Source organism: Solanum verrucosum, unplaced genomic scaffold (assembly GCF_900185275.1).
Source record: "Solanum verrucosum unplaced genomic scaffold, falcon-dt-bn FXZP01000103.1, whole genome shotgun sequence".
In the NCBI taxonomy this organism is placed as follows: Eukaryota; Viridiplantae; Streptophyta; class Magnoliopsida; order Solanales; family Solanaceae; genus Solanum; species Solanum verrucosum.
Genome location: NW_026020048.1, coordinates 7,181,655 through 7,252,987, shown reverse-complemented (window position 1 = coordinate 7,252,987; position 71,333 = coordinate 7,181,655). Strand labels below are relative to the sequence as shown.

General features: G+C 32.4%; 7 protein-coding genes across 11 annotated transcripts in view; 4 read left to right on the top strand and 3 right to left on the bottom strand.

The window, feature by feature from the left end:
* The first annotated feature begins 12,728 nt into the window (after positions 1-12,728).
* Positions 12,729-19,105, top strand: LOC125822340 (serine/threonine-protein kinase STY13-like). Its single transcript, XM_049501733.1, has 6 exons — positions 12,729-12,964; positions 16,174-16,306; positions 17,736-17,931; positions 18,329-18,450; positions 18,526-18,681; positions 18,797-19,105. The coding sequence occupies exons 1-6, from the start codon at positions 12,762-12,764 to the stop codon at positions 19,103-19,105; spliced, it is 1,119 nt and encodes a 372-aa protein (XP_049357690.1). The 5' UTR covers positions 12,729-12,761.
* Positions 19,106-20,375: 1,270 nt separating this feature from the next.
* On the top strand, positions 20,376-29,970 carry LOC125822596 (G-box-binding factor 1-like). 2 transcript variants are annotated; one of them, XM_049502010.1, is made up of 12 exons: positions 20,376-20,563; positions 23,957-24,080; positions 24,214-24,261; positions 24,348-24,434; positions 24,548-24,637; positions 24,766-24,926; positions 25,008-25,062; positions 25,197-25,245; positions 25,328-25,533; positions 26,322-26,399; positions 28,877-29,002; positions 29,624-29,970. In XM_049502010.1, exons 2-12 carry the CDS (start codon positions 24,024-24,026, stop codon positions 29,720-29,722), a joined length of 1,056 nt encoding a protein of 351 aa, XP_049357967.1. In that variant the 5' UTR covers positions 20,376-20,563; positions 23,957-24,023; the 3' UTR covers positions 29,723-29,970. The 2 variants fall into 2 exon arrangements, with proteins under 2 accessions (XP_049357967.1, XP_049357966.1); XM_049502009.1 differs by lacking the exon at positions 20,376-20,563 and adding an exon at positions 22,019-22,091 and having other exon boundaries at positions 29,624-29,816.
* A 729-nt stretch (positions 29,971-30,699) lies between these two features.
* On the bottom strand, positions 30,700-32,902 carry LOC125822203 (scarecrow-like protein 15). The gene has a single exon (XM_049501586.1). It carries the CDS (start codon positions 32,651-32,653, stop codon positions 31,019-31,021), a length of 1,635 nt encoding a protein of 544 aa, XP_049357543.1. The 5' UTR covers positions 32,654-32,902; the 3' UTR covers positions 30,700-31,018.
* A 9,130-nt stretch (positions 32,903-42,032) lies between these two features.
* Positions 42,033-44,947, top strand: LOC125822045 (vicilin-like seed storage protein At2g18540). Its single transcript, XM_049501421.1, has 4 exons — positions 42,033-42,333; positions 42,507-42,682; positions 42,785-42,865; positions 43,340-44,947. Exons 1-4 carry the CDS (start codon positions 42,033-42,035, stop codon positions 44,945-44,947), a joined length of 2,166 nt encoding a protein of 721 aa, XP_049357378.1.
* Positions 44,948-55,445: 10,498 nt separating this feature from the next.
* On the bottom strand, positions 55,446-58,579 carry LOC125822477 (zinc finger protein GAI-ASSOCIATED FACTOR 1-like). Of its 2 annotated transcripts, XM_049501878.1 has the most exons (5): positions 58,063-58,510; positions 57,851-57,943; positions 57,358-57,754; positions 57,005-57,273; positions 55,446-56,535 (listed from the first exon to the last, which is right to left on the bottom strand). In XM_049501878.1, exons 2-5 carry the CDS (start codon positions 57,855-57,857, stop codon positions 55,757-55,759), a joined length of 1,452 nt encoding a protein of 483 aa, XP_049357835.1. In that variant the 5' UTR covers positions 57,858-57,943; positions 58,063-58,510; the 3' UTR covers positions 55,446-55,756. The 2 variants fall into 2 exon arrangements, with proteins under 2 accessions (XP_049357835.1, XP_049357834.1); XM_049501877.1 differs by having other exon boundaries at positions 57,851-58,579.
* Positions 58,580-60,279: 1,700 nt separating this feature from the next.
* On the top strand, positions 60,280-61,005 carry LOC125822044 (uncharacterized). The gene is made up of 2 exons (XM_049501420.1): positions 60,280-60,823; positions 60,914-61,005. The coding sequence occupies exons 1-2, from the start codon at positions 60,280-60,282 to the stop codon at positions 61,003-61,005; spliced, it is 636 nt and encodes a 211-aa protein (XP_049357377.1).
* A 6,655-nt stretch (positions 61,006-67,660) lies between these two features.
* The window catches only part of LOC125821984 (splicing factor U2af large subunit A), a 6,380-nt gene continuing 2,707 nt past the window's right edge, over positions 67,661-71,333 (bottom strand). For all 3 annotated transcript variants that reach the window (XM_049501349.1, XM_049501351.1, XM_049501350.1), the window contains 9 exons: positions 71,086-71,159; positions 70,964-71,008; positions 70,815-70,874; positions 69,989-70,049; positions 69,791-69,903; positions 68,967-69,413; positions 68,725-68,860; positions 68,333-68,400; positions 67,661-68,033 (listed from right to left, as the gene is read on the bottom strand). In XM_049501349.1, coding sequence (XP_049357306.1) covers positions 67,896-68,033; positions 68,333-68,400; positions 68,725-68,860; positions 68,967-69,413; positions 69,791-69,903; positions 69,989-70,049; positions 70,815-70,874; positions 70,964-71,008; positions 71,086-71,159 — 1,142 coding nt within the window. In that variant the 3' untranslated portion in view covers positions 67,661-67,895. The remainder of the gene's footprint in view (positions 68,034-68,332; positions 68,401-68,724; positions 68,861-68,966; positions 69,414-69,790; positions 69,904-69,988; positions 70,050-70,814; positions 70,875-70,963; positions 71,009-71,085; positions 71,160-71,333) is intronic.

Genomic DNA, 71,333 nt, shown 5'->3' with positions numbered 1-71,333 from the left:
CAAGTGAATTGTTTGAGGTTGTTTCTCTCTATATTTTGTACTCTCATATTTATAGTGGATTGCTCATCTCCTTTGTGGACGTAGGTTGATTGACCGAACCACGTTAAATCTGTCTCTTTTGGTATATTTCTCGTTTGTCTTCTTACTCATGGTCTTTTGAGGTTTGTTTTGCTAGTTTCCGCATTACACCTGCTTATTTCGGTCCTAACAGGGTTAACTACATAAATGTTCAGGATAGAGGGCACAAATCAATACGTGTCATTTGAAACTCTAATTCATCGTATGTAAATTAATGCTACACCGTTGCATAGTCTTGTCATCAATTTCAAACACTAGAAGGGAAAATCAAGAAAAGTCATATACTCGTGTGGGATTAGTTTAAACTTCAATACACGTGTATATAATTTTACATTATGAAATTATCTAAAAACAAATAAGAGCAATTAGTATAAGTACTATCTATAACAAGAGAAACAAATTTTGAAAAAATTAAACACATGACCAAATAATCAGCGCAACCCTTACATATGTTGAATAAAACGTATCAAAATGAACTCAATTAATAACCGAATATGTTAACGTATATATGTCACTATAAGTAAAATCCATATTGGATTGGCTAGAGGAGAGAAGCGTAAATTTGGAAAGACAAATTAAAGATCAAATTAGAATAATGCATGTGGGATCACTGTTTAAGCCAATAGTCTAAGGGGGTAATGTGGCAGTCAATGGTACATAAATTAATCATTTTGTCTAATATTAGAACTATAGTATATATATTTATAGACAAGGTGTTGACAGAAGGCTAGTTAATAGGAGAAGAATGGTTGTGTTTGGCTTTCCTGATTGGGTTAATTAGAAAAAGAATAAGGTTACTATTGGTATGAAGTTAAAAAAAATCAAATATTGTAACGTAAGGTTGTAGTTTTTGGGGTTTTGGGATTGTACCACCTCGAAAAAATTAGAAAATTAGTATGGGTAGGTTTTTCTAGATTTTGGAGTAATTAACTAGGTCAGTATTGTCATCCAATTAGATGGTAATTAATCTTTTTATAACAATGGCTAATTACTAGCCAAGCCGCCCCAAAAGTTTTACTAACTCACTTTTAAGCTTAGCTAATTATATTAGATGCGTGGCTCGAGATGATTAAGAACAGTGAATATTAATCAACGTTCTGATTGGGTCATTCCAATGATAACAGCTCATGAAACACCCAACATCTTAGCTAAGCCATTACATCATGCTCTAATTCTTTTATAATAAAGTATTTAAATTAAAATGAGTAAAATAATTAGAACTAGGATTATTGTGAAATTGGGTCCAGCTTGTTCCTATAATCACTAATTAGAGACGGACAACATAATCTCATTTAGTTATATATGAATTAGCGACGGATTATAAGAAAAGTAAATTAGCTAGGAGCTATTTAGTGACGAATTAGTCAGGAATCACCAACAAATTATCGTAATTAATTTCGTATTTTCTCATAGTGATCAATGAGCATCATTTGGTTTACTTGATAGAAGAATTTAGTAGTTCGAGTCTAAAGTGAAATTCCCCTTCTACGGTGATAATTTTGTATCTAGACATTGAATTGATCAATAATTCGACACGTATGAGTTGACAAATGAAGTAAAGTGTTTTAGAAAGCAAGCACTTCCACAACTGCACTCTAAAAAAAAAGGTGTGAATCATAAAGTTGTAGCAATATCAGCCATGATGTACGTTGATTTTCATATATATAATACAGGGGAGTGTACGTAGGTGGATAACACAAATATGGAGTCCTGCCACAAACATTTACGAAAGCTAGTATTTTTTAGTGCGTAGCTAGTCTCTTTTGTTCGTGAACAACTTATATTTACGTGTATCTCAATTATTTTATCAAGTAATATTTTCAATTGGCACACATATGAAACCAATTTTTGAATCAAAAGTAAGTAATTAATACTAATTAATATTGTATGTTCACTGATCGATTCTTTGAAATTTAAACTTAAAATATCGTGACGGTTAATGAGGAGAAGCACGGGCCTTATTTTATCTATTAGTACGCATGTAAAATGAGAATGAAAGTCTTTGCATGTTCTCATTATAAGTTAGAGATAAGATGGCCAAACCCTTTTGGTACGTATTAATCAGTTATTTGGATTTTGGACGGCCATAAAAGTAAAAAGAGGATCATTGCAACTTAGGACTAGAGACAACATGATGAATGGATTGGATTGGTCTCCTAACAAAGTGGTTATAATACGTGGAACCATTAACCACCACCTGACTAATAATTACTTATTTTTTCTCACAAAAATTCGTAAATATATGACATTTAACTCTAACTCAATTTTTTATCAAAAAGAATTGTCCAAGTAATATAAATCAATGTGAGACTTCTATCTATTCTAAGACACAAAAATTATACACTTTGTCATTTTCGATATGAACTATAGTATACTTAAAATTATAATAGCATAACATAAATTTAAATTATAAATGAGGGTGGGGTTAGCCAGGAAGGCAAATGCAGGAAAGTAGAAAGAAGAAGACAGCTCCACAGAACAAGGAATGTCACATGGGAGCAACCTACGACTATTAACACGCGTCACTCCCCTAATGCATTATACGGGACCACAATGACCTTTATCCATCCACGTGTTGCTTTTCTAGTAGTACATTTCCCATTACCTAATCTGCCATTAACCAGCCTATCACCACGCACTAATTAATACGTTTAATTAGCTTCATACCACTATTATTATACTCTTAAACCATGAGTTGTTATTTTACGGTATTACCCCTTCGATCATACAAATCCCCCAACACGATAAGTAGTGTACTAGAAAGAAGATCCGTTATTACAAGCATTATTTGGTTTCTCTTTTATGTAAAAAATGATAATGTGACAAATAAACTAAGATGTATGGAAAACTGTGTGTTTCCTATAATAGAAATGATATACTTTGGGTCCTTCTAGTACAACTATATAGACATGTGAACGAATATATGTTAAATATGAAATTATGATTCCCTATTTGCTTGTGTACCCTCATATATATATATTGGTCCGGATTCACTTCATCATTATGCATTTATAGGTCTCACAATTGGCAATTGTACTAAGGGGGAGCCTGCACTTTCCCATTTTATTAAACGAATATGTTATCGCCAACTACACGTGGCTAAACCTCCATGGTCCTCACTCTTATTCTAATTCCAATTTGGTCGGACCAGTAAAAGTGAATGGAGGAAGTATGCACTAGGTTTCCATTTAAATATTGATATTAGACTGAATGCAAAGTTTTAAGATGAAAAAAGATTTTTGAAAGACTAAAAACCGTAAATATTTTTAGCTAAGTAGTCAAAGATATATGTAGCTCTAAATACTTGCATTTAAAGATAAAATAGAAAGTTAAAAGTATTGTTTGTTTTCATGTGATTGATTATAGGGAAAAAATATCACATAGTTAATTGCGATATGTGTATAATATTTTAATAATTGGACCATAAGATATGTCTAATTCTTAAGCAAGAAGCTGGATAAGACTAATTATGGTTAATATAGTTTATCACTAATCCTGTTCCTACAAGCTACAAGTTTAACAAGGATTACACTAAATTAAACCTACAATTAGTAACAGGATAAGGATGAAGAAAGTTTTTTTTGGGGGGAGGGGGGAGGTAAGGGGTTTATGCATAGGAGATTCCTATTGACCTAGTAATTTAAGTTGATTGTGTCCTTGTTTTAAGGGTGATTTAATTTAAATAAAATAATTAAAAGAATTCAAAAGACTGATCTTGATGCGCATGGCGTGGGAAGGATTACTTTTTGACAAGTCTAATTGAGTCTTCTTTCTAATTTAATATTAATGTTAATAATATGGATTCATATTGCATAATTAAGTAATTGGTGCCATGTTTATCCCGACAAATCGAGCTCATGTTTCCCATCTTCCGACTTAGTATTATATACTAGTACTATATGCTAAACTCCTACTAACGATTGAAGTTAAACACATTATCTTTGGCTAATCAGAATTGTTCCTTGATTATATATGGTCTTCATTAACATTTGTTTATTGTTCTCATTAGTACATTGATCTCAAAATTAGCTTTATTATCTGTCACGGACTCTCAGGCATCATCTTAATTGGCCAATTTATATTTTAATTCCGGTCCCTTTTGTTTTGAAATAGAAATTTTATGCTTTATTTAGTGTGGTCCTAATTTAAGTAGACACACCTGAATTAAATTTTATCACCTTTTTATTTAGGGATAAGGGTATGAAAAATATTCCAACTTTGGTCGAATTTGTTGTTGCGATACTAAATTTTCATGAGGACCTATTACCTCCCTAGACTATTTAATACCGTATTTTAAACATATATATTTGCCCACGTGGACATAAAAAATAATGTAAAATTATAAATAGTAATGTGTCCACGTGGGCACATATATACCTTTAAAATACATTATTAAATAGTTTAGGGGTAAAAAATACGGTATTAAATAGTCTAGGGAGGTAATAGGTCCTCATGAAAGTTTAGTATCGCAACAGCAAATCCGACCAAAGTTGGGGTATTTTTCAAACCCTTATCCTTTTTTTTTAGTTACATCTACCTGTTAGGGTTTTGCCCTGATTTTCTTACCTTATTTGAAGTTTATTTTTTTCCTTAAAGAAAAGTCAAAGTATTATCATAAATGCTTGAATTTTTTCTGAAAGTAAAATATAATTTTCTTATATTTGGTTTATTATTTCCTTAGAGGAAATGTTTGGAGATCTATAAATTGATGATTCCTATTCTCATAGCATAACACAATAGTATCCACAATGTAGACAGTTAAAGAGTTTAGTTTATGGGGAGATTTATTCTCTCAACAGTTATAATATTTTTCTTTTAAATTAGTTTTCATATTAATAATATTATGTTTTAGTATCGCTTTATTTGTCATCTAATTTATCACCATCTTAATTGCAATTATAAGCTTCCGCATGATGCCCTAATCACCCTTCATAACCCAACACTTCCTTTAATTAGTCCGCACATTTGCTCATTCAACCATTAATTACTTTTTTTCACAAAAAAATGAACTATTTTTCCTTTGTAATACTTATATATATATATAAGAGTATTAGTTAATTTCCTTACACATGCCTACTAATTCTCTTCCACGGATCATTTGTAATCACCTATATATTTGTTGGTGTTCCTTTCTGTCGAAGTTGCATAATTTAAAGGGAAGAATTAACCTAAATTGTCGGTTATATATAATATATGTATATATATATTGATATAATTTATAATAATATGTGTTTAGTCGTTGCCCGTATATTATCTATATTTATCAACTAGAAAAAATAAATAGTAAACATATCTGATTATTTGTGTGAAGATCCCTAGTACTCTCTCTGTTTCATTTTACTTTTATCTTTATATCAAAAATAAAGATTTCATTTTACTTGTATATTTTGATTACATTATAGAAAATCAAGTAAATTTTATTACTATGTTTTTTCATACTATTCTTAGTCTTAAATAGTTATAGTCTATAATAGTCAAATATAAAATATTAAAGCATTATTAATAAAATTAATTTATAAAATATATTTTTGTTTGAATATTTTTAAGGGAGGTGTTATGTCAACAATGACGATCAAATAATTTAAAAGCTAGGAAACATTATTTATACACGTAGAGTATGTAGCTAGTCCAATTTTTATATCACACCTATTTCTGAAAAGCTGCATTCATGGTGAGCCCCAGGGATCTCTGTGTCTTTAGATTGGTGTAATCTATATAACCACTCATTTGTTAATATTATAGTGAAATATAGGATTCTCAATTTTGTTTTTGTGTTGTAATCTGCGACCCCCACCCCCCTTCCATGTTTCCCTCCACCCTTACACTTCAAAAAAAGTTTTATCGCTTCGTTCATGTTTACTTTTTCATATTTAATATGATATATTTTAAAAGTCATATAGATATTAGTTATTCATTCGTTAGGAAGTAGATATAAAGTGATAAATTAGTTTTTGATTTTTTTGATTTGGATTAGTAGAAAAGAACATCTATTTTTAGTACAGTTATAACAAATAAAAGTGATAAAAGTATTTTATAATCTCAATTTATATGATATATATTTTAATTACGCATGAAATTTAAGAAAGAAAGTACATTTTCAGACTTTTAAAATATGCAGTCTAAAAAAAGATTAGACATTTGTTTAACTAAATTATTGAATTTTGAAGTGAAAATTTTTATAAATATATAATTGAGATGTTTTTTAAAAAAAAAATTGATTAAAAAGAAAAACGTGTGGATTGAGACGGTAATTTCTTGGGTCTTTCTCCTCTAAGCTTGAGCCCCTTCTGCTTCACTCTTTAAATTCTTCGCACATGGATAATATTCTAATCTTGTAATTTATGTACGCCCATAGAATTTGACAATCCATAATTTGCGCCCTAATTTAAGCCTTAATATATATGTAGGTTATGACTTTTTAGTGCCTAAGCTCCATTACCTTCTTTTAATGGCCACATATTATTGTTAACGTGTTCTAAAATAAGTGGTGTTTTTTTTATTTTATAGTCACATATTATTGATTATGTAAAATTCACTTATTGAAAATCAAAATAAACATCACTAATTTGATATTAATATAAAATATCACTTATTTTGAAACAGACGGAATGCATATTTTACTTATGTAATAAAGTAGCAGTAAAAGATTTATATTGAGTCAAATGCTTAAAGGGAAGTCCACAAAGAAGGGCAGCTTTTGTCTTTGCTACTGGAAGGAAAGTTAAATATTTTCATTATAATGATAATGTAGAAATATGAAATGAAAAGCCCCACAAGCCACCAAATTAAGCTACCTAAACATAAAGTAAGATAATTCGCCGGCCATATTTAAAAGCAAAAAAAATAAAGATGTACAGCTAATTGGATTTTGTCTACGTTTGATATTAGAGAATCTATATGCTTAAACAATTAACTCTGATCAATTAAAATAATAGATAATCAGACTTAATTAGAACAACCTAGATGGTTAAGAAATGGGGTTACGTGTCCTTTCAAATCTTGCAGTCTTCTTTTGGACAAATTTGTTAGCTAGCTTTGAGCACATGCTCACCCACTTACTAATTTTGTTGTTTTTCAGTATATATCTAATCAGACTTCTTAAACAATAAATAAAATATATATTGTCATTTGTCACTATCTTTATTATTATTATTATTATTTTTGTAACACGTATCTATGTGTAACATAATATAATTAATTAGTTAGAGATTAATTGAGATTAAAAAGGAATTATGGTTTAAGATCCGAAGACAATGGTGCGTGGTAACTAGTGCATCTTCTTATAATGGTTTAATGGTCCTACCTATATATGAACCTTTTGCACAGTCACTTTGTAATCTTATTTTTTAATTTTCAAAATAAATAAATAGGGTCAATGGGTTTTATCCCATTGACTATTTACATTTTAAAATTTGAAAGTCATCAATGTTTCATGGTTAAGCTTTTTAAGTAGATCAAAATTCAAGTAATAGCTTTTAGAAGATGTTGTCGCATGTAGTTTAAAACATGTGACAAATGCTACTATTATTTGTCAATTCTAGTATAGTATAAGAATACGTATATTATAAGTAGTCTCAAAACAAAGTTTTAGGTGTTGCAGGCTAGCTATTACACAAGTGAGGTTTATCCGGTGCACACAAAGTACTCACTCGAAGGACACAAATTGTGGCAGAAGTTATTGTGGTTGTGGGTCATTCTAGGATTCCAAAAAGAACAAAAATTAGGTGTTGCTCTAACTCAAAATCTATACCTATGAAAATTAAATTAGAGTAATTATGCAGAACAACAATATTTAGCCTATACTAGGTTCCAGAGCTACAGTTTAAGAAAATTATAATTTGCGGCTACTGCTTCCCTAATTCTTGTTATTCGCCTGATTTGTATAAATTCAGAATTTTGTATATGCTTAACCTAGCTATTTGTATACTGTTTTTGAAAAAATCATAATGAATTACCCTATTTGTATATTGGCAAGCGAAACATACAAACGGAGTTCTAAAACATTCATAAATGTTTAAATACATAATTTGTATATACTTACCCTATTTGTATATTCACAAGCGAAATATTCAAACCGTAGCCTCCATAGCAAACGAAACTATACTTATGGAGCGCCATTGAAACTGTAACTATAGAAAAAAAAAAAAAAAAAAAGTGAAGGTAGTGCACTAGAAAGGTTGGTGAAACAGGGTTTTGGGCTTGGTAGATTGGTGGTCCACTAGAAAGGTCACTGGGTTTCCTTGCATGCAGTTGGGCCCAATTAATGATAGATTGTCTATGGGCTCAAAAGTAATGAAAAGGCCCATTATCATCACATCAATTGTCCAGACTCCTTGTTACTTCTACTGGGCCTTTGAAGGTCCATGGGCTGAAACAAGTGTTGTTTTTGCATTTCAGACAGGAGGGAGTATTGTTAATGTAAACAAGAAATCTTCTTCTTAATATTCACGGTGAAAATCCAGGTAGCTAATTAACTTAAACATTAAATTTTTTATTTTACTTGTCACTATTAACATATTAAAAAAATAATATATTATTCTTTCTCATGTTTTACCCTTAGCACTAATTATTTATTTCTCAAATTATTTTCCAAGACTTCCCTAATCTAAACATCAATTTATATGATTATGATTAAATCCCCATATCAATCATTGTTTCTTAACATGCAAAGTTCAAAATAAATACTCTCTCTGTCACTATTTATTTGTTAAACATTTCCTAATTTGATTTTCCCTCTAACTTGTCATTTTTCACAAATTAAGGAAGGACAATTTAATTTTTTTTATTATATCCTCAATTTATTAATATTGAGTTAATATTTTTTTTAAATATACTGAATAAATATATTTGAGTTCCTATCAATTAATAGGAGCAAAATAATAAATTTACCATATCAATTAATACTTTTTAAATAGGTATGCTAACTCAAAATTTGACAAAAAAAAAATGACGGACTGAATTAACAAAAAAGTCAAAGAAAAGGACATGAAGTCTATAACTGAAATTTGAAACGGACAGTTCGATTCCTTGAACTTTTGAGGGAACTGAACTTTACATTGAATTTGACAAAAAAAAAAAACACTCATTACCACGCTATAAATTTATGAAACACTCACAACAAAAAGGATAGAGTAAACTCAAAAAAGAAAAGAAAAAAGGAGTTGTAATGTGAATTCACAATGATCAATAAATAAATGGGATAAAGGATCTAAAAATATCCCAATTTTGGTCGAATTTGTTGTTTCGATACTAAACTTTCATGAGGACCTATTACCTCCCTAGACTATTTAATATCATATTTTAAACATATATATTTGCTCACGTGGACATAAAAAATAATACAAAATTATAAATAGTAATGTGTCCATGTGGGCACATATATACCTTTAAAATATATTATTAAATAGTTCGGGGGTAAAAAATACACTATTAAATAGTCTAGGAAGGTAATAAGTCCTTATGTAAGTTTAGTATCGCAACAACAAATTCAATCAAAGTTGGGTATTTTTCAGACTCTTATCCCTAAATAAATTTATGATGATTTTTTACACGTAAGTGTATCATAATTATTGTGAGAGCTTCTTATTTACCTCTAAATTCTTCTTGTTTTTTCATCTTCCCTTTTCCCACTTTTAGGAAAAGAAATTCTTGTGCTAGAAGACAATTAAAAGAAGTTTCATCACGATAAAATCCCACGATTTTATTTTTTTTATAATAAGAATGATATAGGGATGAGTCATGTTAAGCATGGACAAATAAAAATAAATAAAGAGAATAAAAATTACGAGTAATATAGTAAATTTTTTTATTTTTTTTAAGAGGTGTATCGAGATATGTACAAATAAACATGGAAGAAAGGAATAATGTATATGAATGCATACTTGTGAGCTAAAACTTCAATCATTTTTTTTTTTAGGGTGATTGTTTTATTGATTTTTTCACTTTCAAAATATCTAATATAAAGAAAAAGTAAGAAAAAACTATTTATTGGAATTCAAATCAAAGTCTTCATTCGTTTTTGTAAAATATATGAGAACAAACTACACATATTTAGAAAAGATTTAAGTTATATATATACATTAACTAATAGAGGAAAGCAAACGTATATTATTAGTGCTATGTTTAATTAGTTTAGTTCTATTTTGAGGTCTAACTATAAAAATTATCTATTATTTAGTTATATTTTGAGGTTTAACTATAAAAAATATCTATTATTGCGAGTTGATTTAATGTAATGGTGATATGGTGTGAAAATAGAATCTATAGAGTGTTAAGTTTAGGGAAGTCAAAAGTTTTTTGGTTTCTTTTAAAAATATTTATTTTAAAGTTAATGTTCGATCAAATTCTAACTGAAAAATAAGAATATATGATGGTACTAGAAATTATTGTTTGAAAATCTAAAATAAAGTTTTTCTATGCTAACACTTTTTGAAAGTCTGATCAAATTCATATTATTACTTTAATATTGAGAAGGTATTTTTTAAAACATTGATTAATCAAATATAAATTGATACTTTCGGAAAAAAAATACTTTCCTCCAAATTAGTGTTTTTTTAAAATAAAAGTTTGATCAAACAAGCTAGCAAATTTAAATGAAAAACAATATATTCATATATGCACGTGACCTACATGCACGTCAGAAGCACCGTTACTATCTCCTACACGTAACGTACTCTCTCAAACCCCTTTTACTTGTCATTGTTGTACAATAATTAAGGTACTCAGTCAATTTTTTATTGAAAAAAAAAGTATATACAATAGTAGCGGAAACTAAAGTCTGATTAAATATATATTATTACTTTAATATTGAGGAAGAATTTTTAAAAAATTGTCTAGTCAAATATAAATCGATACTTTAAAAAATACTTTATCAAAAAAAACTTTTTTCCAAATTAGTGTTTTTTTTTAAAAAATAAAATAAAATAGGTCAAACAATTTATTAAATTCAAATAAAAAACAACACTTTCACATCCGCACGTGACGTACGTGCACGCCAGAAGTACTGTTATTACCTCCAACATGTTACGTATTCTCTCAGTTTAATTTTACTTGTCATTGTTATATTTAAGTAAAAGAGGGTAAAGGCACTCATGTCTTATTCGACGTGTGTGAATTTTGAAATTAAAATCGTATTAAAGGGCACTTTTGTCATTTAAATATTTAAAATAAAAATTATTATAAATCATACAATTAACAATCATATATATATATATATATTAAAAAAAAAGAGAACCTTAAGTCCGTCTACATGGCGCCACCACAAACCAAAATTCCCTGTTAATTTATTTATTTTTAAAACTGGTCTTCCTTTTTCATGAAAAGTTGTGACTTTTAAGAAAAGTTCTGACTTTAATGAAGAGTTGCGACTTTTATGAAAAGTTGTGACTTTTATGAGAAGTTGTGACTTTTATGAAATGTTGTGACCTTTCCGAAGGGTTGCAACTTTTCCAAATAGTTACAACCTTTCTGATAAGGCAGAATAAACATTTGTTCACACTACCCTTTATTGTCTATAAATAGAGGGATTTCCTGTCATTTTAAAATAACAAAAACTCTGAACCTCTTCTTCTTCACAATTAAATAGTTGTGTACTTTGCTCTTGTTGAGTGACTCACTGACACCATTGCTTATGTTACAGATCCTGGTATGTATTTTTATAATCATTAATTTATGCTTATGTTATTAAGGATAAATGATAAGATATAATAATTTTCATTTTCCTTTATTTTATTAATGTTTGTTACTACGCAATCTTGTATGTAAGATAATATAATGTTTTAGTTTTAATGTCTGACAGGTTATAAGTATTATTTTATAAATTCCGTGTGACATTAAATTCTCGTGCTAAGCGCGAGTAATTTTACTAATTTAAAATATTTTAAAACTTCGTATAAAAAATTTATGGTCGAATAAATTTTGATTGATTCTCCAAATTTCATTTATGCGAAATTAATTGAAACAAAGAGAGTAAAAACATTTCTAACAATTTAAAAAGGTATTTTGAATAATTTATATATTTGTAAATTACGTTAAAAGTACTATAAATTACAATAATTAACAACTTAAATTACTTTAAAAAATAAAATAAAATTACGTCAATGAAAAATTTGATCAACTCTCCAAATTCTATCTATGTTACTGATCACATAAATCGAGATAAAAAAAATAACATATATTGAACTCGTGTTGCACGAGCTCTTGTATCACTGCAATAAAAATAAACACACAATTTTAGTTGTTCAGATAATTTTATCATTTTATATTTATTTTATCATTATTATAATATCTAATTTATTTCTTAATATTAATAATTATGATATAGTAAAAATATTATTTTATTTATTAATTAATTTTAAAGAGAATGTCAAGTCAAATATAAACGGGTAAACATGGAAGGGAGGAGTAAAGATTAGAACCACTTTTAAGATTTTTTTCTTTTGGGGTAAATTTTTTACTTTTTTTGTCCTGCGTTAGTACAAGAAAATAAATGCAAGGATTAATAAATTACTAAATTCAAGAGATTTTTCCCTCTTATTCCTATCACTGCAACTCTTTTCAAATGACATCCCACCCCTTTATACTCCCCACCCCCTACACCCCCCCACCCCCACAGGGTTTACATATATACTCCTCTTCTTCCTCTTTTCTCTCTGCTATTGTAATGCAACAGTTGCTTAATAGCTATGGTGGACACTAAGGATTTTATCAATCTTGAACGTTCTCTCTCTAACCCATTTGGCAATTTTTCTGATGGTTCTGCAATTGATGATGATTTTTCTGCTCAAAATTCTGTCAGCATTGATAAGAAGCTGCTAATCGATCTACAACACCTTTCTATTGGTCATGTGATCAGTGAAGGTCCCTATTCAGTTGTTTATGAAGGATTGTGAGTACCCTTTTCGTTTTCTTGAATTTTTCCCCATTTTCTTGAACCCCATTTATGTTTCTTGAATTAATTGCATTTGTGTTCAAGAATTGAATTTTGGAGTTTTCTTGATTTCTTGGGGGGTTTCGGTCTGTCAATTTGTTCGCTGAAGTGAAAACCCTTTTCTTTTCCGTATCTTGGTTTATGTTTCTTGAATTAATTGCTACATTGTTTGTTATCCTTCTTACAAAGAACAAAATTCATATCGACCCGTGTAGTTCTGGGATATTGTGTGGCGCTGTGCTTAGCTTTGTTGCCTAATTTATTCACTTCCCTCATTCCTCTTCCCTAGTAAAAGGGTGATGAAAGAATTTTACTTTTGGTTTGTGTTTCTGTTTTCTATGCTTGTATTTGTATTAATGGTATTTCAATTGTCAGCATTGTCCCTTTCATCTTCCCTAGCATCTCAAAATTGGACTATGTATAATCAGAAAGAATTGTCTAGTACTTGTGGGAGTGATTAAGTTCAGCAGTTCCTTGTATAAAATTGTAGACTATATTGTTGATACAGTTGTTTCAAGCACCAACAGAATGAGCAATGCTTAATTCAAAGAGAGGAAAGAGAGGAGGATTTATTATTCAATTTCATCTGAATTCATATTTTATGTGATGGGCAAACTCAAATTGAAAGCCTAAATGTCTGAATTCTGAGGAATCAGAAAGTATGCTATCTTGATTAATTTTTACTGCTTTCAAAGTTCCAATTGTGCACAGATTAGGCTGTCGGCGATCAAAAGCAGAAAAAAATGTCTTAGCTAAGCTCACACATTCCTTGGATCTTTCTATTGTCCCGAGGTTTACGCCTTCTCTTTTCGGTTATAAAATTTATAGTGAGCTAATGGTTCACGTCTTCACGAGTCTATGCTAATGCTTTCACACTCAATTAGAGACTAGGAAGGAGAAAATGTCTACTTACTTAGTTTGTCTATAATATCTGCTGACTACCAATAGTTTGTCTAATTCGTTTGGCATTGAGTTCAGTGGTAAATCTTATCCTTTTCTCCTTATTTGTCCTAATCTGACATTGGGAGGCTAGGAAGTGAACTCTACTGAGATATAGTTTCACTGTTTTACCTTATTGACTAAAGGACTAACCTTTGTCTAGGTGAGGATTGAGTGAACAGGTTCCTGTGCTCTTATTGAGCTTAGATATTTAGTGAACTTTCAACCTAAATCTGATATAATCATCTAGGGAAATATATTGTTGCTTTGAATTGTAATCTTATCAATTTTGGAGAGGGTTGAAGAATTACAAAACTAAAACAACCAAATGCATTCTCTTGGCAATGAAGTAGAGACTCGTGATTGTTTTGTTGATTTTTTCTCTTTCAAATTTATATAACTAAAAAAGGAAAGAAAGAAGCTATTTATTGGAATTCTAATCAAAGTCCTCATCTGAACTTACATTTCATTTGATAGGCAAAGGCAAAGTGAAAACTCAGAGGTCTGAATTCTGTAGAAAGAGAAAGCATGTTATCTAGATTAAACTTTCTTACTTCCAAAGTTCCAATTGTGCACAGATCAGGTTGTCGGTGGTCAAAAGCAGAAAAATATGTTTTCTAAGCTCACAAATTCCTTGGATCTTTCTGCAGACCCGTGTATTACGTCTTCTCTTTTTCGGTTATAAAAGTTATAGTGAGCTAATGGTTCACGTCTTCACGAGTCTCTGCTAAAGCTTTCAGTCTTACTCAACTAGAGACTAGGAAGGAGAAAAATGTCTACTTAATTAGTGTTTCAGCTTATGTTTAGATTTTTCTGACCTGCTGGCATTTCTAATAAATTTTCGTGACAATAATATCTGCTGATTACCAAAGATAGTTTGACTAATTCATTTGGCATTGAGTTCAATAGTAAATCTTATCGTTTTTTCCTTATTTGTCCTAAGTCTGTAATTGGGAAGTGAACTCTATTGAGATATAGTTTCACTATGTTACTTTATTGACTAAAAGGACTAATTTTTGTTAAGGTGAGAGGATTGAGTAAACAGGTTCATGTGCTCTTATCTTTTAATCCAAGTGCATTCTCCCGGCAATGAAGTAAGAACATATTAGGCTGCATAATAAGGTAGAAGTTGTAAGTTGATAAAAATGTTCTGCTTCCCAAATCATACATCTCTTGCTAGCGAAGTAGATAGATTTCTTTCTCTACCTTACATGTTATTCAGGAGCAAAATAGTGGAAATGAAATGATCTTTTTTAGAACTTAAATCCTCTCTTAACTCATCTCTCTATCCTTGTGATAGGTAGCCACACTAACTAATATACTTAGGAGTAAGATTATTAATGTAAAGAAAATAAATGTATCAGAGGAAACTATCCATAATGCATATATTTCATTTGTAATAAGATTTCTTAAAACCAACTTCCTTCCTCATTCAAAACTAGTAACTTTAGTCCAATGTTTAAAGAATTTGTATGATCTTTCGGATTTTTTTTAAACAAAAATTGACAGAGAAAAATGGTTCCATATCCAAACTTACAACACATCAAAATGATGAAGAGATATAAGGGTCTATTTGGACCGAGAGATTTGTCCCAATATGTTTCACATCTACTGTACAATACTGTTTGCAGATTGCAACCATTTCGATTTACTGATGGTAATTTATTTTAAAATACAAACTCCATTATGGTTTACATGATATGTTGTCTGAATTCATTTGAAATGAAACTAGAGAATTTGTAATTTTGGAATTCATAAATTCAGTTCCACTTCAATTCTGAATGTCTTCATTGAAGTGTCCCTTAGTGCATTTCAACCATTACTCGTAATTTCACCTCGCGTAACCATTGAAAACTTAGTTTCCTGCTCCCTTTATTGGTAACTGATACGGACATGAAGATAGCCAAATTTATGTTTGAGTAGATGTTTTCAGAATAAAACCTCATAATGTTTTCAGATAATAACTGCTTAGTTCATATCAGAAGAATTTGGTTCTTAGATTATCTACTTTAGTTATATATGGTATATATATATATACCCAAAACATCTATCTAGGATCTTCTAAATTTGGATTTTCCTCTCATTCTGGTACAACTAAAGGTTGATAGTGCATATTACATGGCTTTAAGGTTACTATATTTTGCACTCTTAAATGTAATCAGGCATTTCAATTCGTTTTATTTAAGGGTCCTGCTATTCTAAATCACTCTTTGTAATACTTGTTCCAGATATAAATCCATGCCTGTTGCAATAAAAATAATACAGCCAGACATGTCGGCAAATGTGAGTCCTGAGCGAAAAGTGAAATTCCAGAGGGAGGTTACTTTACTATCTAAAGTGAAGCATGAAAATATTGTGAAGGTATGGTGTTCAATAAAAAATAGTGATACTAGTTAATTTGTGTTCACTTTGTCTACCTTGCTTTTGCTGGCATCACTTTACAACACAGTAATAGAGTCAGACTCAAAATCAGAAAACAGTGATTGCTTTACTGGGTTTGATGTCCACTGAGAAAGGGAATAAAAGCCACGGCCTATGCATCATTTTTGTTATTAAAATTAGATATTTGGTGCTACCCCTGTAAAAAGAATATATATAAATCCAGATATAAAGTGAAAAGAATTCCTGTTTACTTCATACCATTTCCATGTGGAAACGATTTATTTATAAAGCTAGTGTGCTCCTGTCCTTTCTTCGTATTTTGTTAAGCTTTCTTGTATAAATATCCACGGTTGCATTCCCTTTAAAATCTATTTTAGTTATTTGGATTTACTTTTATATGGTGTAGATAATATCCATAACTATATACCGGTTTCTTTCTGAACTATTTTGTCGATTCTTGGTACAAAGTTGCGTCCTCTGAAACTTGATTCTTGTTTGAAATGGTTTCATCCCATGTTGTATTGCTGATGAGAGAGTTGGTCAAACTAGAAAACTGCATGCTGGCTCAATATGTATTGAATGGTCCATTATCTGATAATTGCTCAAACTTGAGGACAAAGCTGACCTCAACTAGTTAGAAATTGTGGTGCAAGTGTTGTTGTACTCAAACAGAGGGCCAATGAACTAGCAGGACAACGGATAAGTTTCGAAAAGGTTGCCGTTTATGCCACTGTGTCCTAAGTACTAGTATCATATCAACTTTTAATCTATTCTTTTTCAATTTGTTCCGGACATCATGCCTTTGTTTTCCGCTTCTCTGTCCCAAGTATATACTCAGACAAACTGTGTGGTTAATTGTTTATGTCTTGGGAAGAATAAATGCAGGAATTAGGAATGATCCAACTTTTAAGCTCCTTAGCTGTTAGATTGTTGAGTTTTTATATATATATATATATATGTTTACACCTATATTTAATGCAATAGTGTTAGTTTCGTACAACAGTAAAATACAGGCACTGTTAAGTGTGTCTGTAAAAGGATTCAAGCGTCAGGCATTAGTCTTCAGGCACTTCTTCAAATTTTGTCCTGTTTCTCTCATTTCACATTAGAAGGGAAGCTTGGGACAACAGTAGAGTTGTCTCCGTGTAACCTATAGGACACAGATTCGAGTCGTGGAATCAACCATCGATGCTTGCATCAGGGTAAGCTGCCTACGTCATACTCCCATGGCTGCAGCCGTTCCTCGGACCCCATCTGAACTGTCAACGCGGGATACTAAGTGCATTGGACTGCCCTGTTTCTTCCCTCATTACACATTATTGTGCAGAAATTGCCTTAAAACAATCCTTCTGTATGGTGATTGATTATTTCATTAGTTGCTAATATGTCCTCAAAATTGTTGAAATAGTTTATTGGTGCTTCCATGGAACCAACATTGATGTTAGTTACAGAGCTAATGAGAGGTGGCACGCTTCAGAAGTTCTTATGGAGCACCCGACCACAATGTCCAGATTTGAAACTCTCTCTAAGTTTTGCATTGGGAATTTCTCGAGCAATGGAGTATTTGCATGCAATTGGCATTATTCACCGCGACTTGAAGCCAAGTAATGCTCTGCCTATCTCGTAATTTGCTATTGCACTTCCAATTGTTAAGTTTTAGGTGGCTAATCACACTCTGATCAGGATTACTGCTGGCTTGAGTTGCATGAATTTAAGTTTATGATCCTTTTTATGATTTAGCTTGAACATAAGAAAACAACTCAATTTCAAACCCAGACTAGTTGGAATTGTCTATATTGAATCCTTATATCCATTTTACTCCATGTGTGCCGTTTTCATATCAATACCGTACTATGCCCACCCTACTCACTTGTTTCGTCGGTTAACACAATATTGTTTGCAAACACATGGACCATGTGTCACCTATCATGTGAATAAAGCCTAATTTCTAAAAAGGAAGGTTTGATTCTATTTCATTACCAGTATTTGCTACATTTGTAGGTAACTTACTCCTCACAGAAGACAAGACAATAATTAAACTAGCTGACTTTGGGTTAGCTAGGGAGGATGCAGAAGCTGAAATGACAACAGAAGCTGGTACATACCGCTGGATGGCTCCGGAGGTATTAATTAAATTGGTCGGAAATGTTTACAACCTGCTTAATAATAGTATATGTCTTACCCTTTGTCAATGTCAGATGTTCAGCATGGACCCAATTAGAATTGGAGTGAAGAAATACTACAATCATAAAGTGGATGTCTACAGTTTCTCAATGATCCTGTGGGAGCTGCTCACAAACAGCACTCCGTTTAAGGGAAGAAGCAACATTATGGTGGCATATGCTACAGCTACGGTATGTTTCTACCTTTTTGTGTCTATTTTGACTTAAAATGTCAGAGTTGATCAAAGTTTTCACATCGAACAACGTTTCAGTGATTGGTAAAATTCCTTTCCTCTATAAATTCCAGAAAATGCGTCCCAGCATGGATAACATTCCGAGTGAGATAGAACCCCTTCTTAGCTCTTGCTGGGCAGAGGATCCAGCAGAGCGGCCAGAATTTGAGCAAATATCAGATTTCCTTGCAAACATTCTTCGCAATGTGTGTGGCTCCCTGACTTCTTCTCCCAATCTGTTTGAGACGGAGCATCCCACAGGCAATGAGTTGGTCAATTCTCCTGTCACAAATTGTTTGATGGACAAAGATGCAGAAAATAGCAAGAAAAAACACAGGAGTTCATGTTGCTGCTTCATGAGTGCATATGACAATTCTCTCTGAGACATTATTCTTAGGATATTAATATAGGTGTAAATAATTGAAGGACTTCCCCGTCCGTCTTCTTTCGCCAGTTTTATGATATGTATAATATGAAGTAGAACAGCCTTCAATGCCTCCAAAATAGACCATCATTGTACAGAAAGCAATAGAACAGAAAACAATATTATCTTTTGATGCACTTTTCCTTGCAATTCTCTTGAGTATTCTTTTTCTGTTTGTTTGTAAAAAAAATGTTGGCAGTCCAAATGCATTAGTATGTAAGCGGAGAATACAAATGATTCAAACATAGAGTGGATCCTCAGGTCTAAATGTGTATTGAGTTCAAGGAAGGACCTCTTTGACCACGAGAATTATAAAAAAAAAATCGGAATTTATTTCACTTTACACCTTCAAGTCTTATTTGAAATTTAGGAAAACATCCACATTTAACACTAATATATACTATTATATTTATTTAAGATTCTTTGGATAATGATAGTGCCAAATGGATTTAAGTTAATAATTTAAAACTATATACCCCAATCAGAATCATGTGTCAATATAAGCAAACTAATTAATTAAGGCCTGAACCAAATCTCTATCCAAATTGTTACATGTTGAACTTTACAAATGAGTCAAATTTATTAGTTCAAGATCCATTTAGATACTATTTTATCATAAGGCCTTAACTTATGCCACGTCATTTTGCACTTAGTCAAATTTAGGTAAATAAAATTATATTATATGTCAATTCTCCTTTTTTTTAAAAAAATTAGATGTTCGATATCCATATTAAAGTTCAACTAAATTTGAATTCGTAAAAAAGTCTAACATTAATCATGGATCATATTAATAAAATGTCAATTGTCAAGTGACATGATAAGCCAAATCAAAATCAAAGCTAATTTTATTTTTGATACGTGTCAAGGTTAGATATTCTTTCATTTTAAATCACTTTTACTATTCATAATAAATTTTGCATTCTCTTTGTAAAAATAAAATATATATTTAATTATACTCATGTTGATTAGTTTATTATCTCAACAAACTTGAAAATGAATAGTTGATATTAGAAGTATAATTTAAAAAAAATTAATTTAATGAACAAGTAAAAATGAAGAAGAAAACAAATTGGGAGTCCTATAAATTGTTGGCTTGTGATTCATATCCACTATAGTTTGGCCAAGTCTTGACGCTGTTTTCTTGTCACGTGTCATCTTCCCCTCAAAACCCTACAATTGTACTTAAAACCCCAATCACTTCTTACATGGCACACACAAATTAAACAAAATATTTTGACTAAACCGTCTTCTTTCTGTCCAAAGTTTCAAACCCAATAACCAAGATTGTGTTTTCTTTATGGCAGCTGTTGTTTAGGATGTTTTTTTTTTTCTTAATCTCCTGAGGAATCAGTTGGGGGTGGGATAAAAAACTTTAACTTTTAGGAACCTTCTGTTCCACCTCAGATTCAGTACACAGGTCAGCTCTCCTCTCCCCACCACCTTTATTTTCATTGTTTTTTTCTTTTGTTTCTTACTTTCTAGTATTTGTTTATGAATTGTTTGATTTTGTGTTTGCTAACATGCTAATACTCTTCATACACAATGACCGACAACTCCAGGAGAATTACCCTTAAAAGATTTAAATTTTAAAATTGGGATCTTTTTAGTTGTCAGTGGTTTTCTTGATTCTTGTTACTGTTGAATAGTTTTGATTTTTTTAAATTTTTTTTTGAGTTTGATGATCAATTTAGCAAGTTCCAAAGGTTTCTTGAAAGTAAGTTCTTGCAATTAAGTTGTTTAATTTTGACAAAAGAAAACCCAATTCTCTGACCAGCTTTGTGTTGTGAATTAAATATGCCTATGATTCAAATCTTTTTTGGGTTTATGTAAACTTTCCAAAATTCTCCATTTCTTCCTTGGGTTTAATCTTTTGCTGTAAGGTGTGAAAGGCATGTTTCTTAAGCAACATCACACCGAAATTTGGGTAATCTGACGAATATTTGAAGTTTTCTTTTAAGCTAGATTGATTAACCTTTTATTTAGCAATAAAAAGGAAATTAATACAAACTGGATGCTGTTTTTCTTGATTTTGGAGGAGGAATGGGGAAATAATAGGCGCTCTTGACTATTGCAAAATTGGTTTGTTTTTCCACAAAAGCTCTTTCCCTGGGGGAGTTGTCAAGCAGAGCCTGGACTGAAATTGGTTGTGATGTTCAAGATTATGTTTTGTTTGCTATACTAGTTAGAATGATCTCTGTGATTTTAATCCTTTGTAAAACTTGTAAGTGTAACACAACATTAACAAGCCGTCTTTTCTTTTTAGGACTCAGCTTTCTAATTGAGCATCACACACGCATCACAAATTTATTATTCAGTAGTAAAATTGATTCGGCAAAAAACCAGGGAAAATTTTGGTATGGTTGATCACTAATTACGTACATTACTGCCTTTAAGAATATAAAATATTAAACTTGCCATCCACAACCTATTTTTATACTATTTTTTTGTTTCTTTTCTCAACTTGGAATTGTTGTATTAGTTAGACTCTGCGAGGAATGATTGCATAAGATTTTGATTCTTCTATAATGAGTTTAAATACATGCTCGTAAAACGATATAGTTCTGCCTAGTTCTCTTTGCTATACAATGCACTTTTAATTGATTCAACTAGAATTATGTCATGTCTATTAGTGGGGCGGCTTGCAGTGGGTGAGCTTTTGGAAAATACATTATTTGGATATTAGGTTAAGCATTCTATTTCTGAGTGGACATTTATTGCCATTTATTTATAAGAAAAGGTGAACAAAAGCTGTGCCTGAAGATGGTGTACATAGATGTTGGCTGTATTCTTTAAGCAAAAACACCAGTATCAGGCGCAGAAAGATTTAACATCAAGAAGACGTGATTAATTTTGTCAACTTTTTTGCAATCAGTCATTTGTGCAGGATTGGCATTCTGTTTTTGGTGCAATTGGTCTTTATGGGAATGATGTTGAAGCCATGAAAAGTATGGACTAGCAACCATTAAGGAAAAACTTGACCTTTATTAATGAATGTCATTATCTATATTTTGGACTTTGATTATGTAAATAGATACATCCAGTAGCTTTTCTCCAGATTCATCATGTAGCCATGTAAATGACTTTCCTTGTCTTGATTTTCTGTTAGTCTACAATGTTCTCTTTTGAAGAAAACTTACCAGATAGCAATTTCTTTAAGAAAGTACTTTAATATTTTTAATAAGATTTAGTTTGAAATGAGTACACATCTTATTTACACAAATATCTCTCTTAAATTTGTGCTTCATTTTCTCTATATTTGAGTCACATACAGATCGTTCTGCAAGTTTAAAAGATTGCTTTGCATGGCTTTGTAAATTATTTATTCTTTAATGGAATTACAACTTCTTTCATCCTTGTTTCTATCAGCTTCATGATACAGGTGAATCGTTTTTGTGTAGACCAAAACGAGGAAATATGACATTGTTTCTCATTGTTATGGTATGCATGGTGTGTACGGTCTACTCTTAGGCAGAGAGGTTTAAAGAACTTGTCTACACCTATGTTGCGTGAACTCTTCAAAATCCCTGCCACACCTGTGTCGGCACGGCATGGGTGTGAGATTCTTATCGGATTTGGTCAACTTACCTTGGGTAATTTGACCATATTCTATGATCGAGAGTATAGATTGACCATATAAAGTATGAGAATGCTTTTCCATCATGCGAGAAAAGATAAAATATTGGTGTTTGTAAGGAATGAAGTTATTAGTTTTAGCTCAATAACTCAAACTAATCGAAATATATACTTTATATGTCGTAATATACATTTATTGGCTGCATCCCAACACCCGCATCCGCATTCGAATTCATATTCCAACAACAACAACAATATACCTAGTAAAATCTCACAAAGTGAGGCTAGGGAGGGTAGGACTTATATAGACCTTACTTCCATCTCGTGGAGGTAGAGAGACTATTTCCGGAAGACCATCATCTCAAGAAAGTTAAATCGAAGTAGTAATGAAAAGGAAACACGATAGTGAAGAAAACATGGCAACTTGGATCCATACCCCCGATCTTAAAATTCGTGTCATGAAGAATCCGACCTCTAGATCTACACTCGGATCGGATTCGCGCACCCTAGTCTGAGCAACATAGATCTATACCGATATATTTCACAAGTGTAATTTTTTGATCATTGTATTTACATCAAGCCAACCGTAACTAATGTGGATTTGAGGCATGATCTTTAGTCTTCTTTTTGTGTCATAAGGTTAGCTTTCGAGGCGGAATTTGTATATCATTTGTTTATTAGAAAGCCAAAATCTGTATACTTGTTCATATGACAATGGCTCATGAATTGACAATTTTCACGCTGGCTGCAAGCCTACCACAACCCTCGTCCTTTTCGGTTTGGGACTGGCAATGTGAGCAATCACATGGAAGGAAGTTCTCTTGAAAGACCTATGTTTTCTTGGGGTCAATGCCTCACAATGTAGACTTAGCTAAAGATAGGGCACAATGGTAGAAAAGGATTCATATAGGTGATATCTACTAGTAGGGAATATGATTTAGTCTTGTTAGAGAACTTCTAATATTATTGTTATTTATTATAATTACTATTATTTATATATATAAAACTTATTTTTCACTTTTATTTTTACTTGGTTTGATGATAACATGAGTTGAGCTTAAGAAGTGAGGATTCATATAGTCAAATTGAGATTGAGCATAATATTTGTTGTTGTTCCTATGACAACGAAAGAAATAGTCCTTATAGATGCAAAATGGTAGGAGTTCTAACTTCTACTTATCCAAAAAAAGAAAATGGAAGAGTTCTAATTTATTTTCCCTATTTATAATCTATCTAGCCTTTAGCTGAGCAAGCCATTTTTGGATTATTCACGTGGATACCCGCATATACAATTGATTGACCCAATGGGAGCTGGGGAAGAGAGCACTCCTACAAAGACTTCAAAGCCGCCATTAACTCAGGTCCCTTTCTTTCTCTTTATTGTCTTTTGTATGTTTTACGGCTAATCAATCATTAAACACGTGCTATTCTGTCTCTCTGTGTGTTAATGCATGTGTCGGCTCACTGCTCACAAGTTTTCTAATGTTTGATCAGGAGACACCAACCGCACCTTCATATCCTGATTGGTCAAGCTCTATGCAGGTTGTTATTAAGTTCCATAATGATTAAGCCAACCACATGAATGCTGATGAATAATAATTTAGTTTTCTATTTCTTTTCCTGTTTAGGCTTATTATAGTGCTGGAGCTACTCCTCCTTTCTTTGCCTCACCTGTTGCTTCTCCTGCTCCCCACCCATACATGTGGGGAGGTCAGGTAATTGATTTTCTGTTCCTAATTTATTTGTTCTTTTATTTCTTTTCGATTACTAGCTACACAACCTGTGAACTCACAGTACTACTTACTCTGATCACCGTCTCATATTTCAGCATCCTCTTATGCCTCCTTATGGGACTCCAGTTCCATATCCAGCTTTATATCCTCCTGCCGGAGTTTATGCTCATCCTAACATTGCCACGGTAATCAAGCTTATCCGTAATTTATTCTTATGAATTTGAAAGCTGATAAAAGCAAGTTACCTCTTCTTCCCAAAAGAAAAAATACAATAAGACAGGTCATGTTAATATTTTTGTTCATGTATTTTCAGCCGGCTCCAAATATTGCGCTGGCAAATCCTGAATCAGATGGGAAGGGGCCTGAAGGGAAGGATCGGAATTCAAGTAAAAAGTTAAAGGTCTGTTCTGGTGGCAAGGCAGGCGACAATGGGAAAGTTACTTCGGGTTCCGGAAATGATGGTGCCACACAAAGGTCTGATTATGAATCATATTTCTGTAAATTCTTCATTATGGATCATTCATGCATCTGATTGTTATATTTTTTCGTCAACAGTGATGAAAGCAGAAGTGAAGGTACATCAGATACAAATGATGAAAATGATAACAATGTAAGTATTCAGTCCGCCCCTGATTACCTCTTGTCTTTGTTTACATACCATGGAGATCACGAGTCTCAATTTTATTCTTACCTTGTCCCACAATTGCTAGTTGGAACTTTTTTTTATCATGTGCCATCTCACAGGAATTTGCTGCAAACAAGAAGGGAAGCTTTGATCAAATGCTTGCAGATGGTAACTTCTGTGAACTCTCTTCTTGATTCTGCCATTATTATTATCAACAAATAATTGAGTTTCTAACTATGGCGACCACCAGGAGCCAGTGCACAGAATAATCCTGCAAAAGAGAATCACCCGACTTCTATACATGGAAATCCTGTCACGGTACCTGCAACTAACCTAAATATTGGAATGGACGTGTGGAATGCAGCAGCTGCCGGTCCTGGAGCGATCAAACTACAGCCAAATGCAACTGGTCCAGTTATAGGACATGAAGGAAGGATGAATGATCAGTGGATTCAGGTACTTTTTCTTTTCTTTAGCTCTTCACTCACTGAAATCAGTACTGTTGTTCTTAACCAGATTTGTATATCCTTCAAATTCGCCAGTCTACCTGCTTATCTTTTAAAAAGCACATAAATTCCACACATCTAGTAGCAGATGGTATTAGTGAAGGTGGAATATTTTCTGATTACACAAAATTGTCTGTGTATCTTGATTCTTAACAGAGACTACAGAAAGTTCCATATTAGTATGCTAATGAAAAAGACTACTTTATGAAGAAAGATCATAACCTGAACAAAGTTATGAAAGCATCCAACACTCTGATTTTATAAGGCTTCAGATGTTTTGGTTAGTCCAAAAATAGCTGAGACTAGTAATATGCCAGAAAACTCCTGAAGACTGAATCGGTTTCAATCTTTATGGGATAAAATAACCTGTTTGTAGGATTCAATTTTCTAATATAATTTATTGCAATAACAATTTTTAAACCTTCATATGGTTCATTAGTTTTTAAACATGCTTCATCTTGATATTTCCGTCTCTGGGTACATCAGGACCTTGTGCTATTTTGAAGTTCATTGTTCCACTTTATGACACACCCTACCCCTAAAAAAATACATTCGTGCTTATTTCAAGTAGATCAATAAATTATGTAACACACGAGAGACAACTTTTTACATTCCACATCCCCTTCATTTTTGTGTGCAAGAGGGGAGTACACACTCAATGATGGGGTTTTAGCCTTGTTATCATTGTTTTTCTGTTTCATTTTGTTGATAAATTTCGTTATAACCCTCTCTTAACAGGAGGAACGTGAACTTAAAAGGCAAAAGAGAAAGCAATCTAATAGGGAGTCAGCTAGGAGGTCAAGGCTCCGCAAGCAGGTATGAGTTATTTTTTATATAAATAATAATGTTACTCTTTCCGTCTTTCACCAGTCAGTTGGCTGTATGTCTTGTATTATTAGCTTATAAAGGTTCTATGCGTGGAGACTAGGGGTGGCAAATGGGCGATTTGAGCTAAATTTGGGTGGGTTGGGCAATGGCCCAACTTGCCTTTTACCTACATATATTAGCTAATAAATTTAATAATAATTCTATTTTTCTTTGTAAGCAAAATAGCTATTTTAATCTTTTCTCCATGGAGATTGATTAACAATAACAACTTATGAACTTTTATCGATTTCATTTTTTTATTTCCTTTGTAGCTTTCACATTTAATTAGTCCAGCAATTACTTGCAGAAAAGATTGCACGAAAATTAGAACCACTCAAAAGCTACATGGTTTTTAGTTTTTACTTAATTGAGAAATCTGCAGATTACTTTCTACGAATTCATCAGAAAATTTGACAATGAGTTTTAGTACTTAATACAAAAAATTAAAGATGACTTTCTGTTACTTCAACCGAGAAGTTTGATAATGACGACATATATTAGATATGCTAAAAATTGTTAACTATTGAAGAGATGAATTTTGTTCCAGAAGGGCTCCCACTTTTTTATATTTATATCTCTGTCTTTGTGATTTTTTAATTATTTTCTAGTTAGGGTTTTTCGGGTCAATTTTGCCACCCCTAGTTCAGACTCAGACATTTGCTTGAAGCAGAGAGACTTAAGATCATCCTTTTTACGCCATCATATGGCACAATGATCTTTTTGCATTGTCGTCTAGCCACATAAACCTAGATTGATGCTGCAAGTTCTTGTTTCATCCAAATCCTCAATGTCTTGTGATGATGATTTTTTCTAGTTAATTGGAACACATTTATGAAATGCTCTCCAGCATAAATCATAAGCACCTAAGAATATGGGAATACAATTGGATGTGATATCTACATATCACATGCTCTAATCTGCAGATAGTGTTTTACGGCCCTAGTTACTATAACTTCTTTCTTAGTTTTTTCCTTTTCTTGTCCCCCCGAAAAAACAAGATCATGTCTCTCTTTATATTTTGATTTGTGAAGACAATGGACATCACATGAGAGAAAATTTCTTTGAGTTGGGGAACACAAATGAACGGATGGTATGTATCAAAATTGGAATATAATGTGAAAAAGCAACAGCAGATGCATTCATATCAAATATCAACTAAAACAGACCACTTATAGATAGTCTCCCTAAAACCACTATCTTCTTGAAGGCTGATAACCTGTTCTCAAAAGTAAGTCTATCCCAGCTATCTCCCAACCCTTTCCAAAGAGAATCTTATATCAAATCCTAGTACAGCCTCTTTTATGGACCGTTAATCAATAACATCCCAAGAATCAAGATGCTGTTACTTTACTTAAAAGTACCAACATTACATTCTTACAGGTTCTGAGAACTGAAAAAAACAATATGCAGCTGCTAAATATAACTACTGATCCCTTCTGATGTGAAACTGTTTCCTTATCTTCCTAGCCAAACCATACTGTGCAAACGTAGGGAGTAAAAAGTTATCATTATGAGAGACATGGTTGGGTAAGTGCAGCCTCTAATGTCGAATATACCCTCCTCTAACTATCAGTTAAGATCTTGAAAATCCTTTATCCATCCTCAGTTTGATTGGTTTAATTGAATAGGAAGTGGATAGACACGTAAATACCATTATAATTTCTCATGGAATGGGGATTAATGCATAACTTAGATGTATCCAACCAAAAGGATAAAGGAGAAAAATATAAGTGCAATAAGATGCTTACATCTTTACCACTATCAATTCACCCAGATGCTACTGTTTTCTCCTAATGATAGTTATTTGTTAAAATTAAATAGGAACAGGAGGTGATGGTAAGTGTCATCAAATTAATGCCAAGAAACCAAGGAAATAGCTGCTTTTCATTTTAGTGGAAACTCAGAAAAAGAAAGAACAGAAATCTTGGTTTGGTTCTTATCTGCCGTAGTTTAACAAACAGATTCTGCTGTAAACGGATAAGTCACTATCCATGATTTGGATTAAGGGAGAAGACTCACCTACATTCGGTGTATACACTGAGACTAGTAGATGATTGGAACCATTGTGAGAGTATCACTTTTCACTATAAGATAGGGCAGAAATTTATCCATGGAGTTCATCGTTGTGCATGTGGACGTTTTCTGTCATTGTATATGACATCTGTTTAGAATGAAGTAACAACGTATGGCTTAGTGTAAAAATTCTACCATTTTGCCCATACAAAAACATGATACTCCTTTCCGTTCATGTTACAACAGCAACTAGCATTTCGATGGGACATCAAACAAGCCGGCTTTAGCTCTTGACCATTGTTCATGTATGGTTTGGTTGTTTGCTTTGCTCCAATTGCTGGAGAACCCAGAATGTACTCTAAATTTATTTTCGATCTTCTGACAGTAATGTATTACGTTATGTATTTTCGCAGGCAGAGTGTGAAGAGCTACAACGTAGAGTAGAAGCATTGAGCCATGAGAATCATTCACTCAAAGATGAGCTCCAACGGCTCTCTGAGGAATGTGAGAAGCTTACCTCGGAGAATAATTCGATAAAGGTACTTTACACCTTCATAAGTATTCCTCTTAACTTTACCCTTCGGGGTGGCCCAGTGGTTTGGGCTTGGACTTCCATGTTGGAGGTCTCAAGTTCGAAACCCCTTGCCAGCGAAAGCAAGGGGTTTGTCTTCTGGGTCGAGCTCGTCGCACCGGGATTGCCTAGTGCGGGTTACCTCTCCTATGTGGTTTGCGAGCTATTGCATAGGAGCGGGGGTTTTACCCTGTGTGCACCTAAAGGGTAGCGGCTGCGGGTTTTCCTTGTCATAAAAAAAAAAAAAAAAGTATTCCTCTTAACTTTTGTCCTCTTTGATTTTCCGTTCTTCTCTTTTTAAAGTAATATTCTCAAGTACACTCTTCATGTCATCCCCTATTTTCTTTCCCTCCTCTGTGACACCTTATAAGGGTAGTACAGTTCTGATTCTTGAATAGCTTTTTGTTATAAATAATGTGAGACGTTTAGTATCATTGAATCTTTTGCTGCAGCATCCATTCATCTTGTTCTTTAGTGCTAGTACTTTTTTTTCCCTTGCAAAGTTGTTTCTTTTAAACCTGACCTAGCAAGTTGTGAAGGCGAGAAAGATGAAATTACTGATATTTGTTGGAATATGATGGTGAAACAGGAAGAGTTAATACTACTTTGTGGACCAGACGTTGTGTCTAAGCTAGAGAGGAATGATATTGCCGCACGTATTCAATCTAATGTTGAGGAAGCTAGTTAAGGAGAAGTGAAAAATCCAGGACTGAGTAGGTGATTTTAGTTACAAAGTGCTCACAGATCATTGCTTTTTTGGTGCAGCAGAATGAGAAATGTTTGTTGTCCTACTAACCTATACCCCCTTTAGCTCCCTTTCTGAGTGTGACTGTAAGTTGTAACATATATTTCTAACCCCAGTGTTAAGAGTTTGAGTCTGTTTAACTTATCTTTAAATTAACTTCAATAGTTCAGAAGTCTTCAAGTGATGTTGGAATTTTACCCTCATGTTATCCCTTTCCTGGCTATCTTTAAAGTCCCTTTCAGTGATTGTCATATGGGTTGTGGTGCAATAGTATTCCTCTCTAACCAAAGGTCTCGGGTTCGAGCTCTGGATATGTAGAGAATTATGTTGGGAGCACCACCCCCGAAATGTGCTCTGCTATGTGCGCTCCAGATACCCAAAAAAAGAATATCGATTAGGCTTTGGCGAGAAAAAGGAATGCCTTTTCTGGTAGGTTGGTGGTTATTTATTTTGGGTTACCAATCAATAGTTACTAATTATACAAAGTTACTTACGTGCAAATTTCTTTTTCATTGCCAGACGCCAGTATGTGTAAAATTGGTCCATAAAAAGCTTTTTCTTAAGATCACTCATTCTCAAAACTTTATTTATTTTTTTAAAAGCGGAATGATAATAAGCTATCACTGTGACGCTAGTAATTTCGTTTGGTGGACTCAAATTTTATACTTTTTAGTTTCATAAACTATGGGTTCACTTTGTTTGTGAGACAAAAGAAGTCTTACACAACTAATGTCAGTCTTATTATAGTTTTTAAACTTGTCTTAATATCTTTATAATATGAGATTTTATAAATTTGTGATCTCAAACATGTCATAACCGTTATAGATTATATAAAAAGGTGTGAAATTAATTATTTTAAAATGTAAAAGCATGTACATATCAAATAAAATAGAATGGAGTACTCATTTAGTAGTTCATAGTTTAACTGAAAATGGCTATGTATCCTTTCAAATTAAATAGTGAATGAGTTACAAATTGCAATTATCCACTAATTAGAGACATCAACCTTAAAGACTCCAAATTAAGCTACAAAATTACAAAAGATAGATAGTTACCAATACAATTGGATAAAGAAAAAAAAAGACCATGCAACTTTCTTTTGAGTTTTTTTTCTTTTTCTTAATCTATTGTTATATATGCTAAACCCAACCCCTAAAACTGAAACCATACAGCTAAAGATCCAAATCACTGCTATTATTAAATTAAAACTATAGTTTAGGGTTAGTTTTATTATTATTATTAACACCTCCAAGCTGACGTGGCTACTAGGGCCCTATCATGCCAGCAAAGCAACATCTCTGCTTGTCTCTTTGCCACGTGGAATCCTCTTACCTGTACCCTACCCAATAAACAATCTGCTTGAAAATCCGCAAACTGGCTTAATCCCACCGGCCGAAATCCGGCACCCATCATCGCATCCTTCCACGATCCTCCACCTCCACGCCGCCCTACTGCTCCGATCATATCAACTATCTTAGGGAACAGCACGAAATTCTCTATTTTCCTCATCCAATCCCCGCAATTTCCACCACCGATATTTGCTGCCTCCAGTGATTCCAGTAGTGTAGAGTAAAATTCCAGCCCGTCGATCACTGTCTGCCGGAAAGACATCGCACCGTAACCCATAAGTCCTTCGCTGTCCACGTGTACCACCACGTTAGGGGATATACGACGGAGGTCGTTAACAAACCCTGACCCGACCCGTCGGAAGATAGCGGGAGATAAAAGCACCGCTGTCTTCTCTCCCTCCATGAACTTTATCGCTTTGAAGGATAACAATTCGAATGTGCGAATTAGAACAAAATCAATTTCGAAACCGATATTGAGTTCACGAGCAAATTGGGTTAAATTTTCTCTAATTAACCTTGATTCCACAGCGTATTCTTCAGGAACTAGAGCCGTAATTCGAAGAACCGGCGCGTTGGCTTTACGGCACTCGGCTTTATCGGCTAACTCTTTCATGAAGGAAGCCCAGTGACCACCAAGTCCGATGTCGAAATCGATGACGTGGACTAGCATCGAGCCGTCAACTGCCTCAAGCACGGCCTGATTCGCCGTGAAGCTAGAGAACATAGGGATCGGAGAAATATTTGAGAATATTTTGTAAGATTTAATAGTTTGAATCACGTCAGAGGAACTCGAAGGACGAGTTTGCCGAGCTGATCCGGCGAGCTGGGCTTGAAGTGCTTCCTTGAAGTAAAAGGCAGCTCGTTGGAGAGGTTTTCCGGCGGCGGATCTGAGCCGTTGATTGAGCCGTGCCAGTATCACATGTGCGAGTTGGAAAGCGTTGGTTTCGAAACACTCGGCAAAACGGATGAGTTCATCCACGTAATCAAATCCTACGTTCCAATTCTGGTGGATATCACCGGAGAGATCAAGGGCGTTGATGAAACTTCCCTGATTGACCGCCGGGAACTGCTGAGGAAAAGCACTCTCGGAGAAAGAAAAATCAGGATTAGCAAACTGAGTGGAGTCAGCTGAAAACTCGGAGAGATTATGGAACTGAGTCAGCGACTCGCTCTGGGTGAGACTGAGTTGAGGATTAGTTTTTGAAAGCGAAGCAGAATCGTCGTGCAAGCCAAGTTCTCTCATCAAAGAATCCCAATCTTCAAAGTTAGTCAGAACATGATCTCCTAATTGAAGAGGATCTTCACCGCCGCCACAAAGAGCAGACAAATCAGGATTCGTTGTTATAATCTGCTTATCGACTATAGGGCTTGGGCTACGACGGAGCTCGAGGACTGATTTAGGTTCGTAGCACAAATTAGAGCCGTTGGTAGCGGCCGGAAAAGTAACGTTGTTCCGGAGATTATTGTTGCTGCTAATCAATGGCTTAGAACTTACGTTGTCATTAGTGGAAAAGGGCACTTTCATTTCTCTGTAAAAAGGAGAGAATTGTTGTTAACCGTATCCAAAGTCTCAAAAAGAGTATATGAAACTAACAAGAAAGTGCTTTTTTGTGTATTGGCGTGAGGCGTTTTAGTGTGCTTTAATAGAAGAGCTGTTGAATGGCTCTGAAAACTTTGGGGGAAAATGGAGGGTAGCTTTTTGGGGAGATGAATGATTGTTGGCTTTTTATCTTTGCGTGCGTGGGGGGGCTAATTGCATGCATGGAAGAGGCTTTAGTTTAAGGGGCGGGGCAGGGCAGGGATGGGGGTGGGGGTGCATTATATTATATGGGAGATGCATGGATATATAGTAATGTAGGGATAGTTGGAACATGCAAGACACGAGCATGAAGTGATTGATTTTAATTAGCTTTTTGTAGGATAAGAGTCGTGAAGGTGAAGTATTATAATTGTGTACCACAAAGAAAGAAAGTAAAGGGAAAAAAAAAAAGGCTTTTCTATACTTTTCCTAACACTTTATGGTGTCCAAACTTCCAATGCCAAATTGCTGATTAGCATGCCAAATATAATTATGAAGATGTTACTCTTCTTTCTTATGTATTTTTATGCTTCTTCATGAGTTTGATACACTTTATCCGAGGGATCTATAGGAAACAACTTCTCTATCTTTTTGAGGTAAAGACTCAAATCCTACTTAGTCGGATTTCACTGGATTGTTATTGTTTGTATGGTCCATCTTACTAGAAATAATAATTATCTCAAAATACTTGTTAGTTGACAAAATTAAGATAAAAGTAGTTCTAATTTTTTTCATTGTACCTTTACAGTTAGTTCCTTTTGAAAATATTAACAAGTTTGTATAGTTCTAAAAAAATAATAGTAACCTATCCTTTTCATTTTATGATATTTAAAAAATTTAATTATGTTGACCTATAAGTAGTAAGTTTTGTGTACTTTTTAAATAGATAAATTTTAATGAACTTGAAGAATCAATATCCAAACTACACCAAAAATTAGATATATTTAACTTGCACGATCTTCTAATTGCTTATTAGTTGAAGATCCTCGCGTGAAGCTTCGACGTTATTGCAAAATAGAGTATGTGCAATGCATGTCAAATTAATTATGCCCTGATGCTTTGTTAACAGTACGTATATACTTGTATATTAGGCAGTGCGTGGAGTAGTATTTTCAAAAGTTGAACATAATATTCTTGACTCTCATGTTTTAAAAATGAAGCTAAAATATAAATTAAAATGGAAGTGCGCTTACTTAACTATGACAATTTCCTAACTCGTGTGATTCGAATGAAAGTCAGATTAATTAGGAGTATTAGTTCATCAAATAAATACTTCCTTTGTCCAACAATAGTTGTCCATTATTAACTTGACACATAGATTAAGAAGCAATAAATAATAGGACTAATTTTACCAAATCATCCTTTTAAATATAAGTCATGATCGGAATGTTTAAAAATGAATAGTATTTAATAGTTCGGGTAGAATAGACATAAAATGGTAAAATAATTCAATTGATTTTATTTGTTGGACATTCAAAAATAGTATAGTGGACAAATAAAGATACACGGAGAGAGAGTAGTTACTCATGTTTTTTCCAAAATTTCGAGTCCGAAGACTTGTCATATATATCCTCCTCTGTTTAATTGGGAGCTGCTAGAAAGTAGTGAGTATACAAATTTAATTTTACTTCTCAATATACGTACGTAAATTAGTTGCTTTTAAAGCTGCGATTCGTTTGACGTCTGTAAATTAATGTCTTTCTCGTGGTAGTAATTTGGATTGAAATGGAATCAGTAGTCAAGTTCCCTCTCGTACTTTGCCTTATAAAAGAAGACTGTAGCTCGACAAAAATTTCGAGTTCAAGCTAGCTCTGGTATGAAAACCCTATTTGATAGTAACATGGCAGATCCAACATGATGTGCAATTGGTAATTACAACTCCTAGTAAGAAAGACCATAAGAAATGTATGTGTGTTTTTAAAGAGTTAACCGTAAAAAAAACACACCTAAAGTATTAAATCTTATGAATTTTATATTCAAACTATCACCAATTATTTATCAAAATACACACCTCAACTATCAATTACTATTTCTTTTCCGAACTAAAGCAAATCAGATATTTACCAAGCCAAAGTCAGGCAGTTTTAACTATAGAGTTAGTTACCTACAACTTCAACCAACAGACAATCATCAATTATTATAAAATATTTTACAATTAACGGACATAAGTAAAACTCAAAACTCTCTTGTTTAAAAGTTGAAATTAGGGGTGAATGAAAATGACAGAAAGTGGTGGTCAACTTTTGGGCTGTTAAAGTTGCATAATAGCCCACAGCTCTAAAGAAAAAAAAAAGTAGAAGGCCCCACAGAAAGAAAGTCCACAAAAAGAAGCAAAAGACAATAGAAGGGCTGAGCAGTGAAGCAAAGTGATGGGTCCCTGTTTATTTACCCATACTAAATACTAGTTATAATATAATACAAAGTTTACCCAAATAATTCATTACATTAATCAATAATTTATTCGAATCCATGAGCCTTGATTCTGGAGATCGCATATGGATCGTCCGATGATCCTTCTTGACAACAAGCATCTTAGTCCAAAAAGTCACCGTTGGATCTGATCGGATCAAATCGGGCCTAACTAAACAAATGCAGACCCTCATAAAGTAAAAAAATATTTCCCAACACTAAAAAGGCCCACATTATTGGGCCCTACAACAAGTGAGCCCATTATTGGGCCCACTAGACTCCTTTTTGTCTGAAATGTATATGCATGATAGTATGCTACTAGTGAATAAAGGATGCGCGTAGGGCACGCGTTGGGTGGAGGAAGAGAAAGAGGAAGATGAAGAGAATATATTCTTCTGTTGGTTAATGGGTGATAGTGCACTCATAATTGACCAATTCTTTCATTTCGTATTAGACTAGATGGATAATCTTTTGTCCATGCACGTCTAGGTCTTGTTTATCATGAACCATGATTTTACAACTTGAATCAGCGACCTAGTAAATTACAGGGAGTCAATTTTATATTGCTTCATTCAACACTCTTCTTCATGCCAACAAATAACTTATTGGAAAACAAAAAAGAAAGTATTCTAGCATACTAAAAAAGAAATAAAGAAAGAATGAAAAAAGCTTCTTTATTAACTTTTGAAATGACCTTTCTACTGTTTTCTACAATTAAAAACGTCAACATGATATGATATTAAGATTAATTAAGGAGATTACAACGCACTCGTTTCCAAATCAAGTTGATATGTTGCATTTTAATAGTATTATAGAAAGTTGTCAAGTCTTAATCAAGCCTTATTTTAGTCATTAATAAATATTTCTTTCCTCTCTGGTCACGACTTTTAGTTATTTAAAAATATGGTATAGTCTGAACGCTCTTATTAAAAGTAGTATCCAATACAATGAAGGTGTAATCATTCAAGATTTTTATGCTAATCTTTTTGTACAAATCATTATCGCTTTTACATAAATGATAACATAGCAAAGTTAATTTTATAGCAAATTAAAGTTATATTTCATGACTTTCTTCAGCTTTATGATTGTTAAAGATCAAGGGGTCCATAACATTAAACCTTAATTATTTTTTTGAAAAAATGCCTATTTTGTTTTTTTCTCTAAAAAAATTAATTGGAGGCATATGGTGTAGACCTATGCTATTTGTTTCTTCCAAGTGATTATAGCAAATTAAAAAGTTCAACTTGTCCGGACATGAGTTCTATACATGACCAACAATGGAGTCAAATCCTAGCTTTTGTGTTATTGTGTTGTCTTCTTTCTGTTGTTGATGGAGGTGGATCTAGAGAGTTAATAAAATATAAGAAGTATTATTTTTCGATATAGATTATACAAATATATATGTAAAATTTCATAAACAATCATTTGAATATTAAAGGTTGAACTTGTTAAATTTAAGTTATAGACCTAGCTAGTTTATTAATTACTACAGTATAATTTTATCGGAAGACATATCATACTCTATATATGAACTTTAATTTGTGAAGCTTTATTTTCTTTTGTATGTTTGGGTATGTACAAAACTAAGCTAGCACCATAGATAGTGGGTGTCACCATTTTACAGCAAATAATATGCCTCAATTGGTGGGGGAAAGGGTCTTTAAAGTTGAAGTGTTTTTTTTCTCTTTCTTTTTCTTGGTAGGTGGTGGGGGAGGGGAAAATGAGGGGACAAAACACAAAATCAATTTACACAAGACTGAATGAAGCTAAGTGATAGAATTGATAAAACGATAACAATAATACGGGACACGTAAATTCTTGATGTCTCCGTATAAACTACACAAGGATGTAAATCGCACTAGGCAAGTACTCGACTCAGAAGGCATTGAGGGGGAAATCGGTCCCAGATCATTCGTGTGGATAACCACCCTCCAAACCAACTGAGCCATCCCGAATGACATTTTTTTAAATTAATATAATATTATTTGTTGACATTCATACTTCAAAAAGTTCAAATGGTGTGTATGTAGACTTATTTCTACGAGTTCAGAGCCAAAACAATAACTTTTTTCTTTCAAAAAACATAAACATATTAAATTTTTATCAACCAAAAGGGAAAAATCTCTCCTGACGAAGCGATTTTCTTCTGACAAAATTAACGCGTTACTCCGTTAAAATAAAATCGCTGCCCCAGCAGAGATTTCATCCAATTTTTTTTTTCTTTTTTCCTTAACATTGCTGCCCTGCAGCATTTTTCTCAAAAAAAAATAATAATTTATAATCGCTGCTATAGCAGCATTTTTATCAAAAAGAATAAAATATTTTTTAAATTCCTAGCAGTGATTTTCTTGAAAAAAAGAAAAAATTGCCAGGCAGCGATTTTACGGAATTCTTTTTAAAAAAATCATTTAACCGTACATATGCCGCAGGAAATTCATTTTCCAAAGGCAGTTATTCAAAAAAAAATAGCAGCAATTTGAATACAATAACTTTTAATTTTCAAAATTTCTTTTCTTTTTTTAGAAAAACACTGCAGGGACACTGATGTTAGGCAAAAAAAATTGATAAAAAGAAAATTATTTGGACGAAATCGCTGTTCGGGCGGCAGCGATTTTTTTTGAAAGAAAAAAATTGTATTTTTGACTCCCCTCCTATTTCTATTATATGAAGGTAGAGATACTGTTTCAAATAAAAGAAAAATAAGCACGTAAAGCAAATAATAGGGAAAGTGCTAGTGCTATCGAAACGAAAAAAACAAAAATTCTCTATATGGCAAAGGGGATAGCACTTAGACAATTAGGCAACCTCATATTTGTTACAAGTGGGGATGAGGGTTCAACTTTGCATTATTTAGCATCACTTTGTTATTCTTTTTATTAATTTTTTTGAATAGGAGATGTTAATATAAGGATTGACAAAGTATTGATAGTGAAACTACTGTAACATCTCATTCAATCATGCAAAGCATCTCCCATTAATTTGTCCATCTTTTCGAATATAACGAAAATCAAACCAACTTTTTCATGTATAATTTTCTCTAATGACGTCACGGGAAGTACTCATGAGAGAAATATTCTCACTTAAGTTTGAAAACGACTCTTAAATTATGATAAAGTGATAACTATGATGGCCGGCCATAGTTATTCACTCTCATCGTAAAATATAAGGATCGAGTAATTTTTATAAAATTTAAAGAATTGAGAATAAATTAGTTAATCTTGTTTTTATCTATGTTGTGGTTTATATACTATTTTTTCCGTTCTATAATAGTTGTTACTTTTTGTTTCTCGAAAGTCAATTTGAGCAGTTTTTGAAGATAAATTAGATTAAATATGCTAAATACTGCACAAAAAGTATGATAAATTACAATTTTACTTATATCGATATGTTGAAAAAATACATCTTAAAACATCAGTCAATGTTATAGCGTAATTTGGCTCTCGAAAAGTAAAAAGTCAAAAATATTTTAGAACGAAATAAGTGTTTTCGTATCGAAATAAGTAAATCACAATCTCTCGAGAGGTGCAAGGGGTTTGGCTTTTTTATCCGGAAATTATGGTACATATATTTCAAAATTATTATCATAGGTATATATAATAGATATTGAATTCTTTTGACTTTTTTTTTTCTTAATGTTTCTTATATTTCATTCTTTTAGTGAAAATTCTGATTTCACCGTTGTTTGATTGATAAATATGATAAAAGAAAGAAAAATTAATGATAGTATAACAAAACATTTTCATATATAAACGTGATTTTAAGAAAATAAAAAAAGGAGAAATGAATAGTAGTTCCAAAATATAAAGAAAAAAGTCAAGTACTTAGGAGTTAAGGTTCGTGAGTAGATGGGACATATCGCGGTGGAAAAGGTAGAAGAAGCTTCAAAGATACAAAAGAAAAAGATGGGTTGAGATTCTGTGTTGTGATTAATACAATTCAATCAAAGAAAAAGATGTGTCATACCACCATTTTGGACATACAACTCTCCCTAAAATAAATGCCACTAAACACACTACTTGTGGAGATCATCCACCCATGCTTTTATGACTTATCAAAAAAAAAAAACACTTTTTTTCTTCTTATTTTTTAGGATATAATATAAAGTTTGTTGAAAACTAAAATAAAATAAATCAACAAAATTGTTCTATCTCCAAATATTAAGCTCACTAGTGAAAAGAGCGAGAGACGAATGTAGCCTTTTGGCTATGAGTTCCTCACTTTCGATATGATGTATATAAAAATTTATTGAAATCTCAATAAATATTAGATTTTAATAATAAGCTTATGACTAAAAATTTTAAAAGTTCAAATTATTAAGTGGTGTCTTGATTTATTCTCTTTTTTTTTTTTCTCAAACTGATTTTATTTGATCTAAGGATTTATTAGAAAAATATTTCTATCTCTCAAGGTAGGAATCAAATTTGCATGCGTATACTATACCTTTGTTAAATTTAATTTGTAGAATTACACATGTCAAATATGTTAGATGTGATGTTGTAGTTGGCGCCTTTGAATAGACACCCATAGGTGTGGTCTAGTCAGGTTAATGAAACCAGGGAATACTATGGGATATCAAAATTCATAATTTAGCTTAAAAAAAATACCACTAGGTGATTTCTTAAAGAGGTACCTAATGAAATAATCGAAATGCAAGAAAAAAGAATAGACAAATTCCCAATAAATGAATCTCTTTGTTAGTACTCGTCAACAAAATATTCATGTCTAATCCCTAAAATAAAATCATCTCCTCATATAAAGACATACATATTGAAAACCTAAAATAAATTAATACATCAAAACGTATCACATCTCTAATAATATAAATTTTTTTGTGACTCATTTTACACAATTCAACAATTTAATTGAATAATTTGTCGATTGCGCGGATGAGGAAGGGGTGGTGGTGGAGATATAAAGTGTAATCGATAGGGTATCTTGTATGTGATTAATATAGCTAAACAAAAAGGTGAAAGGCAAAAACATATATGAATGGTGGACCTATTCTATATTTAAATGAATTATTAGGATACGTCGATTTCACTTTGCAAAATACCCTCTATAGATTCATCAACTTTTTCTATCATATAGCTAGCCTTACTCTGGCTTCCCACGTTTCACATGTCTCTATGTTTATTTTTGTTTTTCCACTCTTGCATCTAAGGGGCTTAGAAAAATTTGACAATGTGGACCCAAAGTTCATAGAAATAAAATTAAACAGTCATGAAGGCATATACCTAGAAATTAGTATAAAATGTGTAACTTATATTAATTTTATTTATCTCATGATGCTTACAGGAGATGATAATTGGAACAACTTTTTATTAATTTAGAAAAGTTACACCTTCTTGATTAATCCTATGATTTTCCCTTTTTATTACTGTACATAGTAAACAAAGAACTATGAAAGACTAAATATGTTGGTACGAGCTAGGTAGGCTTATTGGTGATTTTATAAGGGCCTATATAGCAAAAGTTGATTAAGTCAATGGGCTAAAAAGTAAATGGCCCATTTATTACTTTTTATCAATACACATAAATGTGTAAATTATGAAAATTGGGCCTCTCCACAATTTAGACCCGGACCTTGTGGATGGATGGATGGACAAGGAAATTTGAGGCCCACTTCCAGTTACTAAGGAGATTAGGCCTAACCAATGATGGCCATGAACAGTTTTATATTGGGGAACTTTCACATATAGCCACTCAAAAATTGCCTAATTACTATCCATAGCTATAGTTTGATAATTACAATTCGTAGCTACATGTTATATGGAGGAGAAAGGCGAGCGAGACTGGGAGAGAGAGGGGGCAAAGAGTGGAAAAAGGTGAATTGTATATGTATATAGATTAGATAATTGTATATTATACATATGCATTTGTATATATGGCAAGCGAGATTGGGAGAGGGAGGAGAGAGGCGAGCGAGAGAGGGAAGAGAGTGGGAGAGAGGTGAATTGTATATGTATATAGGTTAGATAATTGTATATTATACATATGTATTTTGTATATTTTGGTGAATTATACATATACAAACGTGACAAATTATACAAACTCAAAGTCAGCCCGCATAATTAATGTATAATATCAGTCGTGAGTGGTAATTATAGCAAACTATAACTATGATGAGTAATTAAGTAATATAAATTTATTTAACCGCATAATTTTTCCAATTATATTCAGTATCCTTCATTGTATTCATATGAAAAGAACTTTGACTTTAAATATTGATCGTATAGTTTTTAAAAATTTAAATTAATTTCGTATATTCCAATTTTGCTTCAAATTGTGATTAATTAACTTACCTTTCAAAAATAAAGAATGTTTCTTAATTAAGAGAGATTAACTTTCCGTCTGTTAAATTAAAAATTCACAGCGCTTAGATCATCAAAGTAGTTACTTAACTACATCAAATAAGTTGCATTCATATACTCCCGTCTATTTTTATCTGTCATGTTGCACTATTCGAAAGTCGATAAAGTTAAATTATATTATATTATATTGATATTTTAAACAAAAAAATTATACAAAAAGTACTATAAATTATAATTTTTTATATGTCAATATAATGAAAAAATATATTATAAAATATCAATTAAAATTCTTAACGTTTCATTCTAAAAAAATCATGACAACTAAAAATAGACAGCGTATAATCATCAAATAATTTCAAAAAAGTAGGTCTCCAAATGAGAAAAATAAGGATATTTGGCCAAACGAACTCAAAGAGAAGATAAACTCCTAAGCTGAAAGAGTCAAAAAAAAAAAAAAACATTGCATGGAATTGGATGAGCACGTGTCATGTTGAAGAAGCACCTGTCCATGCAAATGCCACGTAACTCACACCTTTACTTCTTCAAAACTCCCCCTTTTCAACACTGTCCATATTTTTTGTTAAGAAAAAATAAACAGCAATATAATGTCGGTGAAAAATTGTTTGTCGATTCAATGTTGCAAAATCTTGTTTAAGTTTCTACTGCTTATGATTATCATCAGTTATGTATGTGTCGATGTAAGAGCTAAAAGAGAAAATGAAGGTCCTCTGGTTAAAAGAGCAGAAAGAAAAACAGTTATTTCAACTGAAAATGGTGAAGTCTCATCAGTCATAGTAGCTGATGGAACTACTGGATCCTATCATCTTCAATTCATCACATTGGAACCCAACTCCCTCTTCCTTCCTGTTGTTCTACATTCAGATATGGTCTTTTATGTCCACACTGGTATTCATATATATTTTCAAATCTCTTATTTTTATAGTTGATTGCGATATTATCTAGGAACTCATCTGAAATCTGAAAAATGGGATAATAACTTGATTTCCCATCATTTATGTGTTTAGTTAAAAATTCAACTATTTATGTTGATTTTTTTGGTTGTTGTGGAAATATGTTAGGGTCGGGGAAGCTAACTTGGATGAATGAAAATGAAGAGAAATCAGTGGATTTAAGAATAGGAGATGTTTTCAGGCTGCCTTTTGGATCTATTTTCTTCTTAGAGAGCAACTTAGACCCTATCAGACAGAAACTTAGAGTTTATTCCATCTTTCCCAATTCAGGGGATGATTTGCGAGTAATATTTATTTCCTCTTCTTAAACACTTAATTAATCGTTAATTTATATTTCACCATTTTGATCATTAAGGATGAATATTTCTTGCTAATATAATATACAGGAATCACTGAATGGACCCTACTCCAGCATCCGTAAAATGGTTCTTGGATTCGACAAGAAAGTCCTCCAAGCGGCATTTCATGTATGAACTCCCTACTCCTTTTAATTCAAGATGAATCTGTATTTTACAATATATATATATATAGTAGTGGCTACTATTGACAATATCATTAACTAATAAAACTGTGATCTCCTTAGCAACCTAATCTTTTAGATGAGATGATCACGGTTTAACAACTATAATTATATAATTAGACCTTAGTGATTAGCCAACTTCCATAATCATAGAACAATCAATGCTTTTTTGATCATAAATTCGCGTCTTTAAAAACACATTAAAAGGACATCACTTAGTCATAGCTGTGATCAAGATGTATTAGCCTGATATGGGAAGTTAGATCTTGATTGTATGTACTCATATATATATATAGTTCCAAATATTGTTTGGTTTTCTTTTATCCCAACTAGTGTGACGTAGTTTGAATTGACACATTAATAAAAAGAGTCCATCTTGTTGGGGAGTAATTTTAATTGATGTAAAATTTTGTTGGTGAAGGTACCAGAAGATGTGATAGAAGAAGTGTTGGCTGGAACAGAAGTACCAGCTATAGTGCATGGTGTGCCAAAGTCAACTAAGAAGAAGAAGAAGAACAACTTATGGGAAATGGAGGCTCAATTCATGAAAACTGTTTTAGGAAGGGGCAGTTATAGTTTCTTTGACAACCAAAGGAATAAAAAGAAGAGTTCTAAATTGTTCAATGTATTCCAAGAGAAACCAGATTTTGAGAATTGCAACGGGTGGAGCACTGTAATAAACAGGAAGAAATTGCCGGCTTTAAAGGGTTCGCAAATTGGCATTTACGTAGTGAACTTAACGAAAGGATCAATGATGGGGCCACATTGGAATCCAATGGCTTCTGAAATTGGAATAGCAATTCAAGGAGAAGGAATGGTGAGGGTAGTTTGCTCAAACAGTGGAACAGGGCAAGAGTGTAAAAACATGAGGTTTAAAGTGGAAGAAGGAGATGTATTTGTTGTGCCACGGTTTCATCCTATGGCTCAAATGGCATTCAATAACAATTCATTTGTGTATGTGGGATTTAGTACAACTACAAAGAAACATCATCCTCAGTACCTAACGGGGAGAGCTTCAGTCCTCCGAACATTGGATAGGCACATCTTGGAAGCATCTTTCAATGTGGCTAACACAACTATGCATCAGATTCTTGAAGCACAGGGTGATTCAGTTATACTGGAGTGTACATCTTGTGCTGAGGAAGAGAAGAGGTTGATGGAGGAAGAAAGGAGGAGGGAGGAGGAGGAGGAAGCAAAGAAGAAAGGGGAAGAAGAGAGGAGGAAAGAAGAGGAAGAGGCAAGAAAGGCTGAAGAAGAGAAAAGAGAGAAAGAAGCAGAGGAAGCAAGAAAAAGAGAAGAGGAGGAAGCAAAGGAGAAAGAGGAAAAAAGGAAGAGACAAGAGGAAGAAGCAAGGAAAAGGGAAGAGGAAGAAGCCAAAAGGCAGGAAGAGGAAATTAGGAGGAGACAGGAAGAAGAGGAAGCTAGGAAAAGACAAGAAGAACAGGAAAGGGAAAGACAGGAAGCAGCACAAAGAGAGGCAGAGCAAGCAAGGAGAGAAGAGGAAGAAGCAGAAAAAAGAAGGCAGGAGGAGGAAGAAGCAAAGAGACAGGAGGAAGAAAAGAGGAGGCAACAGGAAGAAGAAGCAGAGAGAGAGGCAAGAAGGAGAGGGGAGGAAGAAGCAGCAAAAAGGCAACAGGAGGAAGAAGCACAAAGAGAGGCAGAGCAAGCAAGGAGAGAAGAGGAAGAAGCAAAGAGACAGGAGGAAGAAAAGGAGGAAACAAAGAGGAGGCAACAGGAAGAAGAAGCAGAGAGAGAGGCAAGAAGGAGAGGGGAGGAAGAAGCAGCAAAAAGGCAACAGGAGGAAGAAGCACAAAGAGAGGCAGAAGAAGCAGAAACAAGAAGGAAGCAGGAAGAGGAAGAATCAAGGAGACAAGAGGAGGAATCAAGGAGGAGGGAAGAAGAGGCAGCAAGAGAGGCAGAGAGGGGAAGGCAAGAGGAAGCTGAAAGACAAGAAGAAGAAGCTAGGAGACAGGAGGAAGAAACAGAAAAGAGGCATCAACAAGAAGAAGAAGAAATTGAGGAAGAGTAGCCAGGCCGACGAACGGATACACTCCTCAAAGTAGCATGAGTACATACTTGTGTTCTCACCACCACAACTAGTGTCCTTCAAAAATTCTAAGCAAGTTCTCTCCACAGTGATGTAATGGGATGATTAGTCTCTACGTTTTTGTATAATTTCATCTCTCTCTGTGTGTGTGCATGTACGTGTTTTTATTTCCTTTTGGTATCAATATTTATAAGTTTTATGTAATAATAATGCGGAAACCAGTTTTCATGAATATCGAGACTTCCCTGGCAAGTCTCCAGCAAGGTAGCAGAAGGCGTTGTGGATGTTATCTGGATGAATGCAATTCATATCATATAGTCATAAAGACCTAACCATAGCTAGTTGAATCATTCTCTGTTAATGCATAACATGGTGTTGAACTTGTCTGATCCGAATCTGTCTTCGTCTTCAATATGAATAAATGTATATCTGTTTAGAGAAAAACAATAGAGCAATTCGACATTCCAGAATACAGATAATAATACTAGTCTCCTCCTGGTATATGAGCCGTTGGAATTTACACCAATATCAAATGTTAAATTACTAAAAAAAAGAAAGCAAAAGAGGCAAATCTCAACCAAAAATATAAAATAAAAAAAAGTAAAAACTCAAGATTCATATAACTAGGGAAAACCAAGAATAGCTATTCTGGTCTCTGGATTCAGAAGCTACATCAACGGAAAAGATGAGCAGTTTCTGCAAATTTATCCTTTGGCGAAGCAGTGTACAACTTCTACTTAAATCACTTAATTATGTTTTCTAATACAAAATTAACATTTTCGGAAAATTTAATTATACTTTTTACTTCTTTTTTGTTTTTAATCTAACAAATACGAACTCAATTTTAAAAAATCGACTCAAAAGCCTATATGCAGACTAGAAAAAGGAGAGAGAGAAAGGAAGAGGGAGTTCAAATTACGAAGAACCTGTTTACAACAACAAAAGTTCTATATTAGTAGTATAATTTATTTTAAATTAATTGAATTGTTGATTTATTTATTTTTTAAATTAACTTAATTGTTCAATTTTCAAGATTACTTTAAAATGTTCTTCCATTTTATTCTTCATTAGTTAGTATTGAAATTAGTTATTAATTAATGTTTAGTTATTTTAATCATAAATTTGACAATTGTTACGACCTGATTTCGAAAACTAAGGTTTCGAAACCAATTTCGCAACTTTGGCAACTTTTGTTATGTTTTGGAAAAATGAGTTATTTGGAGTCGCCACTTAATTCTTTAGGAAAAATTAAGAAAACCATTTTAAAAGGAATTTTTTGAAAGGAAATATTTTAAATAAAACATTTAATAAACCAGAGTCGGGTAAGAGTTCAAATAATTCTCTAAGAAAGGGTTTAGGCATCTTAGAGAATCCGCTAACACGCGGTTAACCGACGGATTTAAAGGTTGGCTAATTTGAAAAGATAACTTAAATTACTTGAAAAAATCTTATTTTATTATTTTATTATTTAATTTTGTTATATATATATATTTATTTTTTGATAAATGAGAAATCTTTTGATACTTGTACATTCATATTATCCCAATTAATGAAATAATTCAAATGTTGAAGTGCCAAAATAATAATTTAACTTAACATTTTATCCGAGTCAAGTTTTTGAGTCGAAAAATCAACACAATAACTTAAGCGTGGATTTGAAAGCTAAATACTAACTATGAAAGAATATAAGATAATTCTCAAGTTAGTCTTGAAAGCTTAGAGTGACTTAACTAAAACGGGTTTTGAAAATTTAGATATTTGAAGTAAACAAATAACGAAATAGAAAAGTTATTTTAAAAAACTCCCAAGGATTCATCTAAATTAGATAAAGCGTTAATTCACAATCAATCAATAAACAAATAATAAGACAAATAAAGGAAAAGAGCATGTCTCCAAATCAAGCCATTGGACTTAATGTTCGGACCACTTTTGTCGCTTATGCTCAAATTGGACCTTTAAGTCCTAAATTCCAAAATCTTTAGCCCTTTGCGGGCTGCTCTACTGCTGTAAATTGGACTAATTAAAGTCCAAAAATTTCCAATTTTAGTTCGTTTGGGACTGCTGGCTGCTACTGCTGCAATTGAATTGGATTTTAAAATCCCAAAATTCAATTTTCGGCCATTTGGGATTGCCATTACACCGCTACTTAGCTGCTGCCACTGATTTGGGATTTGACCCATTAATATTAGCTTCCCTTTCACGATTCCGATGAGGTTGACTCGAAGAGAGTTGAATGCAAACCAATGGAGAGTCCAAATGGACTCGAACAAGAAAGTTCACACAAAGAAAACAAACGAAATAAGGATTAGCGAGTTTGAATAGAGCAATAATTCAAATTCATTTTATTATGGTCAGACAATAAGGATCCATGAACATGGGAGAAATAAATGAGCAAAATGCAACTAACTATTCATTTAGCCAACGCACGCGGCCACACATAGTAAACATAAATGGGCTATTCGCTACTATCATGGGGATTTTTAAAGTTAACTATAATAGCCAGCTAGCAGCTAACCCAAATAGCATATCAATATAACTAAATAGAAATTAAGGATGAAAGAACCAATATTAAATGCAACAAATCACCCTACTAAAACATCTCTAAAGCAGCTAATTAATTAAGAATTCCACAAACTGTTATTTAAACAAGGGAACCCATTGCTAACTATATTCAACAAAGTTTAGCTAAATTTATTCATTTTTAAAGTAACAATAAGCGATACTAGAGAGACACATCAGAGAATGTTAAATAAATTCCAAACAAACTTTAGCAAAGATTAAGACAACCAGCCATATGGAGCATATGAAACTCAATTATTACTTTTCTTTTAGTGAACATGCTAAGAAGGGAAAAGAAAAACAAATAGCTAGCAGAATAAATAAGTTGTTGGTCAAAATAAGAACAAATAGAGCTTAACATAAGAGCTACTCTTCATAAACGAGGGTGAAGTAATGCTAGCTATCAACCATCCTCTTTTTAGCAAATATGAATTTAATGTTAAACATAAAATATAAACAAAGAACTAAACAGTATCTACGACAAACAAGAAAATTAGTTGTTTTACTAGTTACTAAGACATCAGAATGGACAGCAAACCAAAAATCAAAATTACTAACAGATACAACAACTAAACTGATCTAATCCAGTCATTCAACACACAACCAAATAATAAAAATATTTAAAAGAAGGAAGAATTACCTTTCACTGAGCAGCGAGCTAAAACGACGAGTTGAGAAGACGACTCCACCACCCCTTTCAACTCGAACAACCACAAAAATTGAACTATTGAACCAAGATTTCCCAAACCTTTTAGGGGTACTCTCAGGTTTTCCTCATTCCTCTTTGAACAGTGAGAAGAAGGCCTATTTATAGGGCCTAAAATCTCTAAAAATTGGAAAGATTTTCGATGTGGGATTTTTGAAAAATCCCTTAACATATAAGGGTTGCCAACTGGTTAGTGTACGAGTTTGAATGGAGAGGCGTTGATTTTGAGTGAAGGACGATCGAGGCGCGAGATGCAAACACCTGGCTCGATCGAGAATATTCTTGTACGAAGAGAGGGAGAGGACGACGCGGGCTACGTGCGATTTTGGAGAGTTGCGTCGCGTACTACTGGAATTTCTGGGTTTCTGCTCGTCTGGTCACGCGAGGGAGAAGACGCAGCAGGGGTCGCGCTTGAGTTCTGGGTCAGTCGGGTACTGTTTGGTGTTGCTGATCGTGTGTATTGTTGTATGTAGCTGATGGGTTGTATGAGATTGGGCCAAGATTTGGGAAAAGGGTTTATTATAAAACCATTTGGTCTTTAGGATTTGACCAAAGTATTGCAATTTTAGCCGAAATGGCTCATTGCATTACCAAATTTAACCAATGGAATTTTAACACATAGCCAATTCGATGATTGATGAATTCGGCTAAAGATCAAATAAGATGAATTGTTACTAATTAATTAACGAGCTTCTTAATTTTAACAAAATAAAATGATTAACTTAATTATAAATTGATTAACTCAAAAATATAAGCTATTAATTAACTAAACTAAATTAACCAAATATTTAGGAAAAACTAAATTGTTATTATTTTTTTTAGATGATTTTTGAATACCCATAAAATGTACTAAATATAATTTTATAAAATATGTGTATTATTTGAAAATTTAAAAATAGTGACAAAACTATATATTTTTTTTTTTTAAACTTGAAATACATTGCAACTTTTATTAAAAGCTAATTATTTCAAATCGTTTGAAATTGAAAAAGCTCGATGATCAATACATATTGTGGAGGGCCAAAATTGGGTGTCAACAACAATAATTAATAAGAGTAAAGATGGAAAGCTATGCCCAACTTATGTCTAGGGATGGCAATGGGACAGGGCGGGGTGGGGTGGATTTAAGGGTATGTGGGGTGGGTGGATTTAAGGGTATGTGGGGTGGGTGGATTTAAGGGTATGTGGGGCGGGGTGGATTTAAGGGTATGTGGGGCAGGGTGGGTGGGAGTGGTTTTAAAAAAAATTAATGCAGGGCAGGGCGGGTTGCGAGTATATGTGATTTTATGTGGATTTAAATTTAATTTAATTTTAACTTTTTACATGTTGTAAGAATGATAGAACATTATTTATTAAGTTAATTTCTATAAATCTACTAAAATATTCGAGATAGTATATGAAAATGGTTCAATAAAAAATAATACAATTTCTTACATGTTTTCCAATTGACCCCTAAAAAATTAATTTTTAAGTCACTGTCCTATTAAATTAATACAACTTAATGAAAAAAAAGAATTTATTGTTATGAATTTTATTTTTAGTATCAAACTTAACTAGAAAAAGAAAATATTAAAAAAGTTATGCGGGTTTATGCAGGGCGGGTAGGCGGGTTGAAAATGAAAAACGTTGTTATGCGGGGCAGATTAAAAAATTTGCGGGTTAAGCTCAACCCACCCACATCCACCCCGCACACCCCATTGCCATCCCTCGTTATGTCTTAATCTTCTTTTCTTAAAGGATGTGCAACACCTTAACAATTCAATTAATTTGAAATGAATGGATTATAACTTCACTTAAAAGTTTTGTCTACTGAAAATTTAGAAGAAAACCAAAATATAAACAAAAATGATTAAACGTACTACGTGTTGTGCAATGCATTAAATGGTATTAAATTAATCCCTTTAATTCCTTAAATCGTACTCAAATTCTGATTCATGTGTGATGTGAGATTCCATCTTCTTTGTTTAGGAAACATGGTCAACAATTTCTTGAACAACAAAATACCCGATCAAACTTTACATGTATAGTTTGGGAGGGTAGAGTGTGTCGAACTTTATTTCTACCTTATAAAAATAGAAATATTATTTCTGAAATATACGTACCATCAACTCAAGTATCTCATTTTGAGAGTCGTTTGAAAAAAAGATTCACGAAGATATAACAAATACTAATAAAGAATGCATTACAAAGCATTAGAGAAAAAGAACACTGGTACTAACAAAATAATGCAATATAGAAATACGAAAAGATAACAAACTTTTAAGTCACACATCTATTACTCCCTCCGTTTAAAAAAGAATGACCTAGTTTGACTTGGAATGGAGTTTAAGAAAAGAAAGAAGACTTTTTAATTTTATGATTCTAAATCAAAGTTATGTCAAATGTACCAAAAAGTCCTTTAATTTTGTGGCTTTAAACATGTCACGTGGAAAATTGAAGTTAAAGTGTTGTCAAAAAAGGAAAATGATCACTCTTTTTGAAACAGACTAAAAAAAAACTAAATCATTCTTTTTGAAACGGAGAGAATATTAATTTTCCAATGAAAAGAGGAAGGGCAAAATGGGTATGGTAATTAAATGTGAATCGATTTTTATAAACAACTTTTCCTCCTTTAGAACTTTTAAAAACACTTTAAAATAGGGTTTTGAGGACCACATAGCAGTGAGCATTGATGAACTGCAGGAGTAGTACGTTGGTATGTCCTTTCGGATATACTGATACGATTTGTTGCTGCATTTAAAGATGGTAGAAAATGAAATAATACATAATATATTCAAAATAAATACAAAGATACCAAAAAATTGATTAAATATCATACGTGTCAAGCAAATATGATTATATAAATTGGGAGGATGGAAGTATATAAAAGTAGAAAAGTAAATGGTGTACTCATTTTATGAAACAGGATAGGTGGAGTTGAGAGTGAAAGGGAGATGGGCTTGGATATTATGTAGGCATCATGAACCAATTATGGGACCTACAAGATTAATGTTTTGGATATATCCCATATCTTCCATGACAGCCCCTTTAATTCAACTTCTTGCTACAACTAATATCAAAATGATAACAATCTCTCTGACAAGTCTTTGTCCTTCGGATGAGCACTCTATATTGATCACTCGATAAAGCCTTCACTTTATAATAGCCTATAACTATACAAAGAATGTAAATCAGCTTTAGGCAAGTCCTATGCAAAGGCTTGACTCAGAAGATATTAAACAAATGATCACCCTTCATACTAACTAAATCATCTTAAAAGACGATTATTTATTTTGTATAGTTAAATAAGATATTTTGGACCACTTATCATAGACTTATGAACAAATCCTGAATTCAAATCTTGCATTGGTACAGTAGTTTTTGGTACAACAAACCTTGCATTTATGGCCTGGCAGTGAGGAAAAACTTGCATACATGAGCTTGCATGCCCTCTTTAGTTACAGCCTCCTGGCCTAACTTTACTCTCCATATGCCACAAGTCAACATCTCTATATTTTTAGTAGTAAAAGTGTTTGCAATTCAACAGCCACCAAAAGTGTCAACTAAACATTGAATCAGTTATATTTCTGAGATTTGATTTTGTAATTTATTGTGTTGTTTTAGTTATATAGTCCCCATCTCAAATTATCTGTCGTAATTTTTAAAAATAAGTATCTCAAGATGAAATTAACCATAGTGTTATTTTTTTCATTTTATCCGTTCTTGAAAACTAAGAACACTTTAATAGAGTAAAATGAAGTGAAACTATATCTAACGACTTAAGTGAAGGTAAAATAGTTAAAACTCATTCTGATTAATATCTTCTTAAGGAATATGTAAAAAGGAAAAAAGATAATTTGAGACTAAGAAAGTAATTCTTTCCGTAAGATATCAATAAAAATAATATAAAAGATCTATAATAAAACACAAGAAATCTTGTAGTGTTATTTTTTCTATTATTCAGAATTCAAATTATAAATCGGCAAAAATAATCATTTCTCTCTCTCTTTTATTGTTATAGTAAAAGCAAATTTTTGCAATCATGTTTTTTTATTGTAATTTTGAGAAGAGAATAAATTGTAAATAATCAGTTGTGACAGGTCTTAGACAATGAGTAAGCAACTAATTATATTGCATATTTAAATAAAAAGGAAGATTAGGTGAGAGAGACCACAGTTTATGACCTCATCCAGAAATTAATCATATTTCATTATTCCTGATTACTGCTACCAAACAAGAATAAACGACAAGATTAAGGCATAAACCTTCCACAATAGTTCATTAATTATTTATTTATTAGCCCAAAAGTATGTCACTACTATTACAGAAATATTATAATAATTAGAAGACAGTTGATTTGCTACTTAAACTGATGATAACCCTTCATTTTCAGGCACTGTTGTTTAAGATTAAATGTAATTTCAAAGTCAAATTGGAATTGAGAAATGGTAAGAAAAAATAAATCTGCATCAGATTCCTTTAATTGATGTCAAAAGCACAACTACAATTGGCCCAACAGAGAACATTCATTTGATCTAATCTGTTTTATGTCTTTTCTCTAATTACGACTTAAGTTCTTAATTCAACCTTTAATCATTACCACTTCTATAAATTACAGTAGTGTATGAACTAATTTATGCACATCCAGCTATACTATCTTAAAAGCATAAACTCCATAACTTGAATGCTAAATTACTATAGTACTCCTAACTTAAAACACTAAATTTAGTATATATTATATATTTAATATTATATTTATTTATGCAATATTATATTAAAAGCATACACATTTTCACATTGATGGATAGTGACTTTTTCAATGGGTTGTGACTTTTTTATAGAGTTGTGACTTTTTCGATGAGTTATGACATTTTCGAAAAGTTATGATTTTTCTAAAGGGTTGTGACTTATCTGAAAAGACACGATAAGAACCTTTTCATACTATCATTTGTTGTCTTTAAATAGAGGGGGTTTCTCACACATTTAAACTACGCATTTTGTAAGTTTTCTTTTTTTCTTCTTAAAACAAGGAAGATTGTGAGAGTTGTTCAATTATGCAATTACAATATTTTTTGTGGGGTAAATTAGATAGATCAACAAAAATTGATGCAACAAGGAGAATGAAATAACTCAACTTCAAACGAGAAGAGTATCTTGATAATTAATAAGTACTCATTTTCATATCCATAAAATATACTTTTGCAGCAACTTCTACTTGACAAGAAGTTCAATGATTTTTCGCCGCACAAACTACAACTTAGTGTTCAGAATTTGAGAAGTCCCAAACTGTAGGAGAAAAAGTATTTGATCAAAAACTTGTTTGAAGAGTCCAAACTACATTCAATAAGTACTCTTTCATTTCCAATTTATTTAGTGTACTTTTTTTTCCAGTTTAATATGGAATGTTCTTTTTTCTTGGGGTGGGGGCGCATTTTTAAGACCACAAAATTAAAAAACATTTTTGTATATTCTACATATGATCCATAAATTAAAAGTCTTCTTTATTATTTAAAATTTAATAACAAATTATTATTAGACCAATCTATATCTATCTTTTTTTTATCTATCTATACTACCTAACTTAAAACACCAAATGTAGTATATCTTCTATATTTTATATTGTATTATATTTATTTATGTGTATTATACTATATTATATTAAATACAGGCACCTTTTCACATTGAAGGGTTGTGACATTTTCGAAGAGTTATAACTTTTCCGATGAGTTGTGACATTTTTGAAGGGTTGTGACTTTTCTATAGGGTTGCTGCTTTTCGGAAGAGTTGTGACTTTTCTGAAGAGTTATGGCTTTTCCAATGAGTTGTGACATTTCTAAAGAGTTGTGAGTTTTCTAAAGGGTTGTGACATCTTTTTTATAAGGCACAATAAATAGTTTTTCATACACTACCCTTTGTTGGCTATAAAAACAGGGATTTCCTCAAATTTTTCAACTACATCTTTTTTTTTAAATATTCATTATTCTTCTTCTTCTTAAAACACCCTATTTAGTATATTTTATATATTTTTATGACAAGGAACAATATACACATACTAATACTACACATTTTAACTATAAATGGAGGAGTTTCCTCACATTTTAAAACTATGTTTATTTTTATGTTTTCTATTCTTCTTTTCTTAAAACCTCAAGATTGATTTACAGACATTGACAATCTCAAAGGTCAGTGAAATTAGAACACTCCCTAACATGAATGTTAAATTAATCTAATACTCCAACTAAAAACATCAAATTTAGTATATCTTCTATATTATATAACAATATTTATTTATATTATATTATATTAAAAGTAAGCTAACATGAATGTTAATTTAATATAATACTCCAACTAAAAACATCAAATTTAGTATATCTTCTATATTTTATAACAATTTTTATTTATATTATATTATATTAAAAGTAAGAACATCAACAATACAATAATAACAAAGTAGTGCACTGTAGAGAAGGGAGGAGAAAGTATATTTAAGAGGTATAATTAAGAGATTTTAAGAGTGACTAATTTTTTAAAAATAAAATTCACGTTAATTTTAAAAATAGTGTGGTACGTGATTTGATATTTACGTGCAATGCACGTGCGTCAAAACTAGTTTTATTAAATATGTACTTATCTTTCACCTACATCAATACCCGTTAATTTTGTTTGCCACGATTTAAACAGATAAAGTAAATTGTACTATAACGTTTTGAAACTGTAAAATTTTGAACTCTGATCTCTTATGATTTTCATCCATAAAGTGTCTAATCTCAGCATTTTCTCCAAATTTACCTCAAAGTCTCTTTATCATATCAAAAAGTTCGGCACTTTTCCCCCTTTCCTCTATTATCTTATCAATCAATCAATCAAAATATAAAAGAATAGGAGTAATGTATAGGTTATTGGGCAGCTTGTGAGAAAATGGTACTAGCAGTAGGCCAAATTATTATTTTTAATATAAAGTTGACTATTAGGAACCATCTTGCCGGCTTCATATATACTATACTTATTATATAAAAGCATAAACAAAATGTTGAAATGGTTCAGAAATGTATTGACACCAAATTGGTCCACCCCACCCAACCCTAAAATGGTCGTTGGCTAAATTTTAAATTTCGTTGCTCAAGTTCTGAGTTCAACACATATATTCACGCGTCTGAGTTAGAGATACCATTTGATAAAATTTTCCACTAGATGAGCCTCCCTTGGTTAAATATGCTTATAGTAAATTATATATTCTCACATAACAGCTTCATTTGTAACAAACAGCAGAGGAGTTTTTATGCAGCTATACATTCAACTTCCACTGTACAGCAGAAAAAAAAAACCTTTTACTTTTCCTACACAAAGGAGGCAGTAGAACAATCTTAAAAGTGTCCACCTGCATCACAGTGACAGCTTTCCACCTGCCATCCTATGCTCAAATCTTTGGGGCAGAGGGCACTACTTGAGCTTGCCAATATGTTTTTTGCTGCATCAACTAAAATTCCAGAGTCCTATACAGAATAAATTAAACCTGACTCTTCTCAACTAGAGCAATGAAGTTGATATCATGAATTTCTTCCCAAGTCTTTCCCACTGAAATTGGCAGTACCAAATGATCCAGCTGAAGTCACCATGTCAAGATTACTACCCATGGATGTTATAAGGGCAGATAATCCAGGCGATGGACCGACACTAGCTGCCATTCCTAATCCAAGAAGGTCAAGAGTAGGATGTTTCGGACCAAACATAGAGGGAGTTCCCAACATTAGTTCCTTCAGACCAGAACCAGCGTCACACGGCAGTCCAAGACCAAGACCTGCAGCATATGACGCACCATTGGCATCAATTGGCCTCCCACTCCATTCTTGATACCCGTTAGAAGACGACGACGTGGAGGACATAACCCCAAAGCCCCTCAAGAACGATGAGCTGGTCGCTACTGCACCCATCTGAGCTGCCTTCTGCAGCAATGCTGTTGCCGACATAGCTGGTTGTGGTGCGGGAGCATATTGCCTCCGTTCTTGACCAGCTGGTCTAAAAATTGATGAACTGTGACTCATCGCTAGGCCGAGAGATATTGGTTCTGTAGATGAAGGTGGTGCCATCTCAAGAGTGCGCTCAGGCGCCATAGCTCGAAACATATCAGAAAAAACAGGAGCTTGAGATGGCAAATTTCCCGAAGCTGTTGATGATGCAAACAAGCTTCCGAAGACACCGCTGCTACTACTTCCATTACTACAAGAGTTGCTACAGTTTCCAGTCAAGCTTGCTACCGCCGCTGCTTCCTCCAGAACTTGTTTCGTAGCAGCTCCAGCAGAATTTGTGATTGGATTCTCCCGCAACTCTGCACAAATTGTAGCAACTATATAAAAAAGATAAAAAGAAGCATACTTGTTTAAGGAAGCAGAGAAAGTTAAAACTTTTCATAGAAAAAGAACATTATCTGTTGCAAAAGGACTAGGAGATCCAAATATAGTATCCTTTCTTTACAACCTTTAACTTATTTAAGCATATACTACTTATTTCTTTCTTTAGCCAACGATTTCATGACATCGAATCTTCATTTATAATTATTTATCCGATAATATTTTCTTCATTTTTTTCCTTCCTATTTTAGACCCTACTTCTGTCTACAAGATTCTGATTGATTAATAGAAAAGATAAATGATTTTGTGCAAAGAATAAATACAGATAAGAACAAAGATCAATAAATGACAAAATTAACTAGACTCCAAGATATAGAAAGAACAAAGTTATTTTGTTTGATATGTAACGAACACAAATACGACAAACATCAAACTCAGAAGAGGCACCTTGATTCTGAACAGAGGAAGCAAATGTCATTACGGCAGTTGACGGAGGAACTGTTGGGGTCATTAAAGGCTTTGGAGCTGCTGGTGGTGGTGATTGAGACTCGGTGGCAGGTGGAGGCGCCGGTGGCGTTGGCGGTGGTGGTGATGATGAAGCAACAGCTTGTGTTTTAGGCTCCTCATTAGTACTAGGAGGCTTCTCTGGCAGTGTTTTAGCACTTTCTTGAGCTAATGCGTCACAAAATGCCCTATGGGTGATAAAGCTATCCCTCCTGTACATTATTAGCAAATAAAGTTAACAACTTTATTACCAGAAAGAACTTGAATTGAGCTCGAAAAGCATACTGTTGATTTACCTTGAAAATAAAGTGCCACAATCACATTTATACTCTCTAGTTCCACAAATCTTTGAATGAGCCTTCAAATCAGACTGAACTGCATATTTCTTGGAGCATTTGTCACATTTCCACTTCTTCTCACCATGTTTACGGCAGAAATGTTTCTTGATTCCGGTCAAATCACCCAATGCCCGAGAAGGATCATGGTGAACACAACTGGATTCAGGGCAAACATACACTCTCTTCCTCACCTCATTGCTTGATCTCTGCCTCAGCTTCCATGGCAAATTATGACCTCTTCTATGAAGCTGCAAATTCTGGTCTCTTTGAAACCCTTTACTGCAAATTTCACAAACAAATCTGTTCGTGGCCATCAAAGTTGTTGGTGACAAAGCAATAACCTCTGCATCGGGATCTAATCAAAGCAACAAAAAAAATCCCAAAAAATCAAATCTTAGCTGAATTTTAGTAAAATTGGGTTCATCAAGAATTGTCATGAAACATGATTTACCTGGCATCCCAGGAAGATTTCGTTTCTTCTTGGCTGATTCTTTCAGAGGAACTGCTTGAGTACCTGAAGACGAAATGCTTGCTTCACCTGAGCCTGTAGAATCGTTCATGGCGGATGAGTTATCTGGGTCGGCCGGCATGGTTACTTCTAGGGGTTTGTTTTTGTTGGGTTGCTCAAAAAGCAAATCTTTAGAACATTTATGTTAAAAAAACCTTTTTGATATCAATCTTTTCTTGGGGAATCGATATTTTCTCTCTTTTTGCCGTATCTACCAGTCAATCTTGCTTTTTCGTTTTTTCTTTCTTTCATATACCCAACTACCAGTTTTGATCAAACCAAGCTAAAATAGCAAATCCCCATAACTTAGAATTAGCTCAAAAACCCAGATTCCATAATCACCAGAAAGTCAATCACCGGCGTGAACTTACTGCCGGAAATTAAACAAAGTCGCTAAATGGGTTTGCTTATAAGGAAAAGTAATGAAGAAAAACTCGAGTCCGGCGATGAAAATGGGAAGCGGTTAGCATAGCAAGTCGGCGGCTCGGAAATCTATAGAGAGAAAGAGAGGAAATTTAATGTGAAAACAGAGACTGCAAAAAAAAGTCTACTCAGTTTTGGGTCTTCATTCTTACTTTTCAAGAAGATGAACAAAAATAAAATAATCAATTGAAAATCACTAGTACTGAGTAGTAGCTAGTACTTGTTGTTTACAGTGAAAGTAAATAAATGTGTCCAAGAAAAAAAAAAAACTAAATTAATCATAAATGTGTCTCAATTCTGGAGGTTAAGGACGTCTACTAATATATTTTTAATATATATATTATTAGTAATATACATACAAAAAATAATACTCACTCTGTCTCTAATTACTTGTCTATTTTTAAATTCGCATACCTATTAAGAAAATAATTAATGACATAGTAAATTTATCATTTTACCCCTATTAATTATGAAGTGGATGAACAATTCTACATTTTTCAAAGTAATTAACCATTTAATTGAGGGTATAATAGGTAAAAAAAAATTGTCCTTTCCTAATTTGTCAAAATGAACAAGTAATTAAGAATAACTATAAAAGGAAAAATGCACAAATAATTAGGGACAGAGGAAGTATCTTCTAACTACTCATTCTTTATATTTGACTAAACTTTTGAGATATTACTCTATTTTGATGAACAACTGCTCAAGTCGATTTGTCTGTCTTTTTTCCCTATAGGGTTAGTCTTTAAAGCTAGGTATATTTTAATGATAATCATATGTAATTAAAAAAAAAAATTCCACTAAATATTTAGGTCAAATTAATTTTAAATCAATTATCTCTAAATTATAGAACATGAGAAAAATGATGTTAAGTTTAAATGTTTTTATTTTTATTCGATTCGATATGTGACCTGTTTTTTTGAGTGAAGGTAATGTACTACACATACAGTTGCACACCAAAAATTTGTTTTCATTATACATATAATTCTGTTATTTATGTGCTTCATTTACTATTAGATGAAATTAATTTTAAATTAAACCAAAAGCGTATATATTCTCATTCTTATATATTATTTGACTTCTATTAATCTGATACATAATTTTTAAAAAAGGTTAATTAAAAATATAATTAACTAAATTACATTTATTATTAATATTTGAAATTTTAAATTGATTTTGTTATCGTTTTCTATTTGATATAGCTATTTTAAATTAAGAATAGTATTAAAAGTTTATAATAAATTAGTTAAAATAAATAAATAAAATAAAATATCTATTTTAATACATGAATCAAGTAAAATGATTTGGAGGAGCAGTAGTGATATTAATGGCATGTCGTAGTTTCCCAAACATGCATTTTTTTCATTTATATGAGTATTCCCTTACTTGTCCTAATACTATAGACACATGTATATGTTAAAATTTGATAGAATCTTTTAACTTCTTTTTTTTAGTCTAAAAATATTTTATAGTATTAATTTTCTTTCAAGTCTAGGATTTACATTAATTGTAAAATATTTAGTTTTATTTTAGTTTTGTATCTAGAAGGATTCTCCTTTAGTTTCGTATCTAGAAGGATTCTTTTTAGAAATGATTCTCCTTAATTATTTATAAATATGGATGTATTCTTCTATTTGAATCCATACAAAGAGTTATCATTCATTCTCTCTTTAGTTTCTCTTTCTAGTTTCTTCTACTCTATAACAGTGGTATCAGAGTCTTACATCAATCTTAATAGATTTGTGAGTTCGTTGAAGAAGAACTTTCAACTACTTTTAATTCATATCTATTTTCAACCCATGCATTTTTTTTTAACGCAGTGCTACTTTTAACCAATTTTTAATCTATACTATTTTAAACCTTATTTTCAAACTATGGCAAACAATACTTTTTCTTTCAATGCCCCACAAATCTTCAATGGTGAAAATTATCAAATTTGGGCCGTTAAAATGAAGTCTTATCTTGAGGCTTATGATTTGTGGAAAGCTGTAATGGAAGACAAACCCATACAACATTCTGATGTTGAAATCAAACTTTACTCAGAAGAGAAAATCAAAAAATATAAAGTCAAAATTGTAATTCAAAATTCAGTTGCACAGTCAATCTTTTCTAAAATAATTGCATGTGAGACAACAAAAGAAGCTTGGGAAAAACTTGAGAATGAGTACAGGGAAAGTGAACGAGGCAAACAAAATCAAATTCTGAATTTGAAAAGAGATTTTGAATCTCTTAGGATGCAAGAGGGTGAGACTATCACTAATTATTCTGACAGAATTTCTTTGATTGTCAACAGAATCAGGTTGCTTGGTGAGGATTTTAAAGATAATAGAATAGTTAAAAAGATTCTTGTAACTATTCCCGAGAGATTTGAGTCTAAAATCTCTGCTTTGGAAGAGTTTAAAAATCTCTCTACCATCTCTCTTGTGGAATTGATAAGTGCTCTCCAAGCACAAGAACAAATAAGAGTTTTCAAACAAGATAAAATTGTTGAAGGTATCTTTTATGCAAACTATCAAAAAAGAAAAAAATGATTATGCTGTTGGTGGAGATCTGATTCATTATGTGGAAGTTGCAAACAAACAGGTCATGTTACAAAAGTGTGCAAGTTCAAAGACACTCAAGATAAATCACAAGCATTATTAGTAGAAGAAGAATGTGAGGATGAATTCTATTAATTGTCGCAACAAAAGTAAGTAGAAGATATTTTTAAAGAATAATTAAGTGTTCAAACTCAAGTTAGATACACCAACCTGAGTTTGAGGGGAATGTCGAAATCTGGTAGAATCTTTTTACTTTTTTTTTTAGTCTAAAAATATTTTATAGTATTTAATTTCCTTTCAAGTTTAGGGTTTACATTAATTGCAAAAAATTTAGTTTTATTTTAGTTTAGTATCTATAAGGATTCTCCTTTAGTTTAGTATCTAGAAAGATTCTTCTTTAGGAAGGATTCTCCTTAATTATTTATAAATAGGAATGTACTCTTCTATTTGAATCAATGCAAGAATCAATACAAAGAGTTATCATTCATTATCTCTTTAACTTCTCTTTCTAGTTTCTTCCATTCCAAAACAGTATATATGCTAGTACGGGCTTAATATCTTAATATTTTTTATGGGAATTTTCACAAATAATCATTATAATAAACTTAATTATGTTTTATAGTTATAGTTTGCATATTTTACGAGCTATAGCTATAATTTAAGCTGTCTTATTTGTATAATTCACGAATTTGTATAATCCACGCGTATATCTGTATAATTCAGTTATTTTTGTATAAACTCGAAATAACGAATTTATACAATTACAAACATCAGAAGTATAAACAATTATACAAATTATATTATACAAATTTCCGAATTATACGAACGTGCGAATCATACAAAATCAAAAGGTTGAGCCGCGTAATTATAGCTAAAAGTAGGTTGTGAATTGTTATTAAGGCAAACTATAGCTAGGTTAACTAATTAACTAGTATATGTTTGCGTATATGCGTAATTTTTCTGTTTTTTATTTTAATTTATGTGATATAGATAGAATTTAGAAAGTTGATTAAATTTTAATATGATTTTTAGATATTTAAGTTGTGAGGTCTATTAGGATGTCCATGATTAAAGTATTTTTCGTCATGAATCGTTCATTTTTACTCAAAGTAGTTACAAGATATAAACAAATATTACTGACATCAAAATAATATAGCTATAACTAAAGAATATGAATTTAAAACTAAAAGTCATAGCTAAACGGATTCCATAATTTTGAAAAAAGTATACACTAATTAAATTAAAGTAGAACAAAAGAAATATTTTTTTAAAATTTTTAAAGTTGAAGCAAGCACGTTGGTGTGAAGTCTTGAATTAAAAATTAAAAGTCATAGCTAAAATGAATTCCATAATTTTGAAAAATTATACACTAATTTAATTAAGTAGAACAAAAGAAATAAAAAGTTTTAATTTGTTTTTCCAAAATACGCTGAGCAGACACGTCTCCAGTCTTGAATTTAAAACTAAAAGACATAGCTAAAATGGATTTCATAATTCCAAAAAAATTATACACTAAATAAATTAAAGTAAAACAAAAGAAAATATTTTTTTTAAACACGCTAAAACAAGCATGTCAAAAAAACTATACGCTAATGTAATTAAAGTAGATAAAAAAATCTTTTAAATGTTTTTCCGAAACACGCTGAGCATGCTTCACATGAACTCTCTCTGGATTAATAAGAGAAAATAAATTTCATAACTGAAAATGAGAACAACTTACGTCATAACATTGGAAAGCAGTAATTCTCTCTTCAAAATTGTTTATCCCTTTTAATTTAGTTTTAAAAAAAGTAGTACTATTTTTTTTTGGACAGTTTCTTTTTAACTCCGACATAATTCACATAGCATGTTTAACATAATAAAATTAAAGGTTATTTTGATACATTAAACATATTTTTAACATAAAATTCAAAAAAAAAATATTATTTTCTTAAATTTTGCGTTTAATTAAATCAAGATAAATACATTAAAACGAAGATATATCAATTTTTAATCTGAATTTATTAGTATCTCATTAGAATTACCAAAGTGACCAATTTACCCAAAATACTTTGATTAAATTTTCAGCATTTAATCGGGTTATTTCTACTACCACAACTTAATTTCTTCTCCATTCATTTTCAATGATCAGTAGCCTTTCACCATCCAACTTTTTCATTATCCAAAAGAAGAATGTAAAAATGCTAAAATTTGAAATTGACTATAAACTTTCTGTCAATATTAGCAAAATAGACTTTAACTATTACTACTATTTTCTCATAAATAATAATCGATTCAATTTGTGAAAATTATATGTCTAACTCAGCCTTACTAGTTTTCATAAACAAGAATTGATTCGATTTGTAAAAAAATTATGGCTAACTCAATTTTTAAAATTAGCTAAAAGAGATTTTTTTTTTAATCAAATTATATAAAATTCCAAAATTTTCTCATCAATCGATGTGCGACTCAACACAATCCAATCATAATTAAACATTCCTAGTCCCCACTACTTGGGAAGTTCCAAATAGCAATGGTCAATTTGATAACAACTTAGGCCAAAAGTTTCTAATACAAGAAAAGAGAGCAGTTGCGTTTTGGAGCTGTTTTTGAAAATTATGTTTCATTCTTTACAAAAGTTTTACTAGAAATTGCCAAAAAAGAATCAAACAAAAGCCATAAAAAAGGAATTTGAAAATTGAAATAGATAGTAAAAATGCCGAATAAATAAATAAATATAATTTTTAGAAAATAAGAGAGAAACATTATCTATTAATTAAAAGTTGAAGGTGAAGTTTGATTCTTTAGTCTAAATTCTAGTGATAGAATCAATTAAGTTTCAAACACACAATAAGTAAGAAAAAAAATATGATTTTTTGGTTGAATTAAGGTAGATTAAAAAAAAAGGTGTATTGCCTTAATTAGGTTGAGAGAAAAAGTCAAGCTAACTTGCTTTATAATTAAATTCTAATTTCTTCCAAATTTGAAAAATTCCACGTGTCAACTTCCAGGAGTTGAAAATTTGGTACTGTAATCTTTTTTTGGTCCCAGTCCTAAATTAGTAATTGATCTTTTATTAGGATTACAATTAATCGTCTAAATGATTGTTAGCTCAACTTTGGTATAATTCGATAGGATTTACTTTACGTATGTATACACATGTTCACGTAAAAATTGGGTAACCCATATAGTTTTTTTAAAAAAACAAATAAATAATGGGAAGTATTATTTTCGTTTAGTTATATTTACTAGTATAAGCAATGATAAATAGCTTACGACACTCAAACTTATGTCAACTCAATAAATAAATAAAATATATTTTCACATATAACCCGCAGCCACTACAACATCTATCACATACTCTGTGGTGAGCACTTTGTGCGCACTGGGTAAACCCCCACTGTATAATAGCCTGCAAATCAAGGGATGTAAAACCGCACTAGGCAAGCCCTATGCGACAGGCTCGACTCAGAAGGCATTGAGGGGGGATCGATCCCGGGTCATTCGTGTGGATAACCACCCTCCAAACCAACTGAGTCATCACGAAAGACACATATACTATTATTATTATTGAGTTATAATTACTCTTTTCTTCTTTAGTTCTTCCCCTTCTCATTTCTCAAGCAATCGAAGATCAAGTTTAAATTTGATTAGATTAATTTAATATTTTCAAGTTAAATTTAGATTTTAAAAATTATATGAAAAACACTATAAATTGTAATTTTTCTTATATTAATGTGATAAAAGATATATTTTAAAATATTGATTAAAGTTTATATTATTTGACTCTCAAAATAAAAATCATGACAAGTAAAAAAAACGAATGGAATAGTAAGTTCTCACTGATCAATGAATATTTATTTTGCCTCAACTATAACTGCATTCTATTTTAATGAAGAATGATTTATAATCATCATGAAAAATCCTTGTTCCTTGTAATAATTGATAACTAGAGGTTACATATATATCATTACGAAAACCACTTTTGACTAGATAGATTTTATTTATTTATTTATTTGTTTTTATTTGATGTTCGATATTCATATTAAAATTAGTATCATATATTATTTATTTGAAAAAATACTCCTTACTAAAGATTTTTCTATAATCAAGGTTCGAAATCGAAACATTTAATTATTCGACTAGATAGATGTTAGAGGCTTTAATAAACAGTGTTTCTTCATTATCACGCCAAGGGTTGAGGTAAAGTGTCCATTTCCTCTCGATTAAGAAATTAAACAGGTAGTATATTTTTATCTGCAAAATCATTTATTCTGTTTGTTTTATTTTATGATGATACTTGTTTGGATAAAGAATTAATAGCTGAAGCTCAATATTAAAAAATAATGATCAAAAAGTTGATTTAATAGAGAAAATAATGAAAAAATTACATAAATACACAACGATAATCTCTAAAATTTCCTACCATTTAAAAGAATTAAATAAATTTGCTTTTGAATACATCCCTATCAAGTCTTGGAAAAATCTCTTCCATCAAGTAATATATCATTTACATTGTATCGGACAACCAAAGAATGTATCTGATAACAATGAAAAATTCAACTTTTTTGTAATTGAAACAACTTTCATGATATAATATAATTAGCTGAATTTCTGTACTTTATACTAAAATAATACTATGTGTAATTTTGTTTGCCTTACACTGCAAAATCAAAAAATATTAGTCACTAACATATTGTTATGATTTCATTAATAACACAATGTTCCCTTTAAATGATTTGGTATTTAATTTTTTCCCTTCAAACAAGTTAAATCTTTAATTTTCTCCCTTCACAATCAATTTACACTTAGCTGTGCATTCTTTAAGAGTAGGGCATAATTTTTTCTTTGTTCCTTTTATTTTCCTAAGTGTTGGAGAAACAGCTATTTGCCAGTGGACATGTTACATTTACTCATTTAGTCAAACAATTGATTTGTCACACTTCAAATAAAGAGGCTCAGCTGACACAAAAGATTAAAACATCTACACAAATGTCGATTTAGCACTTTATTGAGGAGGACAATAACAAAATATAGATATTCAATAAATTTCATCTAATCTAAAAATTATTCACTTTTTTCCTATTCAAGTCACTTAATTTTTCCCTTTTTAAGTCAAAATTATTTCTTCTCCTTATATTGGTCTTTGTTAAATTTGAACATTCAAAAACATTCATCCAGTTTCTAATTCATGAATAACCATTACAATATTTGACAAATAATCATAATTAATTCTTTTTTGTTTCCCACCCAGTATCCGGTATTCATATAGGAGTCCGACTAACAAAGGAGACTCGAACCCAAGATCTCTAGTTAAAGATAACAAATATACCTCCGAACTATCATAAATGGTATGCAGATATCCTCTGTCATACTTTTGGGATATTAGTGCCCCTGCCGTCAAAAACCTAGAACATATATACCTTTTATACTAACGGACATACACGTGTCATAATCTTATCCACCGACTCAACATTTATTAAATATCGCATCGACGGATAAGATTGTGTCACGTGTTCCTATTTAGTCTTCTGTTAGAGTGAAGGGTATATATGCTCTAGTTTTTGGATGACTGGAGCACCAATGTCCCAAAAGTATGATGGAGGATATCTGCATACCATTTTAGATAGTTCGGAAATATATTTATCATTTTACCCTTTATTTTTTTTAATCAAAGTTGAATTATGGTAGACGAAGTTGCACGTGAGCTTCCTTTGTTTTTTATATTATCAAAACTTTACCTTATGATTATATAATAAGTTACATAGTTAAAATGGGATAACGTTAAAAGTGTAATTCCAGTAAACAAATGCTACAAAGTTGAAATGTCTTTTCTCTAACACTTTATTAATGTTTTCATTGACTTGAATGCATCTACTTTTTTATTTTATTTTTATTTTCAAACTCTTCATCAATTATATATGCCGGGAAGTGGTATGGACCACCACCACAAAGTTTTAAGTACTATTTTTTTCCCTTTCTTGTTTTTCTTTTTTAAATTTTATTATTATTTCTTGTTTCTTAAGATGAACATTTTTCTTCTCAAACTGCTAATTAATGCATAAAAATGGGTCATCCCATATAAAAGCTTTTTAATTACTTAGTTAATTATCTTATACTTCTGGTTTAATGTAAGATAAATATCATATTTGTTACAAATTGCACTAACAAAGAGTCAACTGAAATTAGGAAAAACACGGTAGGAAGTTCAACTATACAGAGAATAGTTCAAGAAAACGACTTTATCGTTTCATTTTCACATTGAAGCAAAGGGACCAGACATTGTTATACAGTACAAGAGTTTATAATTCGTATTTCTATCTAGCTAAACTACATTTTTAATATTTTAAAATTTGGACTAAATTGCCGGTGTGATGAGAGAGACCTATGCCAAAGGACGCCATACTTTGATGCAATGATAAAAACTTTTTCATTCTTAATAAGATATCTCACGTTCAAGCTTGAAAAAAGACTTTAATAAAAAAGAAGTGTTATGCTTTAGACACGAGTGGATATTACCATCTGCCTAAACTCATTTTACTTTTGACAAGTCCACCCCTATTTCTGTTCCACTAACAGAGTAGAGGACCTAAGCAGCTATTCACTATAACAAGTACATTTCCAACTATCAACTCTAGCTCGTTACAATATAAAACTTACAAATTGCTACTGTAATTTAAGTGACATTCAAGGAATTATAAACAATAGAGTGCACTCACAAACAAAAAATAATGTACAACTTCTTGGCTGGGGAACAATAAAGTAAATGAAAAAAATGGGTACTAGCCATAATTAAAAAAAGAAAAAAGCGCATTCAAACAACCCAATAACTATTCCTGTTTGATACTTTACACCAGCTTTAACAACAAACTAAATTTGAAATCCAGAATAAAATATCCCATGCTCACCAAAACAAAAAAGCAAAAAAAAAAAAAAACAGGAGACTTTAATCCCTCTTTGTCAAAAGGGGGATATAATTCCTACAAGACATGCAAACAACTCCCTGTAGTAATCTGAAAAGTATGTCTTAGCTATAGTGGTTACAGTTAAGCCTCATAATCTCCCTCAGAGAACTTGTTCTCTGGATAGAAGACAGCAACAACTTGGTTACCACCAAATTTTCTTCCATTCAGCCCTTGCCGAGCTTTGCTGGAACTGTCAACATCTGCATACTCCAGGAATACCTGAAGAACCAGGATATTAGTCTTAACCATTATACATTCAGAAGTAGAAACCACCAGAAAAAAAAGAGAGCAAGGTATTGGAGCCATTTTGTAATTGTTCCAAATCATGCACAGTTTCAGGAAGCAATAAATAATCGTAGTGAAAGACACTTAACAGAATAGTCATTTTTCAGCTGGTCATTGTGAAGAAAATTAGAAACAAGTTGAATCTCATTTTAACAACATATTTAGGATCATCAAGATCAGATTGTAGACGTAACTAATCTAGATAATGGCTTAAGAGATCAGCAGATATGTACCTTCCCGAGTCCAGGTGTAGGCTCACCATTAGGATTTGGACGTGGAATGACAACATTCAGGAGAGCTCCTGCAAAGTAGACATACAAAAGCAAATACAAGTTAATTTTATTTTTTTTTGGATAACCGAGAAATCCGTCTGTGACCCGCCCTTTGGACCAATCACAGCCTTCTAAACTCGGTGGATAATGGGCCCGCCCCTCTACCCTTCTCCACTTAAATACCAGGCTTCGCTTTGCATGGTGTGGGGCTTGAACCTGCGACCTAAGCCACAAATCCTCCCCCTTTTGCCACTTGAGCTAGGCCTTGGGGGCAATACAAGTTAAAATTCTCAACCTAAGTTCAAGGCATAAGGTATGCTAGAGGAAGCAGAACACTTGATATGGCTACTCACCAAATTTACCACATTCAATCCTCATATCTTCCAAAATATCTTGATAGTCATCATCATCTTTGAGCTCATCTACGCTAACCACTTCTGTTAAGCACAAAACCTTCGTGGCTAATGCACCAGGTTGTAACATGAATCTCTGTAGAAGAAAAAAGCACTAAGGGTGAGCTTAAAAGTCCTTTGTATTAGAGTATTAAAGCCTAAGAACTTTAAAACTGAATGGAAGAGCAGAGAAGTATCTCTACCTGCAAAGCTATCTGCTGTTGTGCATGCAATAATACACTCTCTTGCTCAGGGTTGGGTTGGGTTGTGCCCTGGTTAGCCCGCCTAACAGTAAGAGTTTTATCCCCCATCTTAATCCCATTAAGGGCTGCACAAGCAATATCAGTAACAGACACATCCTGGTACACACAAAAAGCATAACCTTTTGAGTTCCCAGTTTCTCTATCTTTGACCAGATCAAATCCTCGAAGTTGACCAAAAGACTCTAAAAGTTCCCTGATTTGTGACTCTGTAAAATAATAGGGCAAACCACCAACAAATATACGGTCAGGTCCTTCAAGCCCTCCGGAAGAACCTGGTGTCAATCCAACAGCTGCCAGGTTGAGGTTGGGGCTCGGTTGACTAGGACCAAGAGTAGCTGCCAAGGAAGGATTGTAATCACTGGGTCTTCTAACCTTAACTGGTCCGCCCTGAACAAAACATAAAGTGCACAGAAAACAAATATCAATCAAGAGTTGGAATATGTACTAGGATACGTACTTGACATAATGCAGCATGATGCTTTGGTAATACATTATCCAACACTCAAATCACCATAAGAACACAAACAAATAAAAAGCCACAGAGAAACAGGGTTTGCAGACTCCAGCTTATATAATGGGAAAGGGACAACGGGACATTAGTTCCAAACTTTATCTTGTGCGAATAAGATGGGGAGAACCAGAGTCGGTGTGAATGAGGTGAAACTAAAATCTTCTCTTTCTTTACTTCCTTTTCATAAACACCCTACAGTTATAAGTAGAAAGCTAACATATAACATCTATTCAAGCCAGATGATGTTTAGTACCTCAAAAATGACACCATCCAAAGCCATGGCATTACTAGCTTCCTCAACAGATCTCATTTCAACAAAGGCAAACTTCTTCTCATGGTTTATATAAACGTTGACAACAGCATCCCCTAAAAATTTCAACAATATTTTAAGCACCTAAAAAGGTAAATTTAGTGATACTACAAGGGAAAGCACATAAATCTACAAACTAACCTGGACCAGCAGTGTTTCCTCCGATTGCATACATGACATGACTAAAGAAGGTAGCAACCGACTGCATGTAGATCAACGGTCAGAAAACATAGGAAGTACTCAAAGATATGGCAGCGCAGAATTAACTCAAATCATAAAATTAGGAAGTTCAAACTAATGATAATTTTAGAGGAAGGCAAAAATTGATGATTCCATATACAACACATAAAAAAGCCTAATTTGGCCGACATAGTACAAAATAAATGCTACAATGGAAAACGAAACATCACACGTAAGAATAAAGTTTCAAAAATGCTAACATAAGAATAATGGTCTAACCAAAACAACAACATACCCACTGAAATCCCACAAGTGGGGTCTAGGAGGGTAAAATATACGCATACCTTACCACTACCTCGTGGAGGTATAGAAGTTGTTTCCAAAAGACCCTCGGATCAGATGCAGCAATTCCATATACGAAGAATAAAATATAAAGATGTCTAACCAAAACAAAATCAAACAAAACAAAATACCTACAACTACAAATGGTTTCAGACTGCATGACAACAGTAAGTCAGAAAAAGCAATGTGTCAGTGTTGATGTCAAAAAGGTAAATTATGGAATAGACAGCTGTGAAAAATGTACGTGAAGACACTATATTGCACCATATTACAAGCAGTAGCTTGTGAAGGAAAAACTAAAGTGATTCCACAGAGAATAACTAGAAAGAAAACAGCGGCTTCCAAACTTGAGCAGACAATCTTAAAACAGCCAATGTGCAAAGTCATGGGAATCTGTAGTACTACCTTCCCGCATAATATCATATAATAGGAGGAAGTTTGCTACCTGTTCATTTGCAGTAGGTGGAAGTCCACCAACATAAACTCGCCGAGCATGTCTGGTAGCCTGAAAAAGCAACATTTAATAAAATGCTTTTCAGGTAAAAGAAGAAGCCCATAAGAGAGAGATAATAGGAAATGTCACAAATTATAAACCTGCTGTGTCATTGCCTGGACTGGCATAATAGGGAGAGCTCCAAACTAGAGAAGCCACAAAACAAATATATAAGAATATAGATAACCAGTGAATGTATGTTAAGAAGGATCTGCGACAGTACCTGGCCTGCTGCTAGAGGAAACATGTTAGAAAACATTCCAGGAATTGATGGGTTAGTCGTCCCCGGAACTTGACCTGCGCAGGCATATGAAATTACAAATCAGTGAGTGAAAATATGTACATACTTCAAGTGGCTAAAATAAATGGATATTTACACTAAAATCTTTTTTTTCTTTCGATGTGTTTGAAAAATAGAAGAATTTGTAATCAAATTAGAGTAAAACAATTTAAGGGATGGAGAATTTTACT

Bases quoted from the DNA above. Each gene is read 5' to 3' on its own strand.
- LOC125822340 (XM_049501733.1), top strand. From the start codon at position 12,762: ATGGTGGACACTAAGGATTTTATCAATCTTGAACGTTCTCTCTCTAAC. The intron at 16,307-17,735 runs GTATGGTGTTCA...TTGTTGAAATAG, and splicing joins AGCATGAAAATATTGTGAAG to TTTATTGGTGCTTCCATGGA. The intron at 18,451-18,525 runs GTATTAATTAAA...TGTCAATGTCAG, and splicing joins ACCGCTGGATGGCTCCGGAG to ATGTTCAGCATGGACCCAAT.
- LOC125822596 (XM_049502010.1), top strand. From the start codon at position 24,024: ATGGGAGCTGGGGAAGAGAGCACTCCTACAAAGACTTCAAAGCCGCCA. The intron at 24,435-24,547 runs GTAATTGATTTT...CTCATATTTCAG, and splicing joins CATACATGTGGGGAGGTCAG to CATCCTCTTATGCCTCCTTA. The intron at 24,638-24,765 runs GTAATCAAGCTT...ATGTATTTTCAG, and splicing joins CTCATCCTAACATTGCCACG to CCGGCTCCAAATATTGCGCT.
- LOC125822203 (XM_049501586.1), bottom strand. From the start codon at position 32,653: ATGAAAGTGCCCTTTTCCACTAATGACAACGTAAGTTCTAAGCCATTG.
- LOC125822045 (XM_049501421.1), top strand. From the start codon at position 42,033: ATGTCGGTGAAAAATTGTTTGTCGATTCAATGTTGCAAAATCTTGTTT. The intron at 42,334-42,506 runs GTATTCATATAT...GAAATATGTTAG, and splicing joins GGTCTTTTATGTCCACACTG to GGTCGGGGAAGCTAACTTGG. The intron at 42,866-43,339 runs GTATGAACTCCC...TTGTTGGTGAAG, and splicing joins TCCTCCAAGCGGCATTTCAT to GTACCAGAAGATGTGATAGA.
- LOC125822477 (XM_049501877.1), bottom strand. From the start codon at position 57,989: ATGCCGGCCGACCCAGATAACTCATCCGCCATGAACGATTCTACAGGC. The intron at 57,755-57,850 runs GTAAATCATGTT...TGCTTTGATTAG, and splicing joins AAATCTTCCTGGGATGCCAG to ATCCCGATGCAGAGGTTATT. The intron at 57,274-57,357 runs GTAAATCAACAG...AATAATGTACAG, and splicing joins TGTGGCACTTTATTTTCAAG to GAGGGATAGCTTTATCACCC.
- LOC125822044 (XM_049501420.1), top strand. From the start codon at position 60,280: ATGAAGTCTTATCTTGAGGCTTATGATTTGTGGAAAGCTGTAATGGAA. The intron at 60,824-60,913 runs GTATCTTTTATG...GCAAACAAACAG, and splicing joins ACAAGATAAAATTGTTGAAG to GTCATGTTACAAAAGTGTGC.